This window comes from Silene latifolia, unplaced genomic scaffold, assembly GCF_048544455.1.
Source record: "Silene latifolia isolate original U9 population unplaced genomic scaffold, ASM4854445v1 scaffold_112, whole genome shotgun sequence".
Taxonomy (NCBI): Eukaryota; Viridiplantae; Streptophyta; class Magnoliopsida; order Caryophyllales; family Caryophyllaceae; genus Silene; species Silene latifolia.
Window position 1 is genome coordinate 1,604,705 of NW_027413126.1, and position 50,761 is coordinate 1,655,465.

At 39.8% G+C, this 50,761-nt stretch overlaps 2 protein-coding genes, 1 long non-coding RNA gene and 1 other non-coding gene across 4 annotated transcripts; 3 read left to right on the plus strand and 1 right to left on the minus strand.

Annotated features, from left to right (window-relative positions):
- Positions 1-2,694: 2,694 nt before the first annotated feature.
- LOC141637474 (small nucleolar RNA R71) lies at positions 2,695-2,801 on the plus strand. The gene has a single exon (XR_012541801.1). It is a non-coding gene; the product is annotated as a small nucleolar RNA R71 (small nucleolar RNA).
- A 1,557-nt stretch (positions 2,802-4,358) lies between these two features.
- Positions 4,359-5,684, plus strand: LOC141637455 (uncharacterized). Its single transcript, XM_074446931.1, has 3 exons — positions 4,359-4,521; positions 4,831-5,273; positions 5,331-5,684. Exons 1-3 carry the CDS (start codon positions 4,359-4,361, stop codon positions 5,682-5,684), a joined length of 960 nt encoding a protein of 319 aa, XP_074303032.1.
- A 12,178-nt stretch (positions 5,685-17,862) lies between these two features.
- On the plus strand, positions 17,863-18,992 carry LOC141637456 (uncharacterized). The gene is made up of 2 exons (XM_074446933.1): positions 17,863-18,092; positions 18,176-18,992. The coding sequence occupies exons 1-2, from the start codon at positions 17,863-17,865 to the stop codon at positions 18,990-18,992; spliced, it is 1,047 nt and encodes a 348-aa protein (XP_074303034.1).
- Positions 18,993-32,301: 13,309 nt separating this feature from the next.
- Positions 32,302-33,194, minus strand: LOC141637471 (uncharacterized). The gene is made up of 2 exons (XR_012541798.1): positions 33,042-33,194; positions 32,302-32,487 (listed from the first exon to the last, which is right to left on the minus strand). It is a non-coding gene; the product is annotated as an uncharacterized LOC141637471 (long non-coding RNA).
- Between the last annotated feature and the right edge of the window lie 17,567 nt (positions 33,195-50,761).

Sequence of the window (50,761 nt, forward strand, 5' to 3'; positions counted from 1 at the left end):
AAAACAAGAAGGACTAGAGGTTATGTTTAATGGGTTGCAAGATCTAAACTAAAATGCAAAGCAATTAAAAACGTACTCGACTTGATAGCCTTCCCCCAAGCTAACATGAATTCGGGGGATGTAGATGTTTCCTTGTGATTAAGTTGAAGAATAGCGAAGAAAATTGGTAGAGAAAGAGAATGGAGGTCCCGTCGGGTTTCTATAAAAATGATAGAATGTTTTACTCTATACCCGCATAAGAAACAAAAGCCAACAATTCACGGAACCACGACCCCTATCGGGGCTGGCAACCCTGATCGGGGCTGGCTACTCCTTCGGGTTTTGACTCGTTTCTGCGTTGATTTAATTTCCTTCTCGTTTCTCAAAAACCACGTCCCCGAACGGGGTTCTTGCATGGGGAAACGTGCCAGATTCTCCTTTCTTCATTTTCACCTGTAAAACACAAAAGAAACATCGTCAAGTCGAGTATTTTATTACTAATCTACGAAAAACAATAAATTGCAGAAAATAAAAACAAAAATAAATAAAAGCAAATAAAAAGCTTGGGTTCCCTCCCAAGAAGCGCTGGTTTAACGTCCCGCACGGTGTAAGAAGCTATTTGATTCAAGTTTTGTCATTGAGCTTGCCACCAATCAAGCTCCATTTCATAGCTATCTTTGCATTCCTCAACCATTTGAAATTTTTCAAATAAAATTTCCCTTTCTTCTTCTTTCCACTCTTAGCAATAGCGCCCTTAGCATCGTCACCTACAAAGCAAACAACATCCATATCGTCCTCCAACGGATCCGTTAGTGAGGATCCAAGCGTAGTAGAGCATAAGAAGAGTCCATGGTGCTAAATAAATAACAAGACTCTTGTAACATTGGGCTTCTAATGGTGTTGTTTTTGCTAAAGGAAACCCTGTCATCATCCATTTCCAGCGTCAACCTCCCATTTTTCACATCAATTAGTGCACCCGCGGTGCGTAAAAATGGCCTACCCAATATAATTGGGGTTTGTGAGTCCTCGGCCATATCAAGTATGAGGAAGTCAACGGGTATGAAAAACTTGCCAACTTTGACGGGTACATCTTCTAAGACACCTAAAGGTCGCTTTAAAGAACGGTCTGCCATTTGCAATGTTGTACTTGTGCATTTTAGAGCACCCATGTTAAGTTTCTCACAAAGGGAATAGGGCATGACACTTACACTAGCACCTTGGTCGCAAAGGGCCTTATCAATGATATATGTGCCTATAGTGCAAGGAATAGAATAGCTACCGGGGTCCTTAAGTTTCGGGGGAGACTTATTTTGTAAGAGTGCACTATACTCTTCGGTGAAAGCAATGGTCTCAACCTCATTGAAGGATCGCTTCTTAGAGAGGATTTCCTTCATAAACTTTGCGTAGGAGGGGACTTGGGTAAGCAATTCTAAAAATGGGACGGTGACTTGTAAATTCTTACAAACTTCTAAAAACTTACCGAACTTACCTTCTTCCTTGTGCTTCGCTAGGCGATGAGGAAATGGTACTTGAACAACTTTCTTGGGATGAGCATCCTCCACATCTTTCACTTTCTCTTTCTCATTGAGAACACTCACCTTCTTTGAAACGGCATCACTCTCCTTAGCATTAGGAGAGACTTCTTCAACAACCATCTCGTTGCTTTCTTTGGGCATAGGGGACTCAACAATCTTGGTATCAAGCTTGCTCTTCCTCTTAAGCATCAATAATCGATGAGGAAATGGCACACGATCCTTAACAAGAGGCTCTTCACTAGCCTTCTTTTTATCATTTCCCCCAAGCTTGGCCTTTTTAACAACCATCTCATCATCCAAAGTCATGGATGGTCCATCATAGCTTGTACCACTTCTCAATGAGATAGAATTGACGGTCTCGTGTGGTTGCTCACCTTGGGGAGGTAGTTAACCGTTCTTCCTTTGAGAGTTAGAAGCGGCTAGTTGAGCCACTTGTTGTTCCAACATCTTGACCGCGGCACTATGGGCTTGATCATTCTTTTGAATTTGAGCCAATAATTCCCTTTGCATTTGGACTATCATGCCCTCGAGCTTACCAACTCCTTGATTATTTTGTTGGGCATTTTGTGGTGGATTTTGTTGGTAATTTTTTTGTGGGGGCCTTTGTTGATTTTGATAACCCGTTGGAGAGATATACTTTTGTTGTTGAGGGACATAGGCATTTTGTTGTGGTGGGTGTTGAGGGTTAAGCACATTGTTGCTAGTGTAAGACAAGTTCGGATGAAATATTGAATTTGGATTATAAGTGTTTGAAAATGTACCCGGTGGATATGAACTTTGTCTAAAAGCTTGGAAAGCATTTACCTCTTCAATAGGAGCTCGGCAATGAGCGGCATAATGACCCGCAGCTCCGCAACCATCACAAACAACGATTTGGCTTGTTGAAGACACGACATTGAGTTGTTGAATGGAATCTTTAGCATCTCTTTCCGCCAATTGTTGTTGAAGCAAGGCAATTTGAGCTAGCAAAACGGAGTTGTTGGAGGATTCTTCTTTGCCTTTAGATGGCACAACACGGGAATTGACATATTGTGCATCATGGAGCACCATAGATTCGATCGTGGCATGAGCAAGGTCGGTGTCAATTTGATCAAACCGCCCATTGTTGGCGGAATCAAGAATCCTTCGGGACTCGGAACAACATCCATTGTAGAATGTTATCGCTAGAAACCAATCATCTAACCCATGATGTGGGCATTGTCTTTGAAGCTCTTTGTACCTCTCCCAAGCCTCATATAACCTCTCAAGAGCTTGTTGACGGAATCCGGTGATTTGGCTCCTCAAAGTTTGAGTTTTCTCCGGTGGAAAAAACTTTTGATAGAAGGCTAGAGCCAAAGTCTCCCAATTGGCGATTCCCATGGCGGTGCGGCCAAGGCTATTGATCCAAAGTTTGGCCTTGTCCTTCAAAGAGAAAGAGAAAAGTATTTCCCTTATTTGGGCTTGAGTAACGCCCGTTTGTCGGATCATGGAGCAATAGTCATAAAAATTTTGCACATGCAAATTGGGATCCTCCAAAGGACTTCCCCCAAATTGCTTCCTCTTCACAAGGCTAATGAAAGCCGGTTTGATCTCGAAGTCTGGCGCGGTGATTTGAGTGGTTGTGATACCGGCCGGAAGCATGGCCGTGGTGGGTTTTGAGTGATCGAAAAGTTTCACCATCTTTTTGGTAGTAGATGGTGGTGGTGGTGGAGATGATGAACTTGAAACCCCCCCCCCCCCTCTTCAAGGGCTTCTAGATCGTCTAAGTAAGACTTTCTAGCACTTTCGGCTTGTACGGGAGAAGAGGCCTCTTTCACTTCCTTCCAAAAACGTCGTCTTCTCCTAAAGATTTTCTCGGGATCGGAATCCGGTGAAAGCAATTCTCCACGACGAGAGGACCTGGCATAAGACAATAATTTTTAGATAAATGATAAGTAACGGTCTCAAGGAACAAGTGTTCCCCAAGACAAAGGAAAACAAGATAAAAATCGACAATTCAAAACGCAATAAAACCGTTTCCCCGGCAACGGCGCCAAAATTTTATAGGCTAGTCGTGTACCTATGCAAAGATAAATTCCCTAAACACAAATAAATGTAGTAATAGGGGTCAAACCTCAAGGAAACGGGAATTACATTGTGAAATGCTATGAAGAGATTTTTATCAAGGACGATTTCGTTTTTAGTTTGGTTTGGTTGTTTAATGATTAACAAAGGTTGTAATGTAAATTATATAATAAAAGGGAGTCTAAGGGGTTCGGGTTACACATGAAAATGTAAACATATGATTATGATAAATTCGGTACTAATAACATTGTCAATTGCTTAGGCTTAAAGATACCCACCTTACGGCATTAGTATCAATCATAGACCGAGTCCTAGAGAAACTCTCGTCCATGACTAGGTCGTCCTACTACACATGCTTTGTCTAATTTGATTCCATGCATCTCGACTTTTAGAATGAATGAACACACTTAATCTATGAATAAGGCCTTAAAGAAAGATTAAACATTATGGTGCAAACATGTAATAGAAGCAATATGAACAATATTATTATTAACCTATTTTATCATGTTATATATTTGATTTATGCATGGCTCCCCTAGCCCTTAGACTAAGAGATTTTGCTACTCATATTAAAGTGTAAATTGTATATTATATTAAGAGGAATGATAAACATGATTATATGTTTTATATGAACTAAATGATTTAGCATGCAAGAAGAATAAAACTAAAGTAATCTAAATGGAGTGCTTAATTATAAACTAAGTATAAACTAAATAGAAATGTAAACTATAAATAGGAATACCTTAAAGAGATGAACTTGTATGGAAAAAAACAAATAATAACCAAATGCTTGAATAACAAATGCTTGAACTGGATGTGGATATCCTGGATATCACTTCACAGACCATTCATGCTCAGATTACTATCAGAGGGAATCAGCTTGTGTTCAGGTTCACTCTAGTTTATGGTTACAATAAACCCGCTGAGAGGGTTGATTTATGGCAAAGTTTGCAGAGATATAAGAGTATGAGTCAGGGGCCTTAGATGGTTGGTGGAGACTTTAACAATCTCCTTTTTCCTAATGAAAGACTGGGGGGAGCTGAGGTTACTCTTGCTGACATTAAGCCTTTCCAAGACTGTTTGCATTGCTGTGAATTATTTGATATCAAGACAATTGGTTCATTTTACACGTGGAACAATAAACATGACCTGGAGACTTTGGTGTATAGTAGAATTGATAAGTGCTTAATTAATGATTTTTGGATGAATATGTTCCCTTAGGCCTATGCTTATTTTATGCCTGAGGGATATTTTGATCATTGTCCATGTGTAGTCTATCCCTTTGGCAAGCCAATCACTAGAAAACCTCATTTTAAGTATTTCAATATGTGGAGGTTGGATCCCAATTTTAAACAGGTGGTTAGTGAGGGTTGGCATAAAGAGTTTAGAGGGACTCAGATGTTCCAACATGTTTGTAAGTTGAAACATTTGAAGCATGGTCTTAAGAAGCTGAACAAAGGTGCTCTGGAGGATATTGAAAACAAGGTGAAAGTTGCTAAACTGGCTCTCCACAAAATTCAGGAAGATCTTATATCTAATCCCATGGATTCTGGTATGGTGGGTGCTGCTAAAATACTAGCTGATGAACTCTTGCAATTGCAAGCTGCCTGGTATATGTTTCTGGAACAGAAGGCTAAAGTGGACTGGACTGCTATGGGGGATGATAATACTCACTATTTTCATTCCCAATTGAAACATAGAAGGGCTCAGAATAAAGTTATTTAAATTAAAGATCATGGTGGGAATCTGTGCACTGCAAGTTCTGATATTCAGCAAGCCTTCATTGAGTACTATAATGGCTTGTTAGGAAGTAGTAATTCTGTGGATGCTGTGTGTGAATCAGTCATTGCTGTTGGCCCTATCTTGAATGCTGCTCATCATGAAATATTAAATGCTGAGGTTTCTAATGATGAGATCAGAAAGGCTATGTTTGACATTGGTGGTAACAAAGCTCCTGGCCCTGATGGATTTAATAGCCAATTCTATAAGGACACTTGGGAAATTACTGGGGAGAGTGTCATTAAGGCTGTGAAGGATTTCTTTACCTCGGGTAAGCTACTCAAACAAGTCAATGCTACACTTATTACCTTGATACCTAAGGTTGAGCTTCCTCAAGATGTGACCTAATTCAGACCCATAGCATGTTGCAATTCTATCTACAAATGTATTAGTAAGGTGCTATGCAACAGACTGAGCATGATTTTGCCTGACATAATTAGCCCTTCTCAGAGTGCTTTTGTTAAGGGAAGAGATATTGTAGAGAACATACTTATATGTCAAGACCTGGTGAAATTGTATAACAGGAGTGATGTGTCTCCCAGAGTAATTATGAAAATAGATCTCCAAAAGGCCTATGACTCCATTGAATGGAGCTTTGTGAGTAATATGCTGAGCTCTTTAAATTTTCCCCCTATATTTACTAAGTTGATCCTTGAGTGTGTGACTAGTCCCTCCTATACTTTGGCACTTAATGGGGAAACTTTTGGGTTTTTTCATGGGAAGAGGGGACTAAGGCAAGGGGATCCCCTCTCTCCACTCATTTTTGTTATATGCATGGAGTATTTGAGCAGGATTCTTGGCAAAATTCAAGAGTATACTAAGTTTAAGTACCATCCTCTTTGTGGTAGAATCAAGCTCAATCATTTAGCTTTTGCTGATGATTTACTATTGTTTTGTAGACGGGATAGAACCTCCATTATTGGGTTGCTAAGGGCCTTCCAATCTTTCTCTAGAGCCTCTGGGTTGCTGATCGGTCCGTTTCGTGTTCACAATTGAATAGGTGTTGTCGTTGGGTCACGTCCGAATCAAAACACAATTTATAGCTTCACAAACAACTCTACAATTAGTAAAGAGGCAAGTAAAGGTCGGATCCCAAGGGACGGGAATTGAGATGAGATTTCTATTGAAACTAGTGGTGTCTTAGGGGTGTCACAATTTGGGTTGATGTAGAAGGTCACTAAACTAAATAGCAAAGAAAGTAAATAAGTAAGATGAATTAAAAGGGTTGTAAACAATTGATAAAAAGCACTAGGGTGTCATGGGGTCATAGGGGAATCATGGGAATTGATCATACAAACATGTCCTCAAATTATAAGCAAGCAATTATTATTGTGATGGATTGAGTTGGGTTATATCTTAAAATCCTAGGAAAGTTTGGGTCTTGGAGCCGAATCGATTAGATTGTACAACACCTACAAGTCGACTTAGTCTTCCCTACTCAACAACATGCATGGTCTAATGAGACTCGAGTTGGTTTATGTCTTACAAGTCTCATTGAAAAGATAGGTGATGGGTAAAAAATGCAAGGATTCATAGGCTCACATTTCATCAAACATAACATGTGCATGAGTTGAGATCAAAACAAGCAAGCAAATAAACCATGAAAGCATATTAATTTAAGCATGAATCATTCCCCATGTTGGTTTCCCCTAATTACTCATTAACCCTAGCTAGGTCACTACTCACTCATTATCATGTTGATCATGCTAGCAAGGTTGTCAATCATACCAACAAAAGGAAACATGATGAATAAATGAAAGTAATTAACAATAATTAAAGAGGGATTAAGAGAATTATACCTACTAATGATTCCAATAATAAAGCAAAGAATAAAAGAAGTACTTGATGCTTGATTGAGAGGTTGTAAATCTCCCAATAATAACCCAAATAATCTTCAATTACCCAAAATAAAGGATGAACAAAAGAGAGATTAAGGATATAAAACTTGTATTAGAACTTGATTAATTGTTTATTACAATACTAAAGAGAGATTTGATTGATATTAACTACTCTAATTATTGATAAGAAGAACATGCTCTTCTAATTAGACTAATGGGGTATTTATAGTGGAAATTAGGTGGATGCATTAGGGTTAACTAAAGGCTAAACTAGTAATTACACTTTTTTTAGTTTGAGCAGGGAGGAGCCGGTATTTTTCGAAGGAAGGGCTTCTTTCTTTGTAGCTTGGAGAAGACGAAATTTCGCTGTACTGGAATCCGTGCGTTTTGGAGTCGGGACGGGCGGATTCAGGCGGGGGAAAACGGGCGTCTTCAGGTGAATCCGGGCGGATTGTGGTGGCTGCTAACCCGGGCGTCTTAAGAAGAAAACACACGGATCGTGCTGTGGAGGACGGACGGATTGTGGACAATCCGCTCGGATTGTAGCTCAGCACTATTTCTTCTTCTTTTCTTCCCTTTTCTTCATAAAATCCTTGGGGATTTCCTCGGGGATGCAAGGATCCTTTCTCAATCATTGCTCATCTACTATCATATGTACAAAGGCCTTCTAATCTTGTCTCTCCTTGATGCTTGGTCATTGAATTCAATCAATTTAGTCTCGTTTTGCCATGAAAATGCAAGATTTGCACTCCTTTCCTACCAAGGGATCAAAATCTCAAAGAATATGCAAAACAAAGAACTAAAGACAATAAATGACCCAAATATGCACTAAAAAGCATAGGAACAAGGCTAATTCGGGGGCTAAATATGCGCTAATTATGGTCACATCAAATATCCCTAAACCGAACCTTTGCTCGTCCCGAGTAAAGAGGTGACAAAGACTAGGACCATTATTTAAACTAACCTAATAACATAGCCGATATGAGACAATTAGCGGGTCTCACTCCGCCCCTTCAACTCACAACAAGACAACCATGAGGTAGGATGCCTTCTTGCAAGGCAAGGTGGGTCTTGCCAAAATGGCGACACATCCAAACATTAAGCACACAAAATCAAATAATGGATGCATCTTCAAAAGGAATAGCCACTTCCTCATCAAGTGGCGGAGGCAACTAAAAGAGAGCAAATTTAAGAGCATATAATCCTTCACAAATATTAGTTCAACAAATTACTAAGGCTAAGAGGATGGCACTAAATCACCTCCAAATGGTGTTAAACTAGACTACTTTTGTCCTCAATTTCCAAATGCTTTCGTCAAGAGCGATCGGATGGTGGTGGAATGATGATCCCTATGATGCTAGTAGCATATGACATGACAAGTCTCGAATTCTCTAAAAAAGTAAAGGTCATGGATCGTCCCAAGCTCGACAAAGTGGCTTGACAAAAGGCTTTTTTGGGAATGAAATGCTCAAATCTTTATAAACAAGGGTGGATATGACTAGTATTCAAAATTGTCCTCATTTCACTTTTGCATTTCAAAAATTTTAAGATGGGGTTTGTCCCTTCCGGGCTAGTATCCTTTGCTTTCGCCAATCGCTTATTAGGCAACCGGTTAACCTCTAGACAATAGCTTTTCGGGGTGATAGTCACTCTGTCTCTGGGCGGCCGAATTCACAACCGTGTGGGGGCCCAATTCAATGGATCCCGCTCCAAAGCACATCGAAGTGGTACGCCTCCATCAAAACAATTAAATTTCTCAACATTTCAACATTTCATAACATTTGAGGTTTCCTTGGCAATAAATTACTTCCACATGACAAAATTCTTTGAAATGAGCACTTCAAGCTTATTGATAGAAAATATTTTTGGGTTGCCTTACCACAAGGTCAATCAAGGTCACCTAGACAAGTTAACCAAGTCCAAATCGCATCACGGGGTTGGATAGGTGACTCACATGCAAACCCTTGACTAGGCTTTGGGTCATGGGTCAAAAGACACTAATATGACACAATCTAGGGTGTTGTACAACCATTCTAGTAGGCAAAGTCTTAAGTTGAAAAAGTATTTGTAATGGCGTAGTTGCTCTTGTCAAAGTTCTCAATTAGGCACTTTTCAAAATGTTTTATCTAAATGCAACTACATGCAATGATGCAACTAATATATACATCCTAATGCAAGTGATTCTATCAACTAATATGACATATAAACTAAATGCAAGTCCTAAATTCACATTGTTATACCGCATCAATCAAAATAAAGCCACATAGTCATTAACATAAAGAGGAAAAAGGAGATTGGAAAGATCATACCATGCGGTCTTCATGATCCTCATGTCTCGGATGTGGCGTAGTCAATCAATGTGAACAAGGATAGAACAAACACAATATATACAATATATACAATATAACTACACTACAAAAGGAATAAACATGTTTTTGGGTTTTTCAATTTTCAAATTTTTATGGTTTTTCAAAATTTTTCAATTTGGATTTTTGAATAAAAGTTAAGTTAGAATTCCCCATCCCCACACTAATATGGGCATTGTCCTCAATGGCCAAAATGATGGGAAATTATGCAAACATGATACATGATTTCTACACTAAATGCAAGCTACACTAGTCTATACTACATGATGCATGGTTTTTGTTTATGACGGAGAGGATAATTTAGATTACCTCCTGTTGTGTATGCATTAACTTCCCCAAACCGATCTAGACATTATTGCTAATGTCCAAGGATGGGTGTAGTTCATGCACACACTATGCAATGCATGAAACTAATTTGTCATTTTGGATTTTGAAAGGTGGGAACAATAAAATGAGAACACCTCAAAAAGTACCGAGGTGTGAGTCCTCTATGGTGCTAGGACTACTCCAACAATGATAAAGATTAATAAAGTACAAGTTAACAAGACACAAACTTCTTTTCATGAAACTTTGAAAAATAAAGAGAGGAGATGAGAAAACTTCACTTAAACTTAGGTGGGTGCCTCTTGCCCGCTCCACCTAGCTATGAAGTAATCCTCTAGAGATCGGCATCATCTCCCTCTACATCACTATCCCATATCTCCTTTGATGCATCACTCAAAATTGGGTCCATGAATTCGTCTTCTTCACTTTCAAGCTCCACCGTGTCTCCTCCACAAGAATTGTTGCTTCCCTCCTCTTGTCTCCCGTTTGCTCCTTCATTAGCCCTCTCTGAATTGGGGAAAAGTAGGTCCATTTGAGCCCATGAGGGAAATGCTCCTTCCTCACTAATCTTTCCCTTTTGAACCATATCGTGGTATTGAGGATAGAGTGCATAGTAAATGTCCACGTTGGTTTCGTATTGGCGGAAGTGCAAATCTTGTAAGATTCCCGTGACAAAGTTGTCGCGGGGAAGGATGAAGGGATTTGGATGGTTGTACGGTTGGTAAGGAAATGGGTAGGGAAGCACTTTGATCTTCTCATCTTGAGTTTGTTGTTCTTGTTGTTGTAGTGGTGGGTTTTGAGGTGGTGGTGCTTGCCTTGTTTGACTTGGGATGAGGTAGGATGGCATTGGAGACAAGTGTCCTCTTCTTGGGGAGATACGTGGTAGGTCGGTCATTGGTAGATATATCGGATCGCTTCCTTTTGTTAACCACTTGATCCGCTTATCGACCCCCTCAAGGGTTATCCAATGGTGGTGAATAAGAAAGAAGATCTTCGTTTATCCTAGTATTTCCCAAGAGAGGAGCATACTCATTATTCTCATTGAATCTCGGGTTGAAATGCTTTGCAAGCCTAGTAATGAGTCCTCCATTCACAATGTGCTTCATTCCATCATCGTCACCATTTCTAAACTTTGCCCATTTCTCTAGCAATACTAGAGGTGCATTGAAGTGGTACACATTTCTTCCTTGAATGTTGAGGTAGGATTCCATAAACACAAGGTCTAATTGGTTCACGATGGCCGGATCTCGGCGGGCAAGTAGAGTGCCCGAAAGAAATCAATAAGTAAGCCTCAAGATCGAATTTTGGATATGAAAAGCAAGACATTCCTTGGTATGTATGAAATCCCGGCCCGTCATGGCCCTCCACAAAGGTTCAACACTATACTTCTTTGGCTTCGATGTTCGGGTAGGCGAAACATCGAGACCGAGTACATTTGCGAATTCTACAAGGGTCATCATCCTAGAAACATTCTCCAACCTAAACTCTATGCAAATTATTTTGTTCAAGGTTGTAATCTTCAAAAAGCTCAAAAATTCAAGCACAAGAGATCGATGAGTTTGTTCATACATGCGAAAAAGGGTTGAGAGACCAAATACTTCAAAGAGAGCTTCCACTTGGTGATAAATCCCAAGTTTCCTCAAGGTAGCATGACATAAAAACTTAGTGGGAAGAATATTCTTACTTAGAAGCCGGTGGAAGACTAATCTTTGCACATCATTGATAAATTTCACATTTGAGAAGTCATCAAGCCTTGTGAGATCTACAATCTCTTCATGCTCCCTTCTTAATGTGTTGACATGGGAGGTAGAAGAACTTCCCCTCATCCTTGGTCTTCTCCCATTCCTAAAAGAGGATCTCCTTGGAGACATTCCATGATTATTGAGCTGGATTCTTTTGATTTGTGAAAGGATAAGGATGTTCCTTGTTGATTGAGTGTTGCCTTTGGGAATCCTGGAAAATTGGGGCTTTTTGATTTTGTGGGTTAAGAGAGTGATTTGGATATGTATGGGAGTCATAAGGAGGTGGATTTTATAATGCAAGTGGAAGGAGGAGTGATGTGTCACTAAATGAGTGGTGGGGTGAAATTCGATTAAGAAAAGTCGGGTCAAATCACCGTGAGAAGACGGGCGGATTCGAGCAGAAAACGCTCGAATTCAGGCTCCACGAGACGGGCGGATTCTAGGTAAGACGCCCGGATTCTATCGAAGCTAAATTTCCAAAAATATAATGCCACAGGACGGGCGTCCCGAGCATGAGACGCTCGGATTCTTTTTATCGGGACGGGCGTATCTTTCTGAAGACGGGCGGATTCCCTTACAACGATTTTTCTTGAAATGCACAGGTAGAAAGACGGGCGTCTTTCTGCAAAGCCGGCCGGATTCTTCAGGACGGGCGTTTTACCTTCTGGGACGCTCGGATTCACCTCCAGTCCAAAAATCTTCAAATTCTCAGCGTAGCTGGACGGACGTATTCTCCTCAGGCCGCCCGGATTCCAGCAAGACGGCCGGATTCAAGGGAAAACGTACGGGTTCAAGCTGTGAATTCATCCTTTGACTTTCTTTCCTCTCATAGATGCTTCCCCACACTTGAAAATTGGTTCCTTCCTTCATTCAAAATTCATTAGTAACCCTCCCTCACTTACGCTCATGAAAAGAGTTCATGCTAATTATTAAAAGAAATACAATAAAATAATAAATACTAGTTAGAGGGTTAGTATATTTACAAGTGGTGGTTTAGGGAGGACTCCACCAAACTCTCCCTTTGATAGTTCTTTCAAGGATTAGAAGGCCCGAGGTAGGTGACCTCGACCTCTCCAATAAACGCTCCTTCATAGTATGGCTTCAATCTTTGACCATTAACCTTGAACTTGCTTCCATCTTCCGCCTTGAGTTCAAAATCTCCATATCTTCCAACTTCGGTTATCACATAGGGACCCATCCATCTAGAGTTCAGTTTCCCCGGAAAAAGTCGGTAGCGGGAATTGAATAGAAGGACTTTGTCCCCTTTGTGCAAGGCCTTTTGTCTAATTCTCTTATCATGAAGCAATTTCGTTCTTTCTTTGTAAATCTTTGCATTCTCATAAGATTGTAGTCGGAATTCCTCCAACTCTTGAATTTGAATCATCCTCTTTTGACCACTCAACTTGAGATCAAGATTAAGTGCTCGGATTGCCCAAAAAGCTTTGTACTCCAATTCGATTGGCAAATGACATGCTTTTCCATAGACAAGCTTGTAAGGGGAGGCTCCTATGGGAGTCTTATAGGCCGTCCTATAAGCCCAAAGAGCATCATCAAGCTTTGTGCTCCAATCCTTCCGAGTCTTGTTCACAACTTTCTCAAGGATTTGTTTGATCTCTCTATTTGAAATTTCAACTTGACCGCTTGTTTGAGGATGATATCCCAAGCCGGTTCTATGTTGAACACCATATTTGGTCAAAAGAGATGCAAGTTTCTTCTCATGGAAATGCGTTCCTCCATCACTAATGATCGCTCTAGGAACTCCAAATCTTGGGAAGATTATCTTCTTGAAGAGCTTGGTGACCGTTTTTGCATCATCATTTGGAGTGGCAATTGCCTCCACCCACTTTGAGACGTAATCTACGGCCACAAGGATGTACTTATTCCTATTGGAGGTCACAAAGGGACCTTGGTAGTCGATTCCCCAAACATCGAAGATCTCCACCTCTAGAATGCCCCTTTGTGGCATTTCGTTCCTCCAAGAGATATTCCCCGTTCTTTGACAAGCATCACAATGAATAATGAATTCTCTTGTATCTTGAAACATTGTAGGCCAATAGAAGCCCGATTGAAGAATTTTTGCAACGGTCCTCCTTGCTCCATGGTGCCCACCGTAAGGTGATGAGTGACATCCTTCCAAGATTCCTTGGATTTCCCATTGAGGTATGCATCTCCGGTAGAGCCCATCGCTACACTCCTTGTAGAGGTTTGGGTCATCCCAAAAGTACCTCTTTACTTCGAATAGGAATCTCATCCTTTGGTTGTGGTTCAAATTTGGAGGGAGTACCTTTCCAACAATATAATTGGCATAATCGGAAATCCATGGGGTGATGTGCCTTTCAAGTTGTGTTTGAATAGCCATCAAAATATCGTCGGGAAATGAGTCATTGATCGGGGTTTCTCCATTTTCATCATGGCTTAGGATCCTTGACAAATGATCCGCCACTACATTCTCGGCTCCTTTCTTGTCTCTTATTTCCAAGTCAAATTCTTGAATAAGCAAAATCCATCTCAACAATCTTGGTTTTGCCTCCTTCTTTATCAAGAGATGTCGGAGAGCACGGTGATCCGAAAATACAATCACTTTGGATCCAAGCAAGTAGGAACGGAATTTATCCAAAGCATAGACAATGGCAAGAAGCTCCTTCTCGGTTGTATCATAATTCACTTGGGAAGGGTCGAGAGTTTTGCTTATGTAATAGATGGCGTGAAGAGCTCTCCCTACCCGTTGGCCAAGAACCGCTCCAACGGCGTAGTTGCTAGCATCACACATAATCTCGAAAGGTAATTCCCAATTTGGAGGTTCGATGATCGGTGCCGAGATTAGTGCTTCCTTTATTCTATTAAAGGCTTCAACACACTCATCAGTGAATTGGAATTGGGCATCCTTAAGCAAAAGTTGAGTGAGGGGTTTCGCTATTTTTGAAAAATCCTTTATGAAACGGCGATAAAAACCCGCGTGACCGAGAAAACTTCTCACCCCTCTAACATTCACGGGAGGTGGGAGTTTCTCTATCACCTCAACTTTAGCTTTATCGACCTCGATGCCCTTTTCCGAAATCAAATGACCCAAAACAATTCCTTCATTGACCATGAAGTGACACTTTTCCCAATTTAAAACAAGACTAACATCTTCACATTTTTGCAATACAAGGGAAAGATTATGCAAACATGAGTCAAAGTCCTTTCCATAAACACTAAAATCATCCATAAAAACTTCCATTATGGTCTCTAAGTAATCGGAGAAGACACTCATCATGCATCTTTGGATAGTGGCGGGGGCATTACATAAACCAAAAGGCATCCTCCTATATGCAAAAGTACCATAAGGGCATGTGAAGGTGGTCTTATGTTGGTCATCCGGGTGTATAGGGATTTGGAAGAATCCCGAATACCCGTCAAGGTAACAAAAGAATTTGTTGGAGGCTAACCTCTCAAGCATTTGGTCAATGAATGGGAGGGGGAAATGATCCTTTCTTGTTGCGGAGTTTAATTTTCGATAGTCAATACACATACGCCAACCGGTGATCATTCTTGTGGGTATTAGTTCATTCTTTTCATTTGTCACTACCGTGGTACCTCCTTTCTTAGGTACCACTTGGACGGGGCTAACCCACAAAGAGTCCGATATGGGATATATGATTCCCGCATCAAGTAATTTCATAACTTCTCCTTTGACAACTTCTTGCATGTGGGGGTTCAATCTTTTTTGGGGTTGAATGGTAGGTCTATGGTCTTCCTCTAGATGAATTCTATGCATGCAAAAGTTGGGACTTATCCCCTTAAGGTCATCTAGACTATAACCTATAGCCTTTTCATGTTGTTTCAACACATCAAGCAATTTTCCCAATTGGTTATCATCAAGTCTATCATTAACAATTACGGGTTTGGTCTTTGATTCATCAAGGTAAGCATATTTCAAATTTGGGGGAAGGGGTTTTAAAGTAGGAGTTTGTACCTCACTTTCCTCCTTTGGAGTTTCATTGAGAATTTGCTCCATCTCCATTAGACATTCCATTCTCATAGCATACTCAACTTCATTTTCATCAACCTCATCATATTCAAATTCCATGATGGGTTCCTCTTGCTCTTGAGCTTGTAAAATATCTTCTAGGATGGATTGCTCATCTTCTATGGGTTGACATGCTTCCACAAGGATGTTATGCACCAATACGGATTGTGCATGAGTAAGTTCTTTGTTAGCTAGAGCGGCCTCAAAAAGATCCACCTCCAGTTCCCAATACATATTTTCAGCCTCACTTGCTTCCAAGGCTTCCAATGCTTGCATGGGATCTTTGAAGAAAGGTATACTTAAGTGGTCCTCTACAAAACAATCTATAAAGTCCATCTTGCAAAATATCGAATAACTTGAAAACAATTAGAACAAACCTTGAGAAGTTTTACTTCCCCAAGGTAAAGAAAGACACAACTAATAACAATGTAAGAAAATCTAAATCAAGTTAACACCGTCCCCGGCAACGGCGCCATTTTTGATTGGTCCGTTTCGTGTTCACAATTGAATAGGTGTTGTCGTTGGGTCACGTCCGAATCAAAACACAATTTATAGCTTCACAAACAACTCTACAATTAGTAAAGAGGCAAGTAAAGGTCGGATCCCAAGGGACGGGAATTGAGATGAGATTTCTATTGAAACTAGTGGTGTCTTAGGGGTGTCACAATTTGGGTTGATGTAGAAGGTCACTAAACTAAATAGCAAAGAAAGTAAATAAGTAAGATGAATTAAAAGGGTTGTAAACAATTGATAAAAAGCACTAGGGTGTCATGGGGTCATAGGGGAATCATGGGAATTGATCATACAAACATGTTCTCAAATTATAAGCAAGCAATTATTGTTGTGATGGATTAAGTTGGGTTATATCTTACAATCCTAGGAAAGTTTGGGTCCCGAAGCCGAATCGATTAGATTGTACAACACCTACAAGTTGACTTAGTCTTCCCTACTCAACAACATGCATGGTCTAATGAGACTCGAGTTGGTTTATGTCTTATAAGTCTCATTGAAAAGATAGGTGATGGGTAAAAAATGCAAGGATTCATAGGCTCACATTTCATCAAACATAACATGTGCATGAGTTGAGATCAAAACAAGCAAGCAAATAAACCATGAAAGCATATTAATTTAAGCATGAATCATTCCCCATGTTGGTTTCCCCTAATTACCCATTAACCCTAGCTAGGTCACTACTCACTCATTATCATGTTGATCATGCTAGCAAGGTTGTCAATCATACCAACAAAAGGAAACATGATGAATAAATGAAAGTAATTAACAATAATTAAAGAGGGATTAAGAGAATTATACCTACTAATGATTCCAATAATAAAGCAAAAAATAAAAGAAGTACTTGATGCTTGATTGAGAGGTTGTCAATCTCCCAATAATAACCCAAATAATCTTCAATTACCCAAAATAAAGGATGAACAAAAGAGAGATTACGGAAATAAAACTTGTATTAGAACTTGATTAATTGTTGATTACAATACTAAAGAGAGATTTGATTGATATTAACTACTCTAATTATTGATAAGAAGAACATGCTCTTCTAATTAGACTAATGAGGTATTTATAGTGGAAATTAGGTGGATGCATTAGGGTTAACTAAAGGCTAAACTAGTAATTACACTTTTTTTAGTTTGAGCAGGGAGGAGCCGGTATTTTTCGAAGGAAGGGCTTCTTTCTTTGTAGCTTGGAGAAGACGAAATTTCGCTGTACTGGAATCCGTGCGTTTTGGAGTCGGGACGGGCGGATTCAGGCGGGGGAAAACGGGCGTCTTCAGGTGAATCCGGGCGGATTGTGGTGGCTGCTAACCCGGGCGTCTTAAGGAGAAAACACACGGATCGTGCTGTGGAGGACGGACGGATTGTGGACAATCCGCTCGGATTGTAGCTCAGCACTATTTCTTCTTCTTTTCTTCCCTTTTCTTCATAAAATCCTTGGGGATTTCCTCGGGGATGCAAGGATCCTTTCTCAATCATTGCTCATCTACTATCATATGTACAAAGGCCTTCTAATCTTGTCTCTCCTTGATGCTTGGTCATTGAATTCAATCAATTTAGTCTCGTTTTGCCATGAAAATGCAAGATTTGCACTCCTTTCCTACCAAGGGATCAAAATCTCAAAGAATATGCAAAACAAAGAACTAAAGACAATAAATGACCCAAATATGCACTAAAAAGCATGGGAACAAGGCTAATTCGGGGGCTAAATATGCGCTAATTATGGTCACATCAGTTGCAAATGAACAAAGGCAAGTCTAGCATTTATAGTAATGGGGTTGATAAATTGGTTTTGACTGATATTATCAAGTACTCAGGCATGAATCATGGGTCACTTCCATTCAAGTATCTTGGTATACCTATTGCCTCTACGAAATTGTCTTTGTTGGAGTGTAACTGTCTGGTTGAAAGGGTAGTCAGCAGAATTAGAAGTATTGGCAGTAGGAAGTTGAGCTATGCTGGGAGATTAGTGTGCTGGCCACTTTGCACAATTACTGGGCACGCATTTTCATTTTGCCCAGCTCTATTCTGAAGAAAATAACTCAGATTTGCAGGAACTTCTTATGGACTGCTCTTGATAATGATAAGGGTAGCACTTTGGTATCATGGGATCAGATCTGCCAGGCTAAGAAACATGGTGGCTTGGGGGTAACTGATATTATACATTGGAACAAGGCTGCCTTAGGTAAATACATCTGGTGGCTAGCTCAGAAAAAAGATCACCTTTGGGTGAAATGGGTTCATTCTGTTTATATCAAGAGTGGTGACTGGCTTAGCTATCAACCTAAATCTAATGGCAGTTGGGCTTGGAGGAAGCTTTGTAGGATCAGAGATCTTATTAAAGGTGGGTGTGTGGGAGACTGGTGGCTACAGAATCAGCAGGTTTACACTATTCGAAGTGGCTATGACAGGCTTGACTCCCCTTGTATGGATGTACCTTGGGCAAAATTTGTTTGGGATTCAGGTGCCCTCCCTAAGATTAGCTTTATAGGGTGGCTGGTGATGCAGGGTAGATTACTAACCAGAGAGCGGCTGAAAAGAATGGGGATTGTCATGGATGATTCCTGTGTCTTATATGCTAATGCTCCTGAGACACACACCCATCTATTTTTTGCGTGTGAATATAGTAAGAGATGCCTTCAAATCTTGTCCTCTAGACTGGGGTGCCATCTACCTAGTCATGACTGGTTTGATTGGTGGACCAGACAGAGATTTCCTTCACAGAAGATCCAATATCAAGCTGCAATTCTACTGCTAGCTCTCATATATTCCATCTGGTGGAGCAGGAATCATTGCAGAACAGAGAACGTCCTTTTATGTCCAGAGTTCCTTATTGCTAGATTCGATAAAATTAGTTTCTTTGTTATGTAATGTGAGTGATTCTCCTTATAGTTTGGGAGTTAAAATTGTTGAGGAGTGAGATAGCTTTGTTAGCTAGTTGAACTATGAACGCTTGTATCTTGGTTATCTTATTAATATAAGCTTACCTTTTTACCAAAAAAAAACAAATGCTTGAACAATAATTTGTAGAACAAAGTGTTTAAAGATTAAACTAAGGAAAGCTTAACAATTTATAAACTAAAATGAGAAAACTAATGAGAGAAATATAATGCTTAAGGCTATTGTAAAGTAAAGTGAGACGTAAAAATTGGATCCCCTAAGCCTTGGAATGCCTCTCCTATTTATAGGAGAAGAGGAAGAAACGTAAATAATCAAGGAGCATGCGGCCCCGATCGGGGTCGTGGTTATCCGGGTACTTTGGCTTAAATTCTTGTTTAATGCTTGAAGGAATCCAATGTTTGCGATAAATGATCCTTAATGCACCCGGTTAATGCTTCATAAATCCTTCTAAGAGCATCCAAATGAGCATCCTAAGCTTTGATATTTTCCACATAATTTTTGGACTTCTTATTGGACTCTTTGTAGGATCATTTTGCATTTCTCACCCACACTTGCTTGGGCTTGGAAATACCTTTCATTGTCATGCTTGGTCCATCTTGTTTCCACTTAGCTTAGTGAACTTGGTGTATGCTAATGTGATAGGAAAAAGCCTCTAAATGCTTAGATTCCTACAAAAGGAAATAAATGCAAACAATACACCTAGAACACAAGATTAGCTCACAATCTACTAATTAAAGTATGATAAACAATAGAAACCGAGCTAAAATGAGGGATAGAAGTATATATAAAATGAACATATCAGTATCAAGGGAGCAAAGCCAAGGTGTTGTTGATGTTGCTCAACACCTTGTAGAAGTAATCGAAGGCTTGCTCATTTCCATGATAAAGATCTTGCATAGATCTTTGTGCATTATTTTCTTCGTTGTTGTAGTCACCCAAGTCAAAGTGATGACAAGGATCTAAAAAACATTGGTCTAAGGTCATAGCATTTCCAATATAAGGATTGACCAATCCTTCAAATTCATCGTCCCATAGACCACAAACTTTACTAGCTTGTTCCCCAATGATGTCATGAGTTGACAAGAGCAACTCTCCTTTCTTGTTATCATGGCCATTGAGGCCTTCTTCATTACTTGTCATGATGGGTGAGCTATTCAAGCTCTCATTGTTGTTGAAAATTATATGCTCTCCGAATAGAGCTACTTGAAGGTCATCTGCTTTCTCCTTCCATATGGGTGATGTTTCTTTACCCATGGTTTGATCTTTGCATAGAGATTCTAACTTCTTCCTATCACTTTCTCGGCTATAGTGATCGACCATGAAGCATGGCTCATGTAATCGGGAGGCTTTCATTGTTTTGTCAAGATTGAAAGTAATTGTCTCATCCCCTACTTCAAGTGTGAGCTCTCCATGTTTCACATCGATTACCGCTCCCGCGGTGTGCAAGAAAGGTCTTCCTAAGATGATATGAATGTCGGAATTCTCCTCCATGTCTACAATGACAAAGTCTACCGGGATGAAGAATTTGCCAATTCTCACGGGCACATCCTCCCATACGCCTAAAGGTATCTTTCTTGATCGATCCATCATTTGAAGAGTGATGTTGGTGCATTTGAGCTCTCCCATTCCTAGTCTCTTACATACCAAGTATGGCATGACACTTATACTTGCTCCAAGATCGCACAATGCTTTGTTGATTATAGTGTCGCCAATGGTACATGGAATAGAAAACTTCCCGGATCTTTGAGCTTTTTAGGGGAACTCCCTTGAAGAATAGAACTACTCACTTTGGTAAAGGCAATAGTCTCCATCTTTTGAATGGATTTCTTCTTGGTAAGAATATCCTTCATGTACTTTGCATAAGCCGGAACATGATTGATCAATTCCGTGAATGGGATTGAGACTTCTAAGTTCTTCACAATTTCCATGAACTTTCCAAGTTGCTCATCAAACTTAGGCTTAGCTTGGCGACTTGGGAATGGAAGTCTAATCACAATAGGCTTTTTTTCCTTAGCCTTCTCTTCATTCTTCTTCTTTGAAAGTTCATTGGTAGTAGGATCTACCTCCTTAGAGTTTTCCACAACTCCTTGCTTGCTACTAGCATCCACAATATCTTCATCAATTGGCCTCTTCGGCCCCTCATATCTTGTACCGCTCCTCAAATAGATGGCACTAACCGTCTCATGTCTTGTGGGTGGGTTACCTTGAGGAGGTAATTGTCCCTTTTATCTTTTGGAGCTAGAAGATACTAATTGGGTCATTTGAGTCTCTAACATTTTGGTGTGGGCAAGTATGTTGTTGATGGTAATTTCTTTAGCTTGGCTATCTTTTTGCATTTGGGTGAAGAATTCTTGTTGGTTCTTTTGCATTTGGAGGACCGCTTTTTGAACATCAAAGCTTTGGTCATTGGATTGGTTGTAGGAAGGTTGATTTTGATATCCTTGGCTTTGATTGAAAAAGGGTCTTTGAGCTTGGTTTTTTCATTGGAGGTGGAGTGTATGTTGGTTGAGGATTTTGAACATTTTGGCTATTGTATGAGAGATTTGGATGGAATTTGGTGTTCTCATTATAGTAGTTGGAATAAGGGGTACCACTCTTGTACGCTTGGAAAGCATTTACTTGTTCATTTGTTCCCCTACATTCGTTTTGATCATGTCCCAAGGTTCCACAACTTTCACATACTCCATTTGGGATAGAAGATGATGCCACCATAGCATTAACATGTTGTTTGGGTGATTTGGAAGCTTCATTAAGCTTAGCCATGGCCTTTTCAAACTTCAAGTTGATGGTGTCGATATGCGCACTTAGTTGAGCACCCAATTAAGTGATGGAATCTACTTCATGCTTTCCTCCTCTTGTGGCCTTTCGAGGCCTACTATATTGGGAATTATGAATCGCCATCTCTTCGATTTTGGCCCATGTTTGATTGTCATCAACTTCGGTAAACCTCCCATTGGATCCCATATTAAGAACATTGCGTGAGTCTTCATATAAGCCGTTCCAAAATTGTTGCACAAGGAACCACTCACTATGTCCATGGTGTAGACAAGAACAACAAGTGTCCTTAAATCTCTCCCATGCTTCATACAATGATTCCTCATCCCTTTTCTTGAACCCGATAATTTGGGCTCTCACCATATTAGTCTTCTCCGGAGGATAGAATTTCTTGTATAAGGCAAGTGCTAGCTTCTTCCATGAATGGTGGTCAACACAAAACCCGACACAAAGAACCCCATACACACACTCTCCTCCTTACACCACCCCCACGACCACCAGTGGCCACCACCGTGGTCTCCCTTGACCCATGGTGGTCCCACCACTGGCCACTACCCCTCACAGTAGCCCACAACCACCCAGAAATGACACACTACCCTTCTAACACACAAACACCCAAACAGCCGCCTCCCACGACAGCCACCGTACCAACCACCACGACTCACCACCCCAACACCACCAGTAGGACCGCCTACCGCCGACCTAACCAACCACCTAAACCCTAGGTCACGTCGACAAACACACACGGTACAAACCCCATCTTTCTTGCTCACGACATCCCTCTTTTAGACGCCCAAACCGCCATCCACGGTGGTCAACAGTGGTCAAGGTTAGTCTTACTAGAGTCACGACGGTCAAGGGCAACTACTAAGGTCAGCGGCACTGCCCACGGTGGTCCATATGGTGTATAAACGTTAACTTAAATTATTAAGACGATATAAACATAAATTACGACGATCTTTACCTTTTATCGCTAATTGCTCCTTCCGTCTCTTAAATCTCCTTCTTCTTTATTTGTAATTTATTTTTCAGATACCATGGTATTTATAGTCTAAACTTAGAGAGTATATGAGGCCAATTAGAAAACTATTACTATTACCTTATTCTAATTATTATAGGAATTACCTATTATTATTATTATTACTATTATTACATATTATATTAGCCTTCCCATAAGTAGAATTACTATATATTTTCTTTACTAATTTTATTATAACACTAATATTATTTAGGATTATTAATATTATAATTATTATTACCTTTACCTATTATTATTCTCCTCATTAATTGGTCGGGTGTTTTTGTGCTTAGTGTTTAGTCGTTGTCACTACCTAACCAAAACAATATTTATAACTTCACAAACTACTCTTAGTAAAAGAGGTAAGTAAAGGTCGGATCCCAAGGGACGGGTATCGATTTAAGATTTCAATTGCAAGTAGTTATGTCTTAGGGTGTCACAAATTGGGTTGAGATGAGGTGTGGTCAACAAGATGAATGTAAACTAATGAAAACAAAGTAAAGCAATCAAAGGGGTTTGTAAATAATTGATTAAAGGCACTAGGGTATCATGGGTTCATAGGGGATTCATGGAAATATATCATACAAACATGTTCTCAATTAGAAGCAAGCACTTATTGTTGTGATGGTATCGAGTTAGTGTATATCTTACAATCCCTAGGAAGATTTGGGTCCCGGAGCCGAGTCGATCAAGACTTTACAACACCTACAAGTCGACTTAGTCTCTTCCTATTCAACTATATGCATGGTCTAATGAGGCTCGAGTTGGTTTATGTCTTACAAGCCTCATTGAAAAGATAATAGATGGGTAAAAAATGCAAGGTTTCATAGTCTAGCATTTTATCAAACATAACATGTGCATAGGTTGAAATCACAACAAGCAAGCAATTAATTATGAAAACATATTAGATTAAACATAGATTAATTCCCATGATTATTTCCCCTAATTCCCCATTAACCCTGGCTAAAGGACTACTCACTCATGATCAAGTTTAGCATGCTAATAAGGTTGTCAATCATACTAACAAAGCAAAACATGATGAATAAATAATGTGATTAACAATAATTAAGCAAAGGTAAAAAGAGATTATACCTATTGAGATGATCCAAATAATAAAGCAAAGAATAATAGAAGTAAACTTGATGATTGATGGAAGGTTGTCAATCCTCCAATAAACCCCAAATAATCTTCTAATTACCCAACTAAACTAAGAACAATTAAGAGAATAGGGAAAGATTAAGATGTAATTAATATTGAAATGTGTATTACAACTTTGATTAAGACTAAATTAAGAGAATGATTATGATAAGATGATATTAGATGTTCTAAGATGATAATCTAGGTAGTACAATAGGGTATTTATACTAAAATTAAGTACAAGGATTAGGGTTACTAAGGGCTTAAATGACGATTAAGACCCTAAGATAAGCTTGACAATTTTGCTAATCCCGAGGGACATGCGCAGATCATGCAGCAACTCCCAGGGGAATCCGCCCGTCCTTGCCTGAAGCACGGTTGGTCCTATAAGAAGATCCGCTCAGGCTGGCTTGGAGACGCTCGGATCCTGGCTCTGGGATACTCGTCCCGAGCTCAGGACGCTCGGATTCTGGCACAGGGTTCTTCTCTTGTTTTGGCCTCATAACAATCTATGCGGATTGTCTTTGGGATGCACGGATCTTTTGCCATTTCCCATTTCTCTTCATTTATTTACTTAGGCTTCTAGTGTCGGTCTCCTCTTCGATGCTTGATTATTAGATGCGATCCATTTAGCTTCATTTTGCTCCATAAATGCAAGGCTAGCAATCCTCTCCTACCAAAGACACAAAACCTCAAAGAATATGCAAAATGGGAAACTAAAGATAAGAAATGACCCTAATATATGCTAGAAAGCATGGGAACGAGGTTAATTCGGGGACTAAATATGCTAAAATATGAGTCACATCATTAATATTATTATGAATTCCCAAAACAAATCCCGACCATGCTCATACTAGGCCAAATATAATCGGCCTACTTATCTTATTCACACGGCCCAAGGCCTTATTACTAGCCAAGCCCAATTCCCCACTTGCTTACTTACTTTATTTAATTAACGTCTCATTTGCAATTGTTATTAGAAATGCCATTAATTAATTATTTGAATTACATTAATTATTCATATAAATTATGATCAAAATACGGGTATTACAAACGGATATGAGGATCACCCTCCTCCACCAATTTCGAGGTCCAATAGGCCTCGGTGGACGCAAAGCTATCCAAATACAACTTCTTTCTCATAGTAAGGTGACAAAAGGAGTAAGAAGAAGAATCGACCAAAGGCTATACATACCTTAGCCTCTCCATGAGCCACAGTTGGAGGATCCCTGGGGATCCAAACGAAGGAGCTTCTCCACAAGAACCCTTCTTGTCCAAAGCTTGGATGATCTCGCCAAGCACCAACCACGATGGATCCCACCCGTGCTCCATTTGCTCAACCACATGCACAAGGGTCATACTACCATACAATCTTGACCCCTCCTTCTTCAAGGCATCGACAAGGAGGTACGCATGCACTAGGCAAAAGGCAAGAGCCCTTCTCCTAGCCACCTCCAAGACATTAACATCCAACCGGTTTGAGAAGATGTTGATGAGAGCCAACATATTGTAACACCCCCATATACTGAGGAGCCTTAACCAGACCCTCCTTAGCATATAAAGGCATTATCATCTCGGTTGCCCGAGCTAAGCAATCATCAAAAGTCGATAAAAGAACAATTATAGTTATATTACACGTGTTACAACCAGCTAATAAAATAAAGATACAACTCGTCAGCTAGACACTATCTCTATCCGAACTCGTGATGACACACCCCTGCCAGGACTCCAGCTATCAACCACATCAACACCTGTTAAGACTGACTGCTCACCATAAGGGATCACGGCAGACACATAAATAAACAAGACAACCACACAAGGTCAGTAACTGAGGCAAGACACAACAAAACCAACAACAACTGTCAAACCATACTGTAACACCCCGGTTTATAAAAGAAGTCCTCGTCAAGACATTCCCTCATAAAACGGACTGTTACCATCTCGGTTTCCCGAGGTAGTGAATAACAAATTAAACTCCAAGGCAATTTATGTAAAATTTTAACTTAATTATTACAATTACTCTTTTCAACTCAAATTACAAGAACTGACATAATTAAAAGTGAAAGTCTTCTAGATGATGATCTAGCTACTAAGTCGTCTGATCCAGTGTCTCACGCCCATCAAGCTCCCGTCCTATCTCTTTAACTGTCAAGTCTCGCTCGCCAATATTTGGGTCGTCACGGTGTTCACGAATACACGTGGTCAACCGCGAGGTTGAGTAGGAAAACAATAAAACAATAAATATGATATGCATGATACTCCGCCACCTCCTTATCCATCTCAACTCATCACACACATCTCATAACCGAAACGCTTTGACCATACCGATCCCGGTAGACTATATATATCGACCAAGCCGATCTCGCGACTCCAACATTTGAGGACACCAGGGCAAGTCTGAGAACCCGCCTTGGGCCTTATCACAACATCACATCGTACCTCAATATCGTCACCACCACATCATCCTCCAACTCCAATGCATATGAAATGCTCAATGATAATTAATGCAATGCAATATGTATATAAATCATCGAATCGATAAATCATAAGGTCATGCGATTTACCCGATGTTGTGATATCATACTCAATACGATCAAATCGATCAATCACATTTCCGAATATAAATGATAACGAAAATCAACAACCATGAAACAAGTCAACACAATTCGATCAATAACGATAATAGGACAAGTGTATTTCCCTACCTCATAGTGCCAAACAAATCCAATTAAGCGATTAAGCGGTCCGAAATAAAGCAATGAATTTGATTATCGATCCATCACTTAATTCGTCACCTAAAACAATTATAATAATATAATTACTAACTACTAAATATAGAGATCTCCCAAAATAGAAACTTTCCCGATATATTAACTTTCCTCTTTTAACAACCCGACTCAAGATAATTAATTATGATTAATTATTATTTTATTTTAAGCAACTCGGAGCTAAAACCCAAAATGGTAATTAAAGGATTAACGAATTATACTTTTAAGAAAACCCGCATTAACATTTGAACAACTCAACACCCGACTTGAATTATTAAGTGTCTCGGGAATAATTTATTTAAATGCCTCGGGATTTAATTTAAATAACTACTATGATAAATAGAAATTAAATGAATTATACGATTTATAAATACCCGAATAAATCCTTAAACAACTCAAACAATCCCGACTCAAATCCGTCTTCAATTATTTTAATACACTCGGGAATTAATTAAATAATTATTTAATGACACGGGAATTATATTAATTAATTAAGAATGCGACCCATTAACAATTATAACGATTAAACTAATAAAAACCCGTCCTTAATTAATTAAATAACTCGGAATATTAATTAATTAAGCATACGACCGTTTAACGAATTATAATGATTAAACTAATAAAAACCCGTCTTTAACTATTTTAATGCACTCGGAATTAAATTAATTAATTAGCATACGATAAATTAAATAATACGAAAACGAATCAAACCCGACTACACAACACGCATTCACTCTCGCCCACACCCTTCCCTTGCCGCCAGAAACACCGTGACAACCACCACACGTGGTCCTCACTTCGACCCAGCCACCAGAGACCACCCCCACCAGGGTCGACCGTCGCCGGCGAGGTGAACCACGGCCGCCATTTGGCCTGGTTCACCACCACGGCTCACCAAACACTCGTTTCCTCAACTCACCACCACCGCAACACTCACCAAACCCCCTGCCAACCACCACGACTCTACTCTCCGTCAAGCCACGCACCCAGACCCAGTGGCACCACCGTCTCGACCTCCCCCTAGTCCACGGTGGCGCCACCCCAAACATACCCATCTAAACCCGCATCACTCCCATTTCTAACTCGTTTGTTACCCCCTGACGATGCCGCCTATTACCACCACTATTCACCATCTATAACCACCCTAACGACCACCACCGCACTCTACCCTTACCATACTACTCCTACACTCTGTCAACAACCCCCATAAACTCCCCCATCAGACACGACACAACCACCAAAACCCCGACATAACAATGAAAAACAGAGGAGGGTTGAACTCTCACCATTTCTGCCGCCACAGCAGCCACCACGGCCGCCTATTGACGTCGACAAAAGTCCCCAGCTCATCCCTGCTGAGTCGTCAACAACCAAGCTCACTCTCACTCTCTCTTATTGCGTGAAAGCCGAGATGCAATCTGAATAAAATAGGTAGGAGGGAGGCGTGAATGAGGGAGTGTGTAGTGAGGTTGATGATTAAAGTTGAGTAAAGAAGGAAGGAGTATGGACGGTTGTATGGACAAGCACATGTATAAAGTAAGAAAATGGAAGGTAGGTATGGGTAGTAATAATAAAATAATAATAATAATAATATTAGAATAATAATAATATATAATAATAATGGTATATTTTAATAAAGATATTTTATTAAAAGTCGAATGTAGGATAAACCCGTCACGATTAACTTATATCGATACAACGCGGTTAATTAAAATAACTTAATGAAATTATCGACTCAATAATTTACCCGACTTAATTAGTAATATAAAATGTATAATAATTGATATATAATAATATCCTTTTAACAATATCCGTTTAATTCAATAATATCCGATTAATTTATTATATAAAAATACGGGGTATTACAGTCTTCCCCCCTTAAAATGAACTTCGTCCCGAAGTTCGCTCCCATACTCAACAACAGAAAGGTATTGTATATTGTACTTACGGATGTCACGAAATTCTAACACGGTTAACACACTTTTGACTCATAAATTTTATATAACAAATACGGAATGTTACATTCTGCCCTCCTAAAAATAAACTTCGTCCCGAAGTTTAACTCATCTTTTTCTTATTCCAATTAACTACAACTAATAACTACCTGCGAACACAAATGTATAACACTATATAATCATCTGAGAACACCATCATCTTTCCATCTCAATTCCGATCTCAAACTCAACATAAACTCATTAACCATGGTCTCCTTTGGACCGCAACGTATCTCCGTAATCATAACTCACTCATAGGCTAACTCATAACACATTACCAGTAGTTTTAATCACACTCTCCTTTTACACATCAACCAACTAACAGAAGTAACAACAAATCATATAGAACTCATTTGCATAGGTACTCCACAACTAAAGGTCAACTATAACCTACAAACAAGTGCAAATTAAGCATCAAGATTTTACAATATTTTATTAAAAGTCGAATGTAGGATAAACCCGTCACGATTAACTTATATCGATACAACGCGGTTAATTAAAATAACTTAATGAAATTATCGACTCAATAATTTACCCGACTTAATTAGTAATATAAAATGTATAATAATTGATATATAATAATATCCTTTTAACAATATCCGTTTAATTCAATAATATCCGATTAATTTATTATATAAAAATACGGGGTATTACAGTCTTCCCCCCTTAAAATGAACTTCGTCCCGAAGTTCGCTCCCATACTCAACAACAGAAAGGTATTGTATATTGTACTTACGGATGTCACGAAATTCTAACACGGTTAACACACTTTTGACTCATAAATTTTATATAACAAATACGGAATGTTACATTCTGCCCTCCTAAAAATAAACTTCGTCCCGAAGTTTAACTCATCTTTTTCTTATTCCAATTAACTACAACTAATAACTACCTGCGAACACAAATGTATAACACTATATAATCATCTGAGAACACCATCATCTTTCCATCTCAATTCCGATCTCAAACTCAACATAAACTCATTAACCATGGTCTCACTGGACCGCAACGTATCTCCCGTAATCATAACTCAGCTCATAGGCTAACTCATAACACATTACCAGTAGTTTTAATCACACTCTCCTTTTACACATCAACCAACTAACAGAAGTAACAACAAATCATATAGAACTCATTTGCATAGGTACTCCACAACTAAAGGTCAACTATAACCTACAAACAAGTGCAAATTAAGCATCAAGATTTTACAATCCTCCCCAACTAAAAACATGGTTACGTCCTCGTAACCTTCATTATTATAACTAAAGTTCTCCAACTACTGCTAGCAACTTAAAAGGATAAAAGATTCTCAACTCTCGCTTAAGTTAACTAATCGTTACCAAAGACAATCAGCTTCGCAGTACTTATCAGTTTAGAAATATTTTTAATCCTCATATATCGTAATTTACACGTTCATTTTATTCATTTCAGTCCTATCTTTATTAATGCACGACTATTACCTCAATCATCAGGATTTTAATTGCACTTCTTTACTCAGTTATATTCACGGCTCAATTAAACGTAATTATAACGACTATCATATAAACCAATGCATACCATGTGAATCATCAAAGGGTTATCCATTATAATTGCCAATATAATTATCATAAACACTTTTTATAAAAATATAATGGATAGTAATGACTCGAGAATATAGATATGTCAAATATCGTGTTAAACAATTGTAAAAAAAATCACTTTAGCATTTTATGTCAATATAATAACGAACATATTCAATAAGAAATAACTCACTGTTTATTATCGTGTCATAGGTTTAGGTTCAATTAAAATAGATTAATGCAATGTAAGTAATAAATATACTATAGGCACACCGACTCTCATAAAAAGGCATTTAGAACTCAGATAACATCCTACCCGTGTGAACATTTAGACACAATCATTACTACCATCCACGTGTAAACTTTTAAACATAAATATTAAAATTTTCATGCGAGTATATTAGAACAATCAAATTACTTTTAACGCCATCAACTTTACCTAGGTATGACAATATAGTTTTATTATTCATATATATCCGTCCACTATGCAAATATGATATAAAATAATACAACATGCCAAATGTATATAAAATATGCAAACAACTGGACTCGTATAACATATTTCACCCTTGATTAGAAATCAATTTAAGCTTATTAAATTTTACTCATACTATCATGCCACCAATGTTATCAACTAAGTTTTAATTTTATCACTTGTTAAGATACATAACTACTGAACATGCGTGCTACTACCGTCATATAAAACATTATAAGTTCACTTTACTAAGACTCCTGAATTAATCAAACAATCGTATGAAAATTCGACATAGACGCACATTTTAAATGTTTTGATTCACGTTGAAATTTCCAAAATCACGAATAAATAATTGTTCGATTAAAACTTGATTCATATTACTTTTATAAGACACGGTGAGTTAAAACACAGGGGAAACATAATTAGGTCTAAAGCATAAGAATTCCATTTTTAAAGGATTTTACAACTCGGTTGGTCCAAACAAACATGTGACAACACTTGGTCCAAACTTGGGTCAGTTTGCAAAATTTATCATTTAATATTGAGACATCAAGATTTTTCGTGGCTTATTAATTTGAAACATATGTGAATTTTATGATCGATGGAATTGGAATTATGTGAAGATTAATTATACCATTTAAATGAGGATTTTTACAAAATCGTTGGTCAAAACATCACTGCACAGAACTCCCTAACCACAGTTCACTAAAATATTTATTACTCATAATCCGTATGTCATATAAGCGTGAAACCAACGTCAAATGATCACTAACTCACGAGGCTACTTCCCATAAAATTTTCATCGATAGGCAATAAACAGAAAAGAAATGGTAGTAAGGTCAATCAAAGAGTAACACCAACCAGAACGAGTTTTATCACTAAGTTATTCATTTTCTATGTTCCAATTATTATAACCATACTATCGATACTAACTTATCCTAACTTAAATCTCACACTGTACTTACGTAAACATTTATCCCGTATAATCCCTTCGTATCTCAATCTACTCATTACATCTAAATCACGATTGTGATGACTAAAGATATGAAATTCTATCGTATTTCTTATTACTATCACAAGACTATACTAACATGGCTTCGGGATCACATAACCGCATATTACTTGACATAATAGTGTTACCAACACATCATTCATACAATTTACTTACCGTAGCATTGTCCTGCAATAATCAATATATCAATCAGTTGATACTTAGGCAACGATATATGAAATTCCTGTTCAACCTCAAGCAACTTTTCTACCCTTTCTCTCATATACACTCCGGGTTTCCGGTTCAACTGAGAGGACCACTGGTTCGGTGTGAGGGGGCCCCTAACTCAACCTTACCACAGTGTGCTCCTAACAGTTCTATCCCGGTGCTCATTTTAATTAGACACATCCTAGGTTCATTGGGTTCATTGGTTTAGGCCTGAGGATCGTTCGCTCTGATACCACTTTGTAACACCCCGGTTTATAAAAGAAGTCCTCGTCAAGACATTCCCTCATAAAACGGACTGTTACCATCTCGGTTTCCCGAGGTAGTGAATAACAAATTAAACTCCAAGGCAATTTATGTAAAATTTTAACTTAATTATTACAATTACTCTTTTCAACTCAAATTACAAGAACTGACATAATTAAAAGTGAAAGTCTTCTAGATGATGATCTAGCTACTAAGTCGTCTGATCCAGTGTCTCACGCCCATCAAGCTCCCGTCCTATCTCTTTAACCTGTCAAGTCTGCTCGCCAATATTTGGGTCGTCACAGGTGTTCACGAATACACAGGGTCAACCGCGAGGTTGAGTAGGGAAAACAATAAAACAATAAATATGATATGCATGATACTCCGCCACCTCCTTATCCATCTCAACTCATCACACACATCTCATAACCCGAAACGCCCAGCCATACCGATCCCCGGTAGACTATATATATCGACCGAAGCCGATCTGCCAGCTCAACAGCTGAGGACACCAGGGCAAGTCCTGCAGAACCCGCCTGGGCCTTATCACAACATCACATCGTACCTCAATATCGTCACCACCACATCATCCTCCAACTCCAATGCATATGAAATGCTCAACAGTAATTAATGCAATGCAATATGTATATAAATCACTGAACTGATAAATCATAAGGTCATGCCAGTTACCCGATGTTGTGATATCATACTCAATACGATCAAATCAGTCAATCACATTTCCGAATATAAATGATAACGAAAATCAACAACCATGAAACAAGTCAACACAATTCGATCAATAACGATAATAGGACAAGTGTATTTCCCTACCTCATAGTGCCAGCAAATCCAATTAAGCAGTTAAGCAGTCCAGAAATAAAGCAATGAATTTGATTATCGATCCATCACGAATTCGTCACCTAAAACAATTATAATAATATAATTACTAACTACTAAATATAGAGATCTCCCAAAATAGAAACTTTCCCGATATATTAACTTTCCTCTTTTAACAACCCGACTCAAGATAATTAATTATGATTAATTATTATTTTATTTTAAGCAACTCGGAGCTAAAACCCAAAATGGTAATTAAAGGATTAACGAATTATACTTTTAAGAAAACCCGCATTAACATTTGAACAACTCAACACCCGACTTGAATTATTAAGTGTCTCGGGAATAATTTATTTAAATGCCTCGGGATTTAATTTAAATAACTACTATGATAAATAGAAATTAAATGAATTATACGATTTATAAATACCCGAATAAATCCTTAAACAACTCAAACAATCCCGACTCAAATCCGTCTTCAATTATTTTAATACACTCGGGAATTAATTAAATAATTATTTAATGACACGGGAATTATATTAATTAATTAAGAATGCGACCCATTAACAATTATAACGATTAAACTAATAAAAACCCGTCCTTAATTAATTAAATAACTCGGAATATTAATTAATTAAGCATACGACCGTTTAACGAATTATAATGATTAAACTAATAAAAACCCGTCTTTAACTATTTTAATGCACTCGGAATTAAATTAATTAATTAGCATACGATAAATTAAATAATACGAAAACGAATCAAACCCGACTACACAACACGCATTCACTCTCGCCCACACCCTTCCCTTGCCGCCAGAAACACCGTGACAACCACCACACGTGGTCCTCACTTCGACCCAGCCACCAGAGACCACCCCCACCAGGGTCGACCGTCGCCGGCGAGGTGAACCACGGCCGCCATTTGGCCTGGTTCACCACCACGGCTCACCAAACACTCGTTTCCTCAACTCACCACCACCGCAACACTCACCAAACCCCCTGCCAACCACCACGACTCTACTCTCCGTCAAGCCACGCACCCAGACCCAGTGGCACCACCGTCTCGACCTCCCCCCTAGTCCACGGTGGCGCCACCCCAAACATACCCATCTAAACCCGCATCACTCCCATTTCTAACTCGTTTGTTACCCCCTGACGATGCCGCCTATTACCACCACTATTCACCATCTATAACCACCCTAACGACCACCACCGCACTCTACCCTTACCATACTACTCCTACACTCTGTCAACAACCCCCATAAACTCCCCATCGGACACGACACAACCACCAAAACCCCGACATAACAATGAAAAACAGAGGAGGGTTGAACTCTCACCATTTTCGCCGCCACGGCAGCCAGACCACCACGGCCGCCTATTGACGTCGACAAAGTCCCCACTCATCCTGCGAGTCGTCAACAACCAAGCTCACTCTCACTCTCTCTTATTGCGTGAAAGCCGAGATGCAATCTGAATAAAATAGGTAGGAGGGAGGCGTGAATGAGGGAGTGTGTAGTGAGGTTGATGATTAAAGTTGAGTAAAGAAGGAAGGAGTATGGACGGTTGTATGGACAAGCACATGTATAAAGTAAGAAAATGGAAGGTAGGTATGGGTAGTAATAATAAAATAATAATAATAATAATATTAGAATAATAATAATATATAATAATAATGGTATATTTTAATAAAGATATTTTATTAAAAGTCGAATGTAGGATAAACCCGTCACGATTAACTTATATCGATACAACGCGGTTAATTAAAATAACTTAATGAAATTATCGACTCAATAATTTACCCGACTTAATTAGTAATATAAAATGTATAATAATTGATATATAATAATATCCTTTTAACAATATCCGTTTAATTCAATAATATCCGATTAATTTATTATATAAAAATACGGGGTATTACACATACAAACACAACCAGTCACACACAAACATACCCACTCCAAACAATCTCCGTCACCGACTGTCCACTTAACCAGCCCTGCTAGTGGGGGACCGCAGTCGTTCCCACCTAAGCCCCGCTCATCATACCGAGCGATAACCCTATCCCATTAATGTGCATATCCCCTCCCGTGGCGGGTTACATGGAGGGCGAAACTAGGGCGTGAAGCCACTCCCGCAAGTAACTCCACTCAGCCGAGGACGCACCTCGAGAACCACAGACAAACAATCACAAACAGCTGCAACACAATGACAACCGACCTCCAGCATACACCCACCAACTACCAAGTATACTCAACCATACGACCACAACAACAATACAACAACAATACAACAACACTACAACAACAACAACAACAACAACAACAACAACGCAGCAACCGACACACTAGACACTCAACAGAAACTGAGTAGGCGAACCTACCTTTAAGCGACTGCGGCGATTCCACGTCCATACACGCAACACCCAGCAAACAAGCAACACCTACATGAGGAAACCTGGCAAAGGACCGCTGCCCGACTCAAGCTATGCACTCCTAAGGCACAAGGACCTTCAAAGGCTCCCATGGAAGGCATATGGTGAAGGGAAGAGGAAGGAACGACATCTAGGTTTAGAAGAAAGAAGCGGAAATGATATGCGATTTTAGAAAAACACGATTATAAACCCCCGCTGAAAAGACGCTACTCGATCGAATAACTAACATACTCGATCGAGTGGCCCCTACTCGATCGAGCATCCAAGCTACTCGATCGAGTAGCCTCTACTCTATCGAGTACCACCCACAACTCTAGACACAAAGTACTATGGCACGCAATCCTAAGCACCATTACCGCTCCCAAGGTCGGTCAACGCTGGTCAACGGGTCCCTAAAAGGGCGGGTATTATAATCTTCCTCCCTTAAAAAGAACTTCGTCCCCGAAGTTCAACTCACCCTTCCCCAAAACACCAGATACAGAAACAAGATCAACGTCACCGCTCTGCCAACATAGGTCACTACTCCCTAGAAATACTATACGTCATGTCATCATCATCAACTGTCTAGCACACCATGTCTAACACACCACATAGATCGACTTCTACAACCTACCACTTGAAGTACCAACCTCACAACATGGACCAACACAACCCACGACTACACTGCTGCTTACAACTCTTAGCCTCGCACGAAGAGACGATACCTTTACTAGTACGCGACTATCAAAACAAAACATGCCACATAACACAACTATGTCACCCAACGGCTCTATTCGAACACATGACATCGTAACTATCTCTCTATGACCGTCTTTTCATAGCACATTCAACTTTTACTTCAATCATACAAATTACTCAACCAACACATGAAAACCATTATAGCGTCGTGTTGAATCTATAATAGAAAACATTATAAACAAACAACAAAATAATTGTAATGTCGACCTTTTTATTTTGCGACATTGCTCTTCCCCTCTAAAAGGAACTTCGTCCCCGAAGTTCACCACCGAATTATTACTCACATTAATTAAAGATGACCTCTTGTCATATAACCAACACACACAAGGCCTTATGGACACTACTCATTAATCACACAATCATTAATTCATAAAATCATTTGCTACTTTATTCGAATAATTAGCCACAGTTATTAAGCATGTATATATACATATATGGGAAATGCACAACTTCGATGAAATATAACTAGCAGGCATTACGGATGTAAAATGAATGCAATAAGAATCAACTACCACTTGAACTATTCGTTACTGATCCGCATACAAAACCCAAACACGGCTTCCAACATATGAAATTAACGGTCCAAACATGTTGCTAATCATAAACAACCATATTAAACACCAAAACATGCAATGATATAACCATTAAAATAATTTTGATTAACGAAATGTTCCTGTAATAGTGCCACTCGATCGAGTATATATGGTACTCGATCGAGCTGGCCCTACTCGATCGAGTGTCTTAGCTACTCGATCGAGTAGCCTCAAATCAGAATGCTCCATCCCCCGTCACACCTGCAGCTACTCGACCGAGTGAGGGGCACTCTGTCGAGTGGCCACAGGTCAAAACCTCGAAATCTTCCTGTCATAACACACAATATATATATATATAAGGTCACACAAACGCGAGTCGGGATGACAACCGACCCCCAAAATCCTGCAAACAAGTTCAATCTAAGCAAATTCGGCCTTATGGCCATCCATACAAACCAAACATAAGAAGTACGAACTGAACAAGACTACTACCATCCAACAACCAAATCCATAAACAAGAAAAAGAAAAGGAGTATCACTCCAGCTGCTGCTGCTCATCCATCATCTCATCCCCAGCTCCATCCCCTCCCGAGGTGCCTGCTCCTGACGACCCAAAACCCGCGTCGACTCCTGCTCCAGCTCATGGACTCTCATACCATGGGGTCAAACCGCCAAAAGCAAAGGACTGTGGTGTCCCCTATGCTACCATGTCCACTCCATAGGAGTGGAAAACTCCACTGTAGTCCCCAACCCCGCTCCACCACACTGGGTGTGGTCCCTCGGTCCTAATACCCTGAGCATATGCCATCTTATTCATGTTCCGGAGCGTCAAGGTAGAGGACACTCTCTCTGCCAAGTAGCTCGAACGCGTCTCTGGGGTATCAAGTTAGGGGTAACAAAGAAATGGGTACTGAGGCGGCGCTGCTGGCTGTGGCTGGGTCTCAGCCGTCCTCTCTCTCACACGACGTGGCCCCTCCCTAGCCTGGGTCTATCCTCCGCCGCTCTCACATTCTCCCCCTTCCTCGGCTCAGGCATCACCTGAAGGATCGTGTCGTCAATGAGGTATGTCTGTGTCGACCGGTGTGCATCCTCATCCTCCTCATCAGAATCAACTGCATCCAAAGGCTCAGTCGGTGGAAGGTGTTCAGGAGCCGGTATCCTCATCTAGCTCATACCCCACACCCTCCATGCTAGGCTACCATCCTCCAAGGTTCTCAACCATTTCAGGTCGAGGTAGTAATCTCTATCCATGGTAAGCACCGGGGTGGCCAAGGGAACGTACTCAGAGGAGGCCTCAAAGGAGGCTAGCTTTTCAGCTAACCGAGTGGCAAAAGCCCCACAACTCAAGTGACAACTCAAGTGCCGAGTGGTAGAAGTAGCCATCAAAGCAAGGCTAGCACAAACCATGGCAGGAGCATTGAAGACCACCTTCTCGGTCCGCTCCGGGTTAAGATAAGCTATCAAAAGCAACAACTCGTGAGAGTTCAACTTACTCATGTCAGGCCTCTCATAAAGAAGGTTCGATATGGAACAAAGAAAGATCCTCAAAGTAACAAGTTGAACATCATTAATCAACATATTGCTGGCGGTGGGAGCTGACTTCCCAGAAAGGCAAGGCATAAGGCGGCAAACCCCGCACTCAGCCGGAATGTCACGGATGGATCCCTTGGGAGGCTTAGCCAACCCAAGGTGAGAAGCAAAGAGGTCCATGGTTAAAACGAAACTCGTGTTCATAAGACGGAATTGGACGGATTGCTCAGCCGGCTCGTATTTAAACGAGCTCATGAACTCCAAGGTTAGAAAAGGATAGGTATGTTTCCGCAAACGGTACAGTCCTGTGAATCCCAAGGTCTCAAATATATGACGGACATCTGTCTCAATCCCCAGGTCATCCAGAAGTGTGGTGTCCACACAACGGGTGGGTCTCATCTTTCGGGCCTGCAATGCTACAAACTTCTCCCTCTGCTTGTAGTCCACAAAGACCACTGAAGGGTATTCCGGTACAGATGGTACTACGGGTGCACTCCCCTCCCCAATTTCGGGCTGAGAAGCCCTTCCCCTCTTACTTTGACGGGTTCCCAGGTTTAGTCTCGGCATCTGTTTCAACATACAGTTTAAACAAACTTACATAGGCACCTAAAACATGTAATTTACACAAATTGAACATGGGGTAAAAACATCTATGTACACACTATCACCAACAATTTCCCAATTTACACATAGAATTTCAATTTATTGTATCTCAGACGGTCTCTACAGCTGTGAAAATTTTAGCATAGTTAACATGAATTACTCGACTACTACAACTTTCAACATGGGCTCAAATACAACCACATATATACTTGAAATCACATAAAACATTCTTGTATGCTTACTGAAAAGAGTAATAAAGCATGCTCTATGACTGACAATCCAAACTATAAGTAAACTTCTCAATTCTAGTCATCAGACGGTCTCTACAGCTGTAACAATTTTGACATATTTAGCATGAATTAGCATCACTACTACTACTTCAAAGGTTTAACTCTTAACATATAGTCATATTCAACACAAAATTACAATCATAGAAAATGAATTTCAATTTGGGGCACTTTTAAGACGGAGTTTTAAGGCAAATTTCGAGGTGAAAATCACAAAATTCGGCCTCCCACATGATATATACAACATATACTACTCAATTTCATCACTCAATCATGTAAAAGACACACAAAAATCAATTTGTTTTCACAAACCCTAGAAACTTCGTCCCCAAATTTTGAGATTTATAATCAATTTTTAGTACAATAAACGGCAACAATCCTAAAAGGGAAGCATGTGGATTATATTACAACAATTACAAGCAACTTTTCTTCCGTATAAACCAAAATTTCAGATTATTTCACCATCCTAATTAATTCTAAGTGATGAAAGCATGAAAATAGGAAAGAATTGCATACCTTGATCAATTAGGAAGTGCAAGAACGAATCAAAGCAATGAAAACCACCCAAATAAATCACCACAACACAAGAATGCAAGAGTTTTAGAGAGATTAGGAAGTTAGGGTTATGAAAGATGAAGAAGAAATAGGAAGAATGAGGAAGAACAAGGGTTTTATGAAACCCGCGGAAGTCACTGTACTGTAGCCTACTCGATCGAGTGCCCTCTACTCGATCGAGTAGGCGCTATTTCATCGAATAATCGTAATAAATTCCTACGTCTCGACGTCATAGCTTCCTAACTAGATCGTGTGAGGTCTACTCGGTCTAGTAAGCACTTGCACTCGGTCAAGTAAGGTTGAATACACAGTCAGAATTACAAAATTAACTGAAGGTTCCTGCATAACAATATCACGTGTCGATTCCAAACCAAGTTCGGAAGTCGTCACTGGTTCTCGTACTCATTCATATTTTACCATTTCCAACCAAATATATCATACGGTCTTACCAAATAAGATGCACATCGCAATATTCCATCATAAACTTTTCTCAACGCGATTTACCTGCTACCGAGTAATCCATGCATGCAACTATCTCATTATATCATGTCTAAATTGGTTTTACCACATTATTAACAAATGTATACTCACGCTATTTGAAGCACCTAATTAACAATAAATTTCCATGTATTGTCCAAGTGTATTAGCAACATATTCATGCTTCAACATAAACAAATTATTCTACACAAACTAACCACCACACAAGCGGAAACTTTCAACCATTAAACATTGCATATGCCCATTACCATTTTGATAATTCTCACTATAACTCAACACTTCTTTAGCTATCATTATTACGGCTACTGTAAGACTTGTAACCCATATAGAATCACCATCACTAACAACCTGGAACAAACACCAACATTACCACATTTCATATCACAGCACACATCTCTACTCTTTTCACACGCTTCTACCGTATAGAACCTACTACGTTCCTCATTACCATCACGTACACACCATAACTACACCACAAGTTCACCATACACGATTCTAACGTAGCTATTGTACCGATACTAACTTCAATAAAGACTCAACCATAAACAATTCTCACATAATCACCATACACGTTAAGCACATACTTGCTGACTCCACCTTCCCATACCCAGTGGCTGGCTTAAGTCTAATGGGGCCAAGATTTTGAAATGAGGGCGTCTACTCACCCAAAATCTAGCATCAGCTAGGGATCCCATTACACATACACAAGGTTCATTTTATTAGACTCACTACGTTCATTAGGTACATTGGTTACAGGTTCCAAAATTGTCTCTCTGATACCACTTTGTAACACCCCCATATACCGAGGAGCCTTAACCAGACCCTCCTTAGCATATAAAGGCATTACCATCTCGGTTGCCCGAGGTAAGCAATCATCAAAAGTTGATAAAAGAACAATTATAGTTATATTACACGTGTTACAACCAACTAATAAAATAAAGATACAACTCGTCAGCTACACACTATCTCTATTCGAACTCGTGACGACACACCCCTGCCAGGACTCCATCTATCAACCACATCAACACCTGCTAAGACTGACTTCTCACCATAAGGGATCACGGAAGACACATAAACAAACAAGACAACCACACAAGGTCAGTAACTGAGGCAAGACACACCAAAACCAACAACAACCGTCAAACCATACAAACACAACCAGTCACACACAAACATACCCACTCCAAACAATCTCTGTCACCGACTGTCCACTGAACCAGCCCTGCCAGTGGGGGACCGCAGCCGTTCCCACCTAAGCCCCGCTCATCATACCGAGCGATAACCCTATCCCGTTAATGTGCACATCCCCTCCCGTGGCGGGTTCCACGGAGGACGAAACTAGGGCGTGAAGCCACTCCCGAAAGTGACTCCACTCAGCCGAGGACGCACCTCGAGAACCACAAACAAACAATCACAGACAGCTGCAACACAATGACAACCGACCTCCAGCATACACCCACCAACTACCAAGTATACTCAACCATACGACCACAACAACAATACAACAAGAATACAACAACACTACAATAACAACAACGCAGCAACCGACACACTAGACACTCAACAGAAACTGAGTAGGCGAACCTACCATTAAGCGACTGCGGCGATTCCACGTCCATACACGCAACACCCAGCAAACAAGCAACATCTACATGAGGAAACCTGGCAAAGGACCGCTACCAGACTCAATCTATGCACTCCTAAGGCACAAGGACCTTCAAAGGCTCCCATAGAAGGCATATGGTGAAGGGAAGAGGAAGGAACGACATCTAGGTTTAGAAGAAAGAGGCGAAAATGATTTGCGGTTTTAGAAAAACACGATTATAAACCCCCGCTGAAAAGACGCTACTCGATCGAGTAACTAACATACTCGATCGAGTGGCCCCTACTCGATCGAGCATCCAAGCTACTCGATCGAGTAGCCTCTACTCTATCGAGTACCACCCACAACTCTAGACACAAAGTACTATGGCACGCAATCCTAAGCACCATTACCGCTCCCAAGGTCGGTCAACGCTGGTCAACGGGTCCCTAAAAGGGCGGGTATTACACATATCCACACCATGGGGAGCAAGGAGAAAGTTCACTTGGGTCTTCGATAAGCCCAACATAGAACAAAACTTCTCCTTATAGTTAAGATTGGTTGTGTATATGTGTTGTGGCATGGATTGTTTTACTACCGGTAATGTGCATAGTAACATGTGTTGCATAAGAATATCATAATGAATTTTATGACTTATGACGTGCTTTGTTGTGTTATAAATAGGGTATAACGGTGACAAGCCCGATTAAGCGGAACTTCGAACGATGTTTATTGTTTTGCAGGAAAAACTCTTAGTATCATTTTATTCCGTCATTGATCTGTTGAACTTGGCCGAGTAAAGTTGACACTCGACCGAGTAGGCCATACTCGACCGAGTACAGAGGCACTCGACCGAGTATTCAGAATGGCAGATTACACTCACTACTGACCTCTAAATACTCGACCGAGTAGATCACATACTCGACCGAGTAAGCCATACTCGGCCGAGTAAACCCAATACTCGACCTAGTACCCATTTATCGCGGTCCAGCTCGGTTAATTCCGGAAACCCTATAACCCTTCTTCCTTTCTTATTTCCGCCTCACATCATTCATTCTACTCTAATTCTTCAAACTTTTCCTTCTCTCTCAAAATACTTAGGTGATTCCTTGTTGTGGTTGCTCTTAGACTTCCTCTTACTTGTTCAAATCTCCAATCAAGGTAATGTATCTAATCGATTTTCTTAACTTTTCATTCAATTAATGGAAGAACTTGCCCTAAAGTTTGAATTTTAACTCTTGTAATCCAAGTTTTTATGTTTCTATTTTGATATTTTGGTCATATTGCCCTTAAACATCGCCTATGAATGCTCTAAAAACGGTTTTCATGCTTGAAATCATCCACCTTATGTTAGAAATTTTTCTAGGGTTACTTCCAAGTTTTGATTTTTGGTCACTTAGATTGCCTCTAGGATGTTCCTTGGGAGTTAATTGCTGATAGTAATGCTTTTCTTGGTTAGTATGACATGTCTTTTGCAAAAAAAATCCATCTTAAAACTTCGTCTTAAAAGTGTATAACTCGAAAAATAGTCCTTACTATGGCAAAATTTTTGGAAAATCCTTTTTGAATTCATCTTTTTGCAGCATGCCGAAAGCAAAAGCCCCAGCAAAGAACCGGACTCGCGCCAATGTCAACGTGGAACCTGGGCAATCTAGCCAGGAACCCATTGTTCCTCCGGTGGACGAATACCCATCGGTAATCTTCTCTGACTTCATGCAACGGGCTGCTTTTGTGGCCTTAATAGGTCGGACCATGAGGCTGACTCGTTATGTAGACCCTGACATCTTGGAGACCTTGGGGATTCAAGGGGATATCATTCATATTTTTGAGATCTTGGGGATGGAGGGACTTTACCATCTTCGCAAGAAGTCCTACCCATATCTGATCTTGGAGTTTCTGAGCTCCTATAAGTATGATGTAGAGGAGAAAACTATTTCTTTCCGCCTCATGAACGATGACCATAGCTTGACACTTTGTGAGTTTGCTAACCACCTTGGGCTAGAAACAGAGAAAAATGGGTACTTGAGTGATGTGACAAAGAATAGTGGGGTACCTCACTACCTACCTTACCTGACCAGGAGACCCATTTTGAGTGCGAGTGCCATGTTGATTAAAGATGTTCAACGTGTGTCACTCCGTATGTTCCTTAGAATGATGACTTGTCTACTGTTTGGGAGGGAGGATGTGAGCAAGATGAACACTCATGAGGTAATGTTGTTGATGTTTTACCTTAACCTTCGTCGGGGGAAGCCATTTTACTATAGTGCTCCCGGGGTCGTATGCTCTAGTTTGGACCTTATGGCACGGTCTTCGAGCCGTAACCTTTCTTGTGGGGCTATAGTGACCCGCTTGGCTTAGAGGTTGACTGACTTTGAGGCTCCACCTGTGTCGGGTACTGGGTTGTTCGAGTCTGTCCTTACGTTGGATGAGAGGTACTGGTGTCATAATAGGTGGCATAGGAAGCTGGAGGATGGGTCTTTCGCTTGGAGGGTGAAGGGGTTCTGTGGATGGTGCTTCCCGATCCCGAGCATCTTCCCGTGGTGGACCATCTGGCAGAGTATGACCATGGGAGTGGTGAGCTTAGACCGGAGCCTCAGTTTTACTTGATCGATTCCACCATCCTCCTAGACCTACCTGAGCCCATCTCCGTGACGGAGAAGCAATCGATCGCTCCCCCGCCTCATGAACGCCGTAGAGGGAGAGCATCTAGGGTGGCCGAGACTGATATTGAGCCTTCCTTTTCTACCCCGAGCTTTTACCCATCACAGTACTCGCCCTACCCCACCGTCCACGACCCTAAGATGCAGGTTAGTGACCTGACTGAGCGGATCTCCACTACCTTGGTGCTACGGAACATGCATGAGATGGCTTACAACCAGGGTATCCCTCCCTTAGCGCAACCGGTTTGGTAGAGAGGACCCGGGGTTGATTTTGGAGTGTTCCATAGTTACAGAGTTGATCCCAGCTTTTGGAGACCAGCGGAAGAGACCGAGTTTGGCTGCCTCACGGGACCGTGGGGAGCCAATTACGGCAGTCAGCTGGATGAGGCAGGGAGATGGACCGGTGCTGGAGGCTAATCGGCTGGAGCTTATCAAGGAGCGGGAACATCTGGAGCAGGGACATCTGGCATCAGAGGTGGTGAGGAGATTGAGGAGGGTGCGGACATTTGAGTTCTGCTTTGTTTTCTAGACTTGTTTCTCTGGATTTGTGGTTGGATATTTGCTACACTTTTATCATACTCTTTTATTTTGGATGTTGTAATTGGCCAAAAGGCCACTACTTGTTTTCCCGTACCGCTTTTGAGTCATATGGCTCAGGAACTTTGAGTTTATGTTAGCCATTTTAGCTGTTTGAAGGACTAAACTTTGGTGTTGTGTGTATAAGATGCCGAAAATCACGTTCTGCCCTGGAAAACTCGACCGAGTATGCCGATACTCGGCCGAGTATCACGTACTCGACTGAGTACTTCATAATACTCGACCGAGTATCCGGATATTGCAACCCACGTTATTTAAATTTACTATAGAATCAAATGAGTAACTATTTTCTGTATATGCATGCTTCAAGGTCCTAGTGTCGAGGCAAGACTTCATGATATGCCCTTGCTTATATGGTAACGATATACGATCGAAATCTGTGATGAGATGATAATAGTAATGTAAGGCCTGGGATGCGTATGTTGACGGTAATCGGTGTCGACGGAATGGCAATGGTATCACCATGGTTCATATACATACAATTGATATCCCTTTGTCTATGAGGCATGTATTGTTTTTCCTAAATTACATGAATAGAATGGTTGTTTTCATACATTACGGATGAGTCGTAATTGTCACGTGACATGATATATGTTCTATGGTTGTTGTTCCCTTGCGCACTTATAAGTTTGGTTTGATGGCTATAATGAACTTCGGCGACGAAGTTCCTTTTTAGAGGGGTAGATAACATCGTGGTAAAAGTTCTAACAAGTTGACAGAGTTCTTCTATGCTTCACCTTTGTTTTAACTTTCAAGTCTCTAAGTGGTCATGAACTTATGCAATATGTGCTTTTGAAGTTCAACTTTGTTCCATAATTAACTTGGTAGTTGTATACAGTAACGGTATAGTGATGTTGTGGTCGTCTAAGCTATGTCAAAGATGTTGATAACCTAATGTCATAGGCGTATTCAACTTATTTGGTGTTCGTCATCGTGAAGCGATAGGTCTTTCCTTAGGTGTCTTGTCCGTCGTGTTGGGAGGTATGAGACGAACTTCGGGAACGAAGTTCCTTTTAAGAGGGGAATACTGTAATACCTGCCCTGTTTAAGGATCCGTTGACTGACCATTTGACTAGAGGAGACCCGTAGCAATGGATATGAGAGAGGATAGAAGACCTACGTGCCGGTTTGCTCGACCTAGTAGAGGCTACTCGGCCGAGTAGTAGTAACACTCGACCGAGTAGGCCATACTCGGCCGAGTATGAAGATACTCGACCGAGTATTACGTCTGTTAACGCGTTATTATAAAACGCGAGATCGTAAACCTTATTTCATTTTCGACGGCTCCTTTATCTTTCTAACCCTAATCTCTCTCTCTCTCCCACCTATCACCCACCTCTCTACTCCTTCGCTTAGCCTAGACACTACCCCAAGAAGAGGGAATGGTTCATGCTTGGAGTCATCGAGTCGGGATGTCATCGTTGCCGACTTCGGTGCGCGTCTCAAGGTAAGTCTTTGTTTTATCGCTATCTCTCAGTAGGTTTTTGGGGTAGTCTAGTAAAAGGATATGGTTACTATTTGTAGGATTCGGCTCGGAGTCTTGCTTGGCTAGTTGTTGGAGGCACTTGCATGGATTAGCGATAAGGTAGGGTTTCCCTACTCAGTTTATTGTTTAATTGATTTAAGACGCATTGTTGTAATTGTTTGATACGATTGATATTGTGATTGATTGTTTTTGATGGATTGGAGTATGGGGTGTTGGTGTTGAGATGGTTGGTGATGTTTGCGAGGTGCGTCCTCGGCTGAGTGGAGTCACTTGCGGGAGTGGCTTCACGCCCTTGATTCGCCCTCTGTGGAACCGCCACAGGAGGGGATGTGCACATTAATGAACAGGGTTATCGCTCGTTGATAAGCGGGGCTTAGGTGGGTAAGGCTGCGGTCCCCCACTGGCAGGGCTACACACTTTAGTGTGTAGTTAGTTATGAGATGTGATTGGGAGTTAGAGGCGGATTGTGGAACATCTGTTTATCTCTATCGTACTTTGTCTTATCTTGATTGTTCAGTGAACTGACCCCGTGTCGTATTTTCAAAACTGTGGTGATCCATTCGGGGATGGTGAGCAGTCGATTTAGCAGGTACACTAGTTTTGATGCTCGAGGGGCTTGGAAGGAAATCGAGTCATCACGCTACCGAAGTAGCTAGATGTCGCTGACATTCATGTTTAGTAGTATCGTCTAGTTGTTATGTTGTATCTTCATCACACTGTTATACAATGTAATGTATAAAGCTATTTAATAAATATTCTACTATTGTTTATTTGATCTACTTATCTCGGAAAATCGAGATGGTAGCACCTTTATACATTGGGGTGGTCCTTGGTAAGGCACCTTGGTGTATGAGGGTGTTACAGTAACCCTAATCAACAACACCACCAGCGGCCACCTCAGACCGGCGACGTGAGGTATAATGGTCGACGTGGGGTGGTGGTTGGCTGTACGTGGTAGCTGATGGACGACGGCAACAATGAATCTCCTTGTAATCGCTAAATCGCCTATTTTTCTCTCTCTTCTCCTTTCAAATTATTATTATTATTATTATTATTATTATTATTATTATTATTATTATTATTATTATTATTATTATTATTATTATTATTATTATTATTATTATTATTATTATTATTATTATTGTTATTCTTCTTATTCTTATTATTCTTACGTAGTTGCTCATTCATGTACGAGTTTTACTCATTCATGTACTTTTTTTCATTACTCTTCCATAGTATGCCCTTTGCCTAATTCTCTTTAATTCTCTAAGTCTCTCTAATTCTCTCCCTCACAAAACTAATCAAATCTACAAAATAAATCAAAAACGTCAAATTTCACAATTATGGATGTTAATTCTCGTATCGATCAAGTAATAATTCTAATTCTTAATTTTATTAATTGTATTATATCAAATTAAGAAATACTAGATTTATACTAATTAAATTAGGGTTTGTAATTACTTCTATAAGATACAGACTCTTGATTTACTCCGAGCACTGCACTTTTATTTTTCTGCCTTCGGATGTATTTTGTTTTGTTGTTGCCTAATAATTTTGTGGGTACACCACTACACCATTATTGCGAGAGTATATAGTTGCCGTGATTTTTCATCTCAGGATTGGGGGATGCATGATCATTCTTTAGTCTTAATGTTATTGTTAGAAGCAGCTAGGTGATCCTTATAGATTTAGGAATTAATTAGTTTTCCCTCCGAGTTGTAGATCGTATATTCATATGCCCCTCATTAGCTCCACCCTGAAATCGAACAACACCAATAGGGAAACATGTGAAATGTCATCCACAATCCACGCACAGAACATATTAATCGTTAACTGATTGCTCAGTAACTGGAATTGAGTCGGATCGAACCAAACCGAATAAACAAGTGAAGAGAAATAAACCTAATATATATCGTATAATCGTTGGGAGGCGGATATGTGAGATCGACTAATAGCCGGTGGCGCAAGGGAGGCGGCGGTGAGGGTGGTGGATGTTGGCGGACGGGTGGTGGTTGGATGGGGATAGTTATAGTAAGAAAAGAATAAATGAAGAAGGGAGAGTGTATGTAAAACAAGGGTATGAAAATGAATTCATTAAAATATAAGGGGCATTATGGTCATGTGCGTCCATGATTGAGTAAAACCCGTACATGAATGAGCATCGCCCTCTTCTTCTTCTTCTTCTTCTTCTTCTTCTTCTTCTTCTTCTTCTTCTTCTTCTTCTTCTTCTTCTTCTTCTTCTTCTTCTTCTTCTTATTATTATTATTATTATTATTATTATTATTATTATTTATCTATTTTTTTTTTCAGTTCAGCTCTAATTAGCTTAGTTCAACTCAGCTCCATTCAGTTCAGTTCAGTTCTAAAAAGTCAGAAAGAACCGGACCTAAGCAGGAATGAAGCTAGGACTGAATATGGGTAGGGGCCGATTTTTATTTTGTCGATTGTAAATTCTCTCATCAGAAACCTCACGCCAACAGGCCAACTTTATTAATACTCGATTTAATAGGATTTTTAAATTATAATATAAAAAATACAAATTATTTTTAATTTAATTAATGAATTGCATAATTATTCCAACAAATTTACTACATACTCCGTATTTTATAAACGGTCTTAACAACAACCTATGCAGTGAATAAAATTTGTATTATAATTATAAATAAACAATAAATTTCTTGTAAGACGGTTTTATAATAGATTAAGGTGGGACTAAAATCGTAAAAATATTATGTGACAAAACTGTATGCTAAACAAGGGTGCATCACAAATTCACAATGATAAATTTAGGTTCGTGCTTTCGAAATATCATGTAAATCATCATTGACGAAAACCATGCTATTTTTAAACTATATAATAGGCCAAGGCATGTAAACGAGAATTAATAGTAAGACAAGGATCTAAACTTTCTCATTTTTTCCAGTTAAGGATCTAAACTTTCAGAGTTTACAGGTAAAGACTTATGCATTGACTCCGTTAACTTGCTATTAGAATAACATTGATAAAAGCCCACAAAACATATGCTGCAACCCGTACAAGAATATCTTTGGGCTTTGGCATTGTTCATGATTCTTGTAGATCATCAAGTGTATAAAAGTTTGATCTTGAAATGCTGCGTAATTCAACCAGAAGTTGCCAATATTATGTGGAGTAGATCTAAATAAGTTTAGGAAATCTCGTAGAGACAAAATTTGGCAAGGCGAAGACAGAACAATTAGACATGATATAATTAGATCAATCGGGTTAAATATGGGTCGAGCTATAAGAGGTCGAATCATCTCAATTTTGGGTTCCACACCGTCAATAACCAGTTCGGGGCGGGTCAGGTCATTAAGGGATACAAGTCGAGTCGAGTTCAGATTAGCCGACATATATTTTACCTTTTGCTGTCAAATTTTGACCCATAATTTCATATACTAATACAGTATTATTCTTAGGTGCATTTGTTTTAGTTTTAATCTTAAAGCATAGTGAAAAATGGCAATTCGATCTTATTTGGAACAGTACTAAATATGTTACTGGGTTATCAATTGGTTGAGTTATTATCGGGTCACAAAATATTTAAATCGGTTACAGTTTGGATCGGATTAGGTCATAGATTTTGTTTCGATTATCGATTTGACATTGGGTCGGGTTGAGTCGGTTTCAATTCACCAATTTTGGGGCATTATTGGCTTCGATTTCGGATAACTGGATCGGATCAGCTAACCAAGAAGAACAATTAGCAATTACATATCAAACTCCTTCAAGAAAATTCACTCTCATATAAAGAAAATAAAACAGAGTAATAATCAAGTTACCACTAAAGCTATACACAAGATTATTTACTACGGAGTAATATTTATTAAAAAAAAAGGGAATAATTGAATGAAAAAAGATGATGGCGCTATGACATTGATGATGGGTCTGGAGAGTTCGTGAGCAACACATATAAGACATTGGGACTGATTAGCGAGGAAGAAATTAAGATGGATGGAAAAAAAAGCATTTAATGTGGGCCACACTCTATTTCACTCTGCATATGTGTCTTATGCTAGAAAATTATTAACGGCCGTTTAGTTGAGGTCCTTAACTGTATATTTATATAGTTTGGGTCCTTAACTGGAAAAAAAGTCATAGTTTAGGTCCTTTTTTTAGGCATTACTCATGTAAACGATGTAGTATAATTTAGACAACAACTTAAAAAAAGGAAGAAGTAAAAAAAGGTGA

Excerpts from the sequence above, each read along its gene's own strand:
- LOC141637455 (XM_074446931.1), top strand. The coding sequence starts at position 4,359 with ATGCTTGAACTGGATGTGGATATCCTGGATATCACTTCACAGACCATT. Across the intron at positions 4,522-4,830 it reads AAGTTTGCAGAGATATAAGA|TCTATCCCTTTGGCAAGCCA; the intron begins GTATGAGTCAGG and ends GTCCATGTGTAG. Across the intron at positions 5,274-5,330 it reads ATAGAAGGGCTCAGAATAAA|CAAGCCTTCATTGAGTACTA; the intron begins GTTATTTAAATT and ends TCTGATATTCAG.
- LOC141637456 (XM_074446933.1), top strand. The coding sequence starts at position 17,863 with ATGAACAAAGGCAAGTCTAGCATTTATAGTAATGGGGTTGATAAATTG. Across the intron at positions 18,093-18,175 it reads AGCTATGCTGGGAGATTAGT|GAACTTCTTATGGACTGCTC; the intron begins GTGCTGGCCACT and ends TCAGATTTGCAG.